Source organism: Stegodyphus dumicola, chromosome X2 (genome assembly GCF_044657685.1).
Source record: "Stegodyphus dumicola isolate Sdum_Otavi_A_Nest chromosome X2, ASM4465768v1".
NCBI lineage: Eukaryota > Metazoa > Arthropoda > Arachnida > Araneae > Eresidae > Stegodyphus > Stegodyphus dumicola.
This window is the reverse complement of record NC_140781.1, coordinates 86,555,244-86,627,332: the sequence shown is the minus strand read 5'-3', so window position 1 is coordinate 86,627,332 and position 72,089 is coordinate 86,555,244. Positions and strand designations below refer to the sequence as shown.

At 30.8% G+C, this 72,089-nt stretch overlaps 2 long non-coding RNA genes across 2 annotated transcripts; both read right to left on the bottom strand.

The window, feature by feature from the left end:
* Positions 1-9,729: 9,729 nt before the first annotated feature.
* LOC146992808 (uncharacterized) lies at positions 9,730-19,438 on the bottom strand. The gene is made up of 3 exons (XR_015039055.1): positions 19,311-19,438; positions 15,054-15,156; positions 9,730-10,796 (listed from the first exon to the last, which is right to left on the bottom strand). It is a non-coding gene; the product is annotated as an uncharacterized LOC146992808 (long non-coding RNA).
* Positions 19,439-36,829: 17,391 nt separating this feature from the next.
* Positions 36,830-68,455, bottom strand: LOC146992807 (uncharacterized). The gene is made up of 4 exons (XR_015039091.1): positions 68,096-68,455; positions 54,213-54,315; positions 45,511-45,613; positions 36,830-36,911 (listed from the first exon to the last, which is right to left on the bottom strand). It is a non-coding gene; the product is annotated as an uncharacterized LOC146992807 (long non-coding RNA).
* Positions 68,456-72,089: the final 3,634 nt, after the last annotated feature.

Below are 72,089 nucleotides of genomic sequence, written 5' to 3'. Positions count from 1 at the left end.
TTATACTTTGTGTAATGCATTTATAACTGAAATATTAAAAGTGCACTAGATAATTGTAGCTGGCCAAAATTTTATAAACTCAAAATTGGCTCCCATTAAGTTAAAGTTGCGCATAACTGCACTAAGGGAAGGAATGCAATTTTATTTCTTTGTCTGTATTTGGTTTCATTTTCATATAAAAAGAGTTAAAAATAGGGTTATCTAAGTAACAAAATTTAAATACACATTTTCAGTAAAAATTGCAGAATAACAGATTTTGTTTCCCTGAAGTTGCAACACCTCGCTATTCCAAATTTGATACAGATCGCATACTGTCAGAGAGAAATTCCTTTCTTAAACAGGGAATCCATATACATTAATCTTTTTTCACACAAGTACTGTTTAGGACTAATACATGGTCCAGGAGTAAAATATTTTATAGTAAATCCATCTAAAATTTTATTATTTCCGGTCATCTGTATAGACTATTTATCACGACTAAACACCCAATCTGCATTCTAATTACCTCATATGATTCTTCAAGTTACGTTTCGCAGCCTATTATTTTTAGTACAGCAGGCACTTGCTGAGCGCAGGCTTGTAAAGCGTGACTTCGCGTATAGCAGTACCTTAAAGGATTCCATTTAATTAGTTCACTGCTAGAATTTCATTCATACGTGGTTCAACATTCATCCATCAACACCAGAAAGAATTTATCTGCTACATTAAACAATTTCCATCGACTGAAAATGAAGTCCAAAAAATCTTACAAATCTAAAAAGCAAAGGATGCCGAAGAATTTTCACATATGAAAGATAGAGAAGTCAAACAATGAATCAGAAAAATTACAAAAGAAGAATTGGGTGCTTATAAAACCCCTTGATAATAACAGTGCTCATTACGAAGAAGAGCTTTTAACTGAAGATAAGATGAAGGAATTGTTAAATAACAAAAAAGCAACGTCTGATCTTCTAGCGGAGATTGACCCAATTAAAGAAAATCCGGACACTTTAAAGGAGCTACCGGGAAACATGTGCTCTTTACAGCGACACGGTTACAGCTGCATCAGTCATTCTTATAAGCAAAAGACATCAGCTTTTTCAAAAAATAATTCTGTCATGTATTTGCTAAGAGAATGGAAAGAAGTCCAAAAGAAACTTTCAGAGTGCTTTTCAAAACAAAGTTGAAAGTTAATCTGCAGAATTTCACTTTGATAAAAATAAAACATCTCTGGTTTGATTTCAAAATGAATTTTTATTTATCGAATCAATTTTAAATAGATCTTCGCAAATTGGTTCATAAAACTTCACAATATGCCAAAATTGTTCAGATTAAGGACAAAATATAATAAAGTATGCTTAAAACAAATAAGAAAAAGCACATTTGGAGCATCCATTAACAGAAGACAATTACGAGTACACATTAAATTTTTATTTACATTTCTTTTTTGTTCAAAACTTAACTTTCAATGGTTTTAAGAGAAATAGCTCTTGATAGAGAGACTCTAAATTCGGAAAAAAGTGAAGCAAAATTGGTTTATACACACGCAGTGCAATTACACAAGCCTGTTGGGAAGAGAAGACCCCGTTGGACAGGGAAAATATTAGACCACACAGAGAGAAAATTGTTTAGCCACCCACTCTTAATGCGAAAGGAGGCCACTTGGGAAAAAATTACACCACAGCAGTACTTTTGAAACCACTACGAAGCAACAGAACTCTAACAAATCTTAGACTTCTGATAATTATAGTGTGATTAACAGTTCAACCTCACTTCGAATATTACAATACAATATAAAAAAAAGCACCAATTCAGACACTTCAATATGGATTTAAAACCTACGAAATTAATGCATAAATGCTTCCTTAAACACTAAAATATAATGTGAAGCGTTCATGTAAAGTAAATATAAAGCAACATGTGAAAAGGGATGTACAAATTATAACATTCAAGCATTTCTAGTGGAAATAAAGTTGATATAAAACAAGAATTACCAGCCACAGATGTCTTTTTGTTCTGCATTACTTCTCCGTTCTTTTCCTTTCACGATATCATGTTCTGCATTACAAGAGTTCACAAAAATGATGACAAATTACACTAGAAGAGGCCAAAAGGGAACCATTAGATTTTAACTACTTTGATATTAAAGAATAAATATACACAAAGAGAAATATCTAATATTGTTTCTTAATATATAAAACTTCAAAAGTAGCCTTCTTTGTTTTAAACTCCAGCAATGAGCTACATTGTTCCTAAAATCATGACTGCAGTCGATAGAAAAGCAAATGATTTTCCTAATACGACAGAAGTACAGTAAGCGAAAGGGGTTTTTGATGTATGGGTACAACATGAATAATGAAAGAAATTAAGATAGTTGTTACGGATACACAGAATAAAAGGGATAATGATCTTCGAGAAGAGTAAATAATTTCAGCGCTGGTAGAAAGATGGCACCAAAAGAAAATAAGCAGATAATTTTAAATCACAAATAAACAAAATAAACTTTACTATTAGCTTTGAAGCAGGTGTTATATATTAAACTATCTTAATTCACATACAGAATTAGTGACATAACAGATCAAAATAGAGTAAGAATCAAACTCGCAATATATTAACATTACAAAGAGCTATACATATATACTTTTAAAGATTTTTTTTAAAAAAGGGCACAAAAACATCACTCTAAAAACAGATTTCGAAGAACATCCTGGAAACAAAAGTCATATACCATAAAAGAAATATTTCATTCAGAAATTAAACGTAAGAAACTTCTAAAATTTTAAGTTCTTTACTTAGATACTCTCATTCATGGGAGAGGACAGCTCAGTCAGATGTACAAGAAATTATCCTGAAATATTACCAGGTCACTTTAATGGAATTATAGCAATATTTCACTCAGGGAAAGGACATATTGTCTATCTGCCCGGGTTCGAGCCCAGCTTTAATACAGCAAGACATAACACATCAAATTCCATTGAATGATACAGCATTTTGAAATGTTGCAAAAAATTTAAATGCAATTTCGTGGAAGAGCTATTGCAATTACCTACATACAAAAATTTTGACCAAAAATTCAAGAAAACTAAGATACTCCTTTTTCTTTTGTAGGAATCAAAGTCATATACTAATGTAGGGATGCTCAACTTATTGTACTATAAAACCTAAACATAGGAATGAAATTTTGTCAGCTATGCGAGATGTCCAATACGGAGAAATTCCGTAAATTGTAGAAGAGAACATGCGTCTGAAAACAGACGAAAGGTAAAACATAATTCAAATACTTTACTTTTAGACTTGAAGCAGGTATTCTATGTTAAAATGTGTTAATTCACATACAGAATTAGTAATATAATAGCTCAAAATATTGTAAGAACCAAACATGGATTATATAAACATTAAAAAATGTATATAGATTTAATAGTGTTACGAGGGTTTATTCTGAAATATTAAAAGTTCACTTTCAAAGAAATGATAGAAATTTTCACTCAGGGAAGGGATATTCTGTCTGGCTGCCTGGGTTCCATCCCAGCTTCTTTTCATTAAAGAATTTTATAAATCCAGAATTCGAAACTTATGAAGAAGTTATTGAACATACCTGGTTCTATGATTTAGCAATTCTTACAGACATAATAACTAAATCTAAACTTGAGGCGGGGGAATTAAACTAAAGTCTTTGAATTAAAAGGTATTATAAATTCATTTTAAATCAAAATTAATTTTGTGAACATATAACACAAATATAAGGAATATACATTTTTATAATAATGTAATATACGTTTTGACACTTTGAATATCTGGAGAACTAAAGAGAAAGAAACAATCATTTGGAAAATCTCATCGAGCTTAAATTACTTTTTAATTTAGATGTTTTGAGTGTATTTAAAATTAGGCCAACTATTTCATTCACTTCAAACCCATTACATAATAATAGTATTTAAGAAAAATGGTAAAAGATTGCAAATATGTTAAATAACAATTCTACTGATCTAGAAATGGAAATAACAGATTTTCATCCTAATTAATATCAAGAATATCACAAAAAGCCATTTGAATAGTCCTAGATCAGAAAAATCCTGAAATGTTAAACTTTTAAAAAGATAAATTCCTGCTTCCGATCTACTTAAATATGTGAAAGACGATTTTCAACAATGAACTTGTTAAAATCAATGTTTAGATAAGGGATAACAAATCAACATCCCAACGACTGCATGGACTTAGCCATAAGATCGCATGTACCAGAGAGGAAAAAAAAATCGCAGAAGAAATGCTGTGTTAAATTTCACATTAAAATATGATTTTCCTGTATTTAACTTTCATCTTGCTGAATTTTTTGTAAATAATACAAAGAGTACACCTTTTCTTTAACATATTATACCACACCTTTTTATACTTTGTGTAATGCATTTATAACTGAAATATTAAAAGTGCACTAGATAATTGTAGCTGGCCAAAATTTTATAAACTCAAAATTGGCTCCCATTAAGTTAAAGTTGCGCATAACTGCACTAAGGGAAGGAATGCAATTTTATTTCTTTGTCTGTATTTGGTTTCATTTTCATATAAAAAGAGTTAAAAATAGGGTTATCTAAGTAACAAAATTTAAATACACATTTTCAGTAAAAATTGCAGAATAACAGATTTTGTTTCCCTGAAGTTGCAACACCTCGCTATTCCAAATTTGATACAGATCGCATACTGTCAGAGAGAAATTCCTTTCTTAAACAGGGAATCCATATACATTAATCTTTTTTCACACAAGTACTGTTTAGGACTAATACATGGTCCAGGAGTAAAATATTTTATAGTAAATCCATCTAAAATTTTATTATTTCCGGTCATCTGTATAGACTATTTATCACGACTAAACACCCAATCTGCATTCTAATTACCTCATATGATTCTTCAAGTTACGTTTCGCAGCCTATTATTTTTAGTACAGCAGGCACTTGCTGAGCGCAGGCTTGTAAAGCGTGACTTCGCGTAAAGCAGTACCTTAAAGGATTCCATTTAATTAGTTCACTGCTAGAATTTCATTCATACGTGGTTCAACATTCATCCATCAACACCAGAAAGAATTTATCTGCTACATTAAACAATTTCCATCGACTGAAAATGAAGTCCAAAAAATCTTACAAATCTAAAAAGCAAAGGATGCCGAAGAATTTTCACATATGAAAGATAGAGAAGTCAAACAATGAATCAGAAAAATTACAAAAGAAATGGGTGCTTATAAAACCCCTTGATAATAAAAGCGGTCATTATGAAGAAGAGCTCTTAACTGAAAATAAGATGAAGGAATTGTTAAATTACACAAAAGCAACGTCTGATCTTCTAGCGGAGATTGACCCAATTAAAGAAAATCCGGACACTTTAAAGGAGCTACCGGGAAACATGTGCTCTTTACAGCGACACGGTTACAGCTGCATCAGTCATTCTTATAAGCAAAAGACATCAGCTTTTTCAAAAAATAATTCTGTCATGTATTTGCTAAGAGAATGGAAAGAAGTCCAAAAGAAACTTTCAGAGTGCTTTTCAAAACAAAGTTGAAAGTTAATCTGCAGAATTTCACTTTGATAAAAATAAAACATCTCTGGTTTGATTTCAAAATGAATTTTTATTTATCGAATCAATTTTAAATAGATCTTCGCAAATTGGTTCATAAAACTTCACAATATGCCAAAATTGTTCAGATTAAGGACAAAATATAATAAAGTATGCTTAAAACAAATAAGAAAAAGCACATTTGGAGCATCCATTAACAGAAGACAATTACGAGTACACATTAAATTTTTATTTACATTTCTTTTTTGTTCAAAACTTAACTTTCAATGGTTTTAAGAGAAATAGCTCTTGATAGAGAGACTCTAAATTCGGAAAAAAGTGAAGCAAAATTGGTTTATACACACGCAGTGCAATTACACAAGCCTGTTGGGAAGAGAAGACCCCGTTGGACAGGGAAAATATTAGGCCACACAGAGAGAAAATTGTTTAGCCACCCACTCTTAATGCGAAAGGAGGCCACTTGGGAAAAAATTACACCACAGCAGTACTTTTGAAACCACTACGAAGCAACAGAACTCTAACAAATCTTAGACTTCTGATAATTATAGTGTGATTAACAGTTCAACCTCACTTCGAATATTACAATACAATATAAAAAAAAGCACCAATTCAGACACTTCAATATGGATTTAAAACCTACGAAATTAATGCATAAATGCTTCCTTAAACACTAAAATATAATGTGAAGCGTTCATGTAAAGTAAATATAAAGCAACATGTGAAAAGGGATGTACAAATTATAACATTCAAGCATTTCTAGTGGAAATAAAGTTGATATAAAACAAGAATTACCAGCCACAGATGTCTTTTTGTTCTGCATTACTTCTCCGTTCTTTTCCTTTCACGATATCATGTTCTGCATTACAAGAGTTCACAAAAATGATGACAAATTACACTAGAAGAGGCCAAAAGGGAACCATTAGATTTTAACTACTTTGATATTAAAGAATAAATATACACAAAGAGAAATATCTAATATTGTTTCTTAATATATAAAACTTCAAAAGTAGCCTTCTTTGTTTTAAACTCCAGCAATGAGCTACATTGTTCCTAAAATCATGACTGCAGTCGATAGAAAAGCAAATGATTTTCCTAATACGACAGAAGTACAGTAAGCGAAAGGGGTTTTTGATGTATGGGTACAACATGAATAATGAAAGAAATTAAGATAGTTGTTACGGATACACAGAATAAAAGGGATAATGATCTTCGAGAAGAGTAAATAATTTCAGCGCTGGTAGAAAGATGGCACCAAAAGAAAATAAGCAGATAATTTTAAATCACAAATAAACAAAATAAACTTTACTATTAGCTTTGAAGCAGGTGTTATATATTAAACTATCTTAATTCACATACAGAATTAGTGACATAACAGATCAAAATAGAGTAAGAATCAAACTCGCAATATATTAACATTACAAAGAGCTATACATATATACTTTTAAAGATTTTTTTTAAAAAAGGGCACAAAAACATCACTCTAAAAACAGATTTCGAAGAACATCCTGGAAACAAAAGTCATATACCATAAAAGAAATATTTCATTCAGAAATTAAACGTAAGAAACTTCTAAAATTTTAAGTTCTTTACTTAGATACTCTCATTCATGGGAGAGGACAGCTCAGTCAGATGTACAAGAAATTATCCTGAAATATTACCAGGTCACTTTAATGGAATTATAGCAATATTTCACTCAGGGAAAGGACATATTGTCTATCTGCCCGGGTTCGAGCCCAGCTTTAATACAGCAAGACATAACACATCAAATTCCATTGAATGATACAGCATTTTGAAATGTTGCAAAAAATTTAAATGCAATTTCGTGGAAGAGCTATTGCAATTACCTACATACAAAAATTTTGACCAAAAATTCAAGAAAACTAAGATACTCCTTTTTCTTTTGTAGGAATCAAAGTCATATACTAATGTAGGGATGCTCAACTTATTGTACTATAAAACCTAAACATAGGAATGAAATTTTGTCAGCTATGCGAGATGTCCAATACGGAGAAATTCCGTAAATTGTAGAAGAGAACATGCGTCTGAAAACAGACGAAAGGTAAAACATAATTCAAATACTTTACTTTTAGACTTGAAGCAGGTATTCTATGTTAAAATGTGTTAATTCACATACAGAATTAGTAATATAATAGCTCAAAATATTGTAAGAACCAAACATGGATTATATAAACATTAAAAAATGTATATAGATTTAATAGTGTTACGAGGGTTTATTCTGAAATATTAAAAGTTCACTTTCAAAGAAATGATAGAAATTTTCACTCAGGGAAGGGATATTCTGTCTGGCTGCCTGGGTTCCATCCCAGCTTCTTTTCATTAAAGAATTTTATAAATCCAGAATTCGAAACTTATGAAGAAGTTATTGAACATACCTGGTTCTATGATTTAGCAATTCTTACAGACATAATAACTAAATCTAAACTTGAGGCGGGGGAATTAAACTAAAGTCTTTGAATTAAAAGGTATTATAAATTCATTTTAAATCAAAATTAATTTTGTGAACATATAACACAAATATAAGGAATATACATTTTTATAATAATGTAATATACGTTTTGACACTTTGAATATCTGGAGAACTAAAGAGAAAGAAACAATCATTTGGAAAATCTCATCGAGCTTAAATTACTTTTTAATTTAGATGTTTTGAGTGTATTTAAAATTAGGCCAACTATTTCATTCACTTCAAACCCATTACATAATAATAGTATTTAAGAAAAATGGTAAAAGATTGCAAATATGTTAAATAACAATTCTACTGATCTAGAAATGGAAATAACAGATTTTCATCCTAATTAATATCAAGAATATCACAAAAAGCCATTTGAATAGTCCTAGATCAGAAAAATCCTGAAATGTTAAACTTTTAAAAAGATAAATTCCTGCTTCCGATCTACTTAAATATGTGAAAGACGATTTTCAACAATGAACTTGTTAAAATCAATGTTTAGATAAGGGATAACAAATCAACATCCCAACGACTGCATGGACTTAGCCATAAGATCGCATGTACCAGAGAGGAAAAAAAAATCGCAGAAGAAATGCTGTGTTAAATTTCACATTAAAATATGATTTTCCTGTATTTAACTTTCATCTTGCTGAATTTTTTGTAAATAATACAAAGAGTACACCTTTTCTTTAACATATTATACCACACCTTTTTATACTTTGTGTAATGCATTTATAACTGAAATATTAAAAGTGCACTAGATAATTGTAGCTGGCCAAAATTTTATAAACTCAAAATTGGCTCCCATTAAGTTAAAGTTGCGCATAACTGCACTAAGGGAAGGAATGCAATTTTATTTCTTTGTCTGTATTTGGTTTCATTTTCATATAAAAAGAGTTAAAAATAGGGTTATCTAAGTAACAAAATTTAAATACACATTTTCAGTAAAAATTGCAGAATAACAGATTTTGTTTCCCTGAAGTTGCAACACCTCGCTATTCCAAATTTGATACAGATCGCATACTGTCAGAGAGAAATTCCTTTCTTAAACAGGGAATCCATATACATTAATCTTTTTTCACACAAGTACTGTTTAGGACTAATACATGGTCCAGGAGTAAAATATTTTATAGTAAATCCATCTAAAATTTTATTATTTCCGGTCATCTGTATAGACTATTTATCACGACTAAACACCCAATCTGCATTCTAATTACCTCATATGATTCTTCAAGTTACGTTTCGCAGCCTATTATTTTTAGTACAGCAGGCACTTGCTGAGCGCAGGCTTGTAAAGCGTGACTTCGCGTAAAGCAGTACCTTAAAGGATTCCATTTAATTAGTTCACTGCTAGAATTTCATTCATACGTGGTTCAACATTCATCCATCAACACCAGAAAGAATTTATCTGCTACATTAAACAATTTCCATCGACTGAAAATGAAGTCCAAAAAATCTTACAAATCTAAAAAGCAAAGGATGCCGAAGAATTTTCACATATGAAAGATAGAGAAGTCAAACAATGAATCAGAAAAATTACAAAAGAAATGGGTGCTTATAAAACCCCTTGATAATAAAAGCGGTCATTATGAAGAAGAGCTCTTAACTGAAAATAAGATGAAGGAATTGTTAAATTACACAAAAGCAACGTCTGATCTTCTAGCGGAGATTGACCCAATTAAAGAAAATCCGGACACTTTAAAGGAGCTACCGGGAAACATGTGCTCTTTACAGCGACACGGTTACAGCTGCATCAGTCATTCTTATAAGCAAAAGACATCAGCTTTTTCAAAAAATAATTCTGTCATGTATTTGCTAAGAGAATGGAAAGAAGTCCAAAAGAAACTTTCAGAGTGCTTTTCAAAACAAAGTTGAAAGTTAATCTGCAGAATTTCACTTTGATAAAAATAAAACATCTCTGGTTTGATTTCAAAATGAATTTTTATTTATCGAATCAATTTTAAATAGATCTTCGCAAATTGGTTCATAAAACTTCACAATATGCCAAAATTGTTCAGATTAAGGACAAAATATAATAAAGTATGCTTAAAACAAATAAGAAAAAGCACATTTGGAGCATCCATTAACAGAAGACAATTACGAGTACACATTAAATTTTTATTTACATTTCTTTTTTGTTCAAAACTTAACTTTCAATGGTTTTAAGAGAAATAGCTCTTGATAGAGAGACTCTAAATTCGGAAAAAAGTGAAGCAAAATTGGTTTATACACACGCAGTGCAATTACACAAGCCTGTTGGGAAGAGAAGACCCCGTTGGACAGGGAAAATATTAGGCCACACAGAGAGAAAATTGTTTAGCCACCCACTCTTAATGCGAAAGGAGGCCACTTGGGAAAAAATTACACCACAGCAGTACTTTTGAAACCACTACGAAGCAACAGAACTCTAACAAATCTTAGACTTCTGATAATTATAGTGTGATTAACAGTTCAACCTCACTTCGAATATTACAATACAATATAAAAAAAAGCACCAATTCAGACACTTCAATATGGATTTAAAACCTACGAAATTAATGCATAAATGCTTCCTTAAACACTAAAATATAATGTGAAGCGTTCATGTAAAGTAAATATAAAGCAACATGTGAAAAGGGATGTACAAATTATAACATTCAAGCATTTCTAGTGGAAATAAAGTTGATATAAAACAAGAATTACCAGCCACAGATGTCTTTTTGTTCTGCATTACTTCTCCGTTCTTTTCCTTTCACGATATCATGTTCTGCATTACAAGAGTTCACAAAAATGATGACAAATTACACTAGAAGAGGCCAAAAGGGAACCATTAGATTTTAACTACTTTGATATTAAAGAATAAATATACACAAAGAGAAATATCTAATATTGTTTCTTAATATATAAAACTTCAAAAGTAGCCTTCTTTGTTTTAAACTCCAGCAATGAGCTACATTGTTCCTAAAATCATGACTGCAGTCGATAGAAAAGCAAATGATTTTCCTAATACGACAGAAGTACAGTAAGCGAAAGGGGTTTTTGATGTATGGGTACAACATGAATAATGAAAGAAATTAAGATAGTTGTTACGGATACACAGAATAAAAGGGATAATGATCTTCGAGAAGAGTAAATAATTTCAGCGCTGGTAGAAAGATGGCACCAAAAGAAAATAAGCAGATAATTTTAAATCACAAATAAACAAAATAAACTTTACTATTAGCTTTGAAGCAGGTGTTATATATTAAACTATCTTAATTCACATACAGAATTAGTGACATAACAGATCAAAATAGAGTAAGAATCAAACTCGCAATATATTAACATTACAAAGAGCTATACATATATACTTTTAAAGATTTTTTTTAAAAAAGGGCACAAAAACATCACTCTAAAAACAGATTTCGAAGAACATCCTGGAAACAAAAGTCATATACCATAAAAGAAATATTTCATTCAGAAATTAAACGTAAGAAACTTCTAAAATTTTAAGTTCTTTACTTAGATACTCTCATTCATGGGAGAGGACAGCTCAGTCAGATGTACAAGAAATTATCCTGAAATATTACCAGGTCACTTTAATGGAATTATAGCAATATTTCACTCAGGGAAAGGACATATTGTCTATCTGCCCGGGTTCGAGCCCAGCTTTAATACAGCAAGACATAACACATCAAATTCCATTGAATGATACAGCATTTTGAAATGTTGCAAAAAATTTAAATGCAATTTCGTGGAAGAGCTATTGCAATTACCTACATACAAAAATTTTGACCAAAAATTCAAGAAAACTAAGATACTCCTTTTTCTTTTGTAGGAATCAAAGTCATATACTAATGTAGGGATGCTCAACTTATTGTACTATAAAACCTAAACATAGGAATGAAATTTTGTCAGCTATGCGAGATGTCCAATACGGAGAAATTCCGTAAATTGTAGAAGAGAACATGCGTCTGAAAACAGACGAAAGGTAAAACATAATTCAAATACTTTACTTTTAGACTTGAAGCAGGTATTCTATGTTAAAATGTGTTAATTCACATACAGAATTAGTAATATAATAGCTCAAAATATTGTAAGAACCAAACATGGATTATATAAACATTAAAAAATGTATATAGATTTAATAGTGTTACGAGGGTTTATTCTGAAATATTAAAAGTTCACTTTCAAAGAAATGATAGAAATTTTCACTCAGGGAAGGGATATTCTGTCTGGCTGCCTGGGTTCCATCCCAGCTTCTTTTCATTAAAGAATTTTATAAATCCAGAATTCGAAACTTATGAAGAAGTTATTGAACATACCTGGTTCTATGATTTAGCAATTCTTACAGACATAATAACTAAATCTAAACTTGAGGCGGGGGAATTAAACTAAAGTCTTTGAATTAAAAGGTATTATAAATTCATTTTAAATCAAAATTAATTTTGTGAACATATAACACAAATATAAGGAATATACATTTTTATAATAATGTAATATACGTTTTGCCACTTTGAATATCTGGAGAACTAAAGAGAAAGAAACAATCATTTGGAAAATCTCATCGAGCTTAAATTACTTTTTAATTTAGATGTTTTGAGTGTATTTAAAATTAGGCCAACTATTTCATTCACTTCAAACCCATTACATAATAATAGTATTTAAGAAAAATGGTAAAAGATTGCAAATATGTTAAATAACAATTCTACTGATCTAGAAATGGAAATAACAGATTTTCATCCTAATTAATATCAAGAATATCACAAAAAGCCATTTGAATAGTCCTAGATCAGAAAAATCCTGAAATGTTAAACTTTTAAAAAGATAAATTCCTGCTTCCGATCTACTTAAATATGTGAAAGACGATTTTCAACAATGAACTTGTTAAAATCAATGTTTAGATAAGGGATAACAAATCAACATCCCAACGACTGCATGGACTTAGCCATAAGATCGCATGTACCAGAGAGGAAAAAAAAATCGCAGAAGAAATGCTGTGTTAAATTTCACATTAAAATATGATTTTCCTGTATTTAACTTTCATCTTGCTGAATTTTTTGTAAATAATACAAAGAGTACACCTTTTCTTTAACATATTATACCACACCTTTTTATACTTTGTGTAATGCATTTATAACTGAAATATTAAAAGTGCACTAGATAATTGTAGCTGGCCAAAATTTTATAAACTCAAAATTGGCTCCCATTAAGTTAAAGTTGCGCATAACTGCACTAAGGGAAGGAATGCAATTTTATTTCTTTGTCTGTATTTGGTTTCATTTTCATATAAAAAGAGTTAAAAATAGGGTTATCTAAGTAACAAAATTTAAATACACATTTTCAGTAAAAATTGCAGAATAACAGATTTTGTTTCCCTGAAGTTGCAACACCTCGCTATTCCAAATTTGATACAGATCGCATACTGTCAGAGAGAAATTCCTTTCTTAAACAGGGAATCCATATACATTAATCTTTTTTCACACAAGTACTGTTTAGGACTAATACATGGTCCAGGAGTAAAATATTTTATAGTAAATCCATCTAAAATTTTATTATTTCCGGTCATCTGTATAGACTATTTATCACGACTAAACACCCAATCTGCATTCTAATTACCTCATATGATTCTTCAAGTTACGTTTCGCAGCCTATTATTTTTAGTACAGCAGGCACTTGCTGAGCGCAGGCTTGTAAAGCGTGACTTCGCGTAAAGCAGTACCTTAAAGGATTCCATTTAATTAGTTCACTGCTAGAATTTCATTCATACGTGGTTCAACATTCATCCATCAACACCAGAAAGAATTTATCTGCTACATTAAACAATTTCCATCGACTGAAAATGAAGTCCAAAAAATCTTACAAATCTAAAAAGCAAAGGATGCCGAAGAATTTTCACATATGAAAGATAGAGAAGTCAAACAATGAATCAGAAAAATTACAAAAGAAATGGGTGCTTATAAAACCCCTTGATAATAAAAGCGGTCATTATGAAGAAGAGCTCTTAACTGAAAATAAGATGAAGGAATTGTTAAATTACACAAAAGCAACGTCTGATCTTCTAGCGGAGATTGACCCAATTAAAGAAAATCTGGACACTTTAAAGGAGCTACCGGGAAACATGTGCTCTTTACAGCGACACGGTTACAGCTGCATCAGTCATTCTTATAAGCAAAAGACATCAGCTTTTTCAAAAAATAATTCTGTCATGTATTTGCTAAGAGAATGGAAAGAAGTCCAAAAGAAACTTTCAGAGTGCTTTTCAAAACAAAGTTGAAAGTTAATCTGCAGAATTTCACTTTGATAAAAATAAAACATCTCTGGTTTGATTTCAAAATGAATTTTTATTTATCGAATCAATTTTAAATAGATCTTCGCAAATTGGTTCATAAAACTTCACAATATGCCAAAATTGTTCAGATTAAGGACAAAATATAATAAAGTATGCTTAAAACAAATAAGAAAAAGCACATTTGGAGCATCCATTAACAGAAGACAATTACGAGTACACATTAAATTTTTATTTACATTTCTTTTTTGTTCAAAACTTAACTTTCAATGGTTTTAAGAGAAATAGCTCTTGCTAGAGAGACTCTAAATTCGGAAAAAAGTGAAGCAAAATTGGTTTATACACACGCAGTGCAATTACACAAGCCTGTTGGGAAGAGAAGACCCCGTTGGACAGGGAAAATATTAGGCCACACAGAGAGAAAATTGTTTAGCCACCCACTCTTAATGCGAAAGGAGGCCACTTGGGAAAAAATTACACCACAGCAGTACTTTTGAAACCACTACGAAGCAACAGAACTCTAACAAATCTTAGACTTCTGATAATTATAGTGTGATTAACAGTTCAACCTCACTTCGAATATTACAATACAATATAAAAAAAAGCACCAATTCAGACACTTCAATATGGATTTAAAACCTACGAAATTAATGCATAAATGCTTCCTTAAACACTAAAATATAATGTGAAGCGTTCATGTAAAGTAAATATAAAGCAACATGTGAAAAGGGATGTACAAATTATAACATTCAAGCATTTCTAGTGGAAATAAAGTTGATATAAAACAAGAATTACCAGCCACAGATGTCTTTTTGTTCTGCATTACTTCTCCGTTCTTTTCCTTTCACGATATCATGTTCTGCATTACAAGAGTTCACAAAAATGATGACAAATTACACTAGAAGAGGCCAAAAGGGAACCATTAGATTTTAACTACTTTGATATTAAAGAATAAATATACACAAAGAGAAATATCTAATATTGTTTCTTAATATATAAAACTTCAAAAGTAGCCTTCTTTGTTTTAAACTCCAGCAATGAGCTACATTGTTCCTAAAATCATGACTGCAGTCGATAGAAAAGCAAATGATTTTCCTAATACGACAGAAGTACAGTAAGCGAAAGGGGTTTTTGATGTATGGGTACAACATGAATAATGAAAGAAATTAAGATAGTTGTTACGGATACACAGAATAAAAGGGATAATGATCTTCGAGAAGAGTAAATAATTTCAGCGCTGGTAGAAAGATGGCACCAAAAGAAAATAAGCAGATAATTTTAAATCACAAATAAACAAAATAAACTTTACTATTAGCTTTGAAGCAGGTGTTATATATTAAACTATCTTAATTCACATACAGAATTAGTGACATAACAGATCAAAATAGAGTAAGAATCAAACTCGCAATATATTAACATTACAAAGAGCTATACATATATACTTTTAAAGATTTTTTTTAAAAAAGGGCACAAAAACATCACTCTAAAAACAGATTTCGAAGAACATCCTGGAAACAAAAGTCATATACCATAAAAGAAATATTTCATTCAGAAATTAAACGTAAGAAACTTCTAAAATTTTAAGTTCTTTACTTAGATACTCTCATTCATGGGAGAGGACAGCTCAGTCAGATGTACAAGAAATTATCCTGAAATATTACCAGGTCACTTTAATGGAATTATAGCAATATTTCACTCAGGGAAAGGACATATTGTCTATCTGCCCGGGTTCGAGCCCAGCTTTAATACAGCAAAGACATAACACATCAAATTCCATTGAATGATACAGCATTTTGAAATGTTGCAAAAAATTTAAATGCAATTTCGTGGAAGAGGTATTGCAATTACCTACATACAAAAATTTTGACCAAAAATTCAAGAAAACTAAGATACTCCTTTTTCTTTTGTAGGAATCAAAGTCATATACTAATGTAGGGATGCTCAACTTATTGTACTATAAAACCTAAACATAGGAATGAAATTTTGTCAGCTATGCGAGATGTCCAATACGGAGAAATTCCGTAAATTGTAGAAGAGAACATGCGTCTGAAAACAGACGAAAGGTAAAACATAATTCAAATACTTTACTTTTAGACTTGAAGCAGGTATTCTATGTTAAAATGTGTTAATTCACATACAGAATTAGTAATATAATAGCTCAAAATATTGTAAGAACCAAACATGGATTATATAAACATTAAAAAATGTATATAGATTTAATAGTGTTACGAGGGTTTATTCTGAAATATTAAAAGTTCACTTTCAAAGAAATGATAGAAATTTTCACTCAGGGAAGGGATATTCTGTCTGGCTGCCTGGGTTCCATCCCAGCTTCTTTTCATTAAAGAATTTTATAAATCCAGAATTCGAAACTTATGAAGAAGTTATTGAACATACCTGGTTCTATGATTTAGCAATTCTTACAGACATAATAACTAAATCTAAACTTGAGGCGGGGGAATTAAACTAAAGTCTTTGAATTAAAAGGTATTATAAATTCATTTTAAATCAAAATTAATTTTGTGAACATATAACACAAATATAAGGAATATACATTTTTATAATAATGTAATATACGTTTTGACACTTTGAATATCTGGAGAACTAAAGAGAAAGAAACAATCATTTGGAAAATCTCATCGAGCTTAAATTACTTTTTAATTTAGATGTTTTGAGTGTATTTAAAATTAGGCCAACTACTGCATTCACTTCAAACCCATTACATTATACTAGTATTTAAGAAAAATGGGAAAAAAATTGCAAATATGTTAAATAACAATTATATTGATCTAGAAATGGAAATAACCGATTTTCATCCTAATTAAGATCAAGAATATCACAAAAAGCCATTTGAATAGTCCTAGATCAGAAAAATCATAAACTGTTAAACTTTTAAAAGATAAATTCCTGCTTTCGACCTACTTAAAAATGTGAAAGAGGATTTTCTACAATGAACTTGTTAAAATCAATGTTTAGATACAGGATAACAAGTCAACATCCCAACAACTGCAAGGATTTAGCCATAACACTGCATGTACCAGAGGGAAAAAAAACTCACAGAAGAAATGCAGTGTTAAATTTCACATTAAAATATGATTTCCCTGTATTTAACTTTCATCTTGCTGAATTTTTTGTCAATAATACAAAGAGTATACCTTTACTTTAACATATTATACCACACATTTTTATACTTTGTGTAATGCACTTATAAATGAAATATTAAAGGTACACTATATAATTGTAACTAGCCAAAATTTTATAAACTCAAAATTGGTTCCCATTAAGTTAAAGTTGCGCATAACTGCACTAAGGGAAAGAATGCAATTTTATTTCTTTCTGTATTTGGTTTCATTTTCATATAGAAAGAGTTAAAAATATGTTATCTAGGTAACAAAATTTAAACGCACATTTTCAGGAAAAATTACAGAATAACAGATTTTGTTTCCCTGAAGACACAAACCTAGCTATTCCAGCTATGATACAGACTGCATACTGTCAGAGAGAAATTCCTTTCTTAAACAGGGAATCCATATACATTAATCTGTTTTCAACACAAGTACTGTTTATGACTAATCCATGATCCAAGGGTAAAATATTTTATAGTAAATCCATGTAAATTTTTATTATTTCCGGTCATCTGTATAGAATATTTATCACGACTAAACAATCAATCTGCATTCTAATTACCTCATATGATTCTTCAAGTCACGTTTTGCAGCCTATCATTTTTAATACAGCAGGTACTTGTGGAACGCAGACTTGTAAAGTGTGATTTCGCGTATAGCAGAATCTTAAAGGATTCCATTTAATTTGTCCACTGCTAGAATTTCATTCATACGTGGTTCAACTTTCATCCATCAACACCGGAAAGAATTTATCTGCTACTTTAAACAATTTCCATCGACTGAAAATGAAGTCCAAAAAATCTTACAAATCTAAAAAGCAAAGGATGCCGAAGAATTTTCACATATGAAAGATAGAGAAGTCAAACAATGAATCAGAAAAATTACAAAAGAAATGGGTGCTTATAAAACCCCTTGATAATAAAAGCGGTCATTATGAAGAAGAGCTCTTAACTGAAAATAAGATGAAGGAATTGTTAAATTACACAAAAGCAACGTCTGATCTTCTAGTGGAGATTGACCCAATTAAAGAAAATCCCGACACTTTAAAGGAGCTACTGGGAAACATGTGCTCTTTACAGCGACATGGTTACAGTTGCATCAGTCATTGTTATAAGCAAAACACATCAGCTTTTTTAAAAAAATAATTCTGTCATGTATTTGCCAAGAGAACGGAAAAAAGTCCAAAAGAAACTTTCAGAGAGCTTTTCAAAACAAATTTGAAAGTTAATCTGCAGAATTTTACTTCGATAATAATAAAACATCTCTGATTTGATTTCAAAATGAATTTTTATATATCGAATCAATTTAAAATAGATCTTCCCAAATTGGCTCATAAAACTTCACAGTATGTGAAAAATAGTTCAGATTAAGGAAAAGCTATAATCCTTAACAGAAGACAATTTGGCTCCACTAACTTTCTTTACGAGTACTTAAATTTTTATTTACATTTCTTTTTTGTTCGACATTTAAATTTCAATGGTTTTAAGAGAAACAGCACTTCATAGAGAGAGACTCTAAATTCGGAAAAAAACTGAAACAAAATTGGTCCTCGTGATGCGAAATGAGGCCACTTGGGGAAAAAAATTACACTACAGCAGTAATTTTGAAACCACTACGAAGCAACAGAACTCTAACAAATCTCAGACTTCTGATAATTATAGTGTGACTACCAGTTCAACCTCACTTCGAATATTACAATATAATATAAAGAAAGCACCAGTTCACACACTTCAATATAGAATTCAAAACCTAAGAAATTAATGCATAAATGCTACCCTAAACATTAAAACATAATGTTAAGCATTCATGTAAAATAAATAACTAGTAAAACTCCAGTATAAAGCCACATGTGAAAAGAGACGTACAAATTATAACATTGAAGCATTTCTAGTGGAAATAAAGTTGATATAAATAAAACAACAATTACCAGCCAAAAATGTCTTTTCACTCTGCATTATTTTTCCGTTCTTTTCATCATCGTTCTTTTTCTTTCACGATATCATGTTTTGCAATCCAAGAGTGTACAAAAATTATGACAAATTACACTAGAACAGAGCCAAGGGGAATGGGTGGAAAGAATAATTAGATTTTAACTACTATGATATTAAAGAATAATTATACACAAAGAGAAATGTCTAATACTCTTTCTTAATATATAAAACTTCAAAGGTAGCCTTCTTTGCTTCACATTCCAGCAATGTGCTACATAGTTACTAAAACCATGACTGCAGTCAATAGAAAAGCCAATGATTTTCCTAATGCGACAGAAGTACAGTAAGCGAAAACGGTTTTTAATGTATGGGTACAACATGAATAATGAAAGAAAAAAATCTAGACAGTTATTACGGATACACAGAATAAAAGGAATAATGATCTTCGGGAAGAGTTAATAATTTCAACGCTGGTAGGAAGATGGCACAAAAAGACAATAAGCAGATAAATTTAAATGACAAATAAACTTTACTGTTAGCTTTGAAGCAGATGTTATATATTAAACTATCTTAATTCATACAATAAATTAGTGACATAACAGATCAAAACAGAGTAAGAAACAAACTCGTAATATATTAACATTAAAAGAGCTAAATATATATACTTTTAAAGATTTCTTTTTAAAAAAGGGCACAAAAACACCACTCTAAAAACAGATTTCGAAGAACATCTTGGAAACAAAAGTCATATACCATGGTTTTGGTTATAAATATCATATACAATATTTGGTTTCATAAAAGAAATATTTCATTCAGAAATTAAACGTAAGAAACTTCTAAAATTTTAAGTTCTTTACTTAGATACTCTCATTCATGGGAGAGGACAGCTCAGTCCAATGTACAAGAAATTATCCTGAAATATTACCAGGTCACTTTAATGGAATTATAGCAATATTTCACTCAGGGAAAGGACATATTGTCTATCTGCCCGGGTTCGAGCCCAGCTTTAATACAGCAAGACAAAACACATCAAATTCCATTGAATGATACAGCATTTTGAAATGCTGCAAAAAATTTAAATGCAATTTCGTGGAAGAGCTATTGCAATTACCTACATACAAAAATTTTGACCAAAAATTCAAGAAAACTAAGATACTCCTTTTTCTTTTGTAGGAATCAAAGTCATATACTAATGTAGGGATGCTCAACTTATTGTACTATAAAACCTAAACATAGGAATGAAATTTTGTCAGCTATGTGAGATGTCCAATACGGAGAAATTCCGTAAATTGTAGAAGAGAACATGCGTCTGAAAACAGACGAAAGGTAAAACATAATTCAAATACTTTACTTTTAGACTTGAAGCAGGTATTCTATGTTAAAATGTGTTAATTCACATACAGAATTAGTAATATAATAGCTCAAAATATTGTAAGAACCAAACATGCTTTATATAAACATTAAAAAATGTATATAGATTTAGTAGTGTTACGAGGGTTTATTCTGAAATATTATAAGTTCACTTTCAAAGAAACGATAGAAATTTTCACTCAGGGAAGGGATATTCTGTCTGGCTGCCTGGGTTCCATCCCAGCTTCTTTTCATTAAAGAATTTTATAAATCCAGAATTCGAAACTTATGAAGAAATTATTGAACATACCTGGTTCTATGATTTAGCAATTCTTACAGACATAATAACTAAATCTAAACTTGACGCGGGGGAACTAAACTAAAGTCTTTGAATTAAAATGTATTATAAATTCATTTTAAATCAAAATTAATTTTGTGAACATATAACACAAATATAAGGAATATACATTTTTATAATAATGTAATATACGTTTTGCCACTTTGAATATCTGGAGAACTAAAGAGAAAGAAACAATCATTTGGAAAATCTCATCGAGCCTTAATTACTTTTTAATTTAGATGTTTTGAGTGTATTTAAAATTAGGCCACCTATTTCATTCACTTCAAACTCATTACATAATAATAGTATTTAAGAAAAATGGTAAAAGATTGCAAATATGTTAAATAACAATTCTAATGATCTAGAAATGGAAATAACAGATTTTCATCCTAATTAATATCAAGAATATCACAAAAAGCCATTTGAATAGTCCTAGATCAGAAAAATCATGAACTGTGAAACTTTTAAAAAGATAAATTCCTGCTTCCGATCTACTTAAATATGTGAAAGAGGATTTTCAACAATGAACTTGTTAAAATCAATGTTTAGATAGGGGATAACAAATCAACATCCCAACGACTGCATGGACTTAGCCATAAGATCGCATGTACCAGAGAGGAAAAAAAAATCGCAGAAGAAATGCTGTGTTAAATTTCACATTAAAATATGATTTTCCTGTATTTAACTTTCATCTTGCTGAATTTTTTGTAAATAATACAAAGAGTACACCTTTTCTTTAACATATTATACCACACCTTTTTATACTTTGTGTAATGCATTTATAACTGAAATATTAAAAGTGCACTAGATAATTGTAGCTGGCCAAAATTTTATAAACTCAAAATTGGCTCCCATTAAGTTAAAGTTGCGCATAACTGCACTAAGGGAAGGAATGCAATTTTATTTCTTTGTCTGTATTTGGTTTCATTTTCATATAAAAAGAGTTAAAAATAGGGTTATCTAAGTAACAAAATTTAAATACACATTTTCAGTAAAAATTGCAGAATAACAGATTTTGTTTCCCTGAAGTTGCAACACCTCGCTATTCCAAATTTGATACAGATCGCATACTGTCAGAGAGAAATTCCTTTCTTAAACAGGGAATCCATATACATTAATCTTTTTTCACACAAGTACTGTTTAGGACTAATACATGGTCCAGGAGTAAAATATTTTATAGTAAATCCATCTAAAATTTTATTATTTCCGGTCATCTGTATAGACTATTTATCACGACTAAACACCCAATCTGCATTCTAATTACCTCATATGATTCTTCAAGTTACGTTTCGCAGCCTATTATTTTTAGTACAGCAGGCACTTGCTGAGCGCAGGCTTGTAAAGCGTGACTTCGCGTATAGCAGTACCTTAAAGGATTCCATTTAATTAGTTCACTGCTAGAATTTCATTCATACGTGGTTCAACATTCATCCATCAACACCAGAAAGAATTTATCTGCTACATTAAACAATTTCCATTGACTGAAAATGAAGTCCAAAAAAATCTTACAAATCTCAAAAGCAAATGCCGATGAATTTTCACATATGAAAGATAGAGAAGTCAAACAATGAATCAGAAAAATTACAAAAGAAGAATTGGGTGCTTATAAAACCCCTTGATAATAACAGTGCTCATTACGAAGAAGAGCTTTTAACTGAAGATAAGATGAAGGAATTGTTAAATAACAAAAAAGCAACGTCTGATCTTCTAGCGGAGATTGACCCAATTAAAGAAAATCCGGACACTTTAAAGGAGCTACCGGGAAACATGTGCTCTTTACAGCGACACGGTTACAGCTGCATCAGTCATTCTTATAAGCAAAAGACATCAGCTTTTTCAAAAAATAATTCTGTCATGTATTTGCTAAGAGAATGGAAAGAAGTCCAAAAGAAACTTTCAGAGTGCTTTTCAAAACAAAGTTGAAAGTTAATCTGCAGAATTTCACTTTGATAAAAATAAAACATCTCTGGTTTGATTTCAAAATGAATTTTTATTTATCGAATCAATTTTAAATAGATCTTCGCAAATTGGTTCATAAAACTTCACAATATGCCAAAATTGTTCAGATTAAGGACAAAATATAATAAAGTATGCTTAAAACAAATAAGAAAAAGCACATTTGGAGCATCCATTAACAGAAGACAATTACGAGTACACATTAAATTTTTATTTACATTTCTTTTTTGTTCAAAACTTAACTTTCAATGGTTTTAAGAGAAATAGCTCTTGATAGAGAGACTCTAAATTCGGAAAAAAGTGAAGCAAAATTGGTTTATACACACGCAGTGCAATTACACAAGCCTGTTGGGAAGAGAAGACCCCGTTGGACAGGGAAAATATTAGGCCACACAGAGAGAAAATTGTTTAGCCACCCACTCTTAATGCAAAAGGAGGCCACTTGGGAAAAAATTACACCACAGCAGTACTTTTGAAACCACTACGAAGCAACAGAACTCTAACAAATCTTAGACTTCTGATAATTATACTGTGATTAACAGTTCAACCTCACTTCGAATATTACAATACAATATAAAAAAAAGCACCAATTCAGACACTTCAATATGGATTTAAAACCTACGAAATTAATGCATAAATGCTTCCTTAAACACTAAAATATAATGTGAAGCGTTCATGTAAAGTAAATATAAAGCAACATGTGAAAAGGGATGTACAAATTATAACATTCAAGCATTTCTAGTGGAAATAAAGTTGATATAAAACAAGAATTACCAGCCACAGATGTCTTTTTGTTCTGCATTACTTCTCCGTTCTTTTCCTTTCACGATATCATGTTCTGCATTACAAGAGTTCACAAAAATGATGACAAATTACACTAGAAGAGGCCAAAAGGGAACCATTAGATTTTAACTACTTTGATATTAAAGAATAAATATACACAAAGAGAAATATCTAATATTGTTTCTTAATATATAAAACTTCAAAAGTAGCCTTCTTTGTTTTAAACTCCAGCAATGAGCTACATTGTTCCTAAAATCATGACTGCAGTCGATAGAAAAGCAAATAATTTTCCTAATACGACAGAAGTACAGTAAGCGAAAGGGGTTTTTGATGTATGGGTACAACATGAATAATGAAAGAAATTAAGATAGTTGTTACGGATACACAGAATAAAAGGGATAATGATCTTCGAGAAGAGTAAATAATTTCAGCGCTGGTAGAAAGATGGCACCAAAAGAAAATAAGCAGATAATTTTAAATCACAAATAAACAAAATAAACTTTACTATTAGCTTTGAAGCAGGTGTTATATATTAAACTATCTTAATTCACATACAGAATTAGTGACATAACAGATCAAAATAGAGTAAGAATCAAACTCGCAATATATTAACATTACAAAGAGCTATACATATATACTTTTAAAGATTTTTTTTAAAAAAGGGCACAAAAACATAACTCTAAAAACAGATTTCGAAGAACATCCTGGAAACAAAAGTCATATACCATAAAAGAAATATTTCATTCAGAAATTAAACGTAAGAAACTTCTAAAATTTTAAGTTCTTTACTTAGATACTCTCATTCATGGGAGAGGACAGCTCAGTCAGATGTACAAGAAATTATCCTGAAATATTACCAGGTCACTTTAATGGAATTATAGCAATATTTCACTCAGGGAAAGGACATATTGTCTATCTGCCCGGGTTCGAGCCCAGCTTTAATACAGCAAGACATAACACATCAAATTCCATTGAATGATACAGCATTTTGAAATGTTGCAAAAAATTTAAATGCAATTTCGTGGAAGAGCTATTGCAATTACCTACATACAAAAATTTTGACCAAAAATTCAAGAAAACTAAGATACTCCTTTTTCTTTTGTAGGAATCAAAGTCATATACTAATGTAGGGATGCTCAACTTATTGTACTATAAAACCTAAACATAGGAATGAAATTTTGTCAGCTATGTGAGATGTCCAATACGGAGAAATTCCGTAAATTGTAGAATAGAACATGCATCTGAAAACAGACGAAATTTAAAACATAATTCAAATACTTTACTTTTAGCCTTGAAGGAAGTATTCTATATTAAACCGTGTTAATTCCCATACAGAATTAGTAATATAATAGCTCAAAATATTCTAAGAACCAAACAGGCATTATATAAACATCTATATACATTTATTAGCGTTACGACGGTTTATTCTGAAATATTATAAGGTCACTTTCAAAGAAATGATACAAAGTTTCACTCAGGGAAGGGACATTCTGTCTGGATACCCGGGTACCATCCCAGCTTCTGTTACAAAAGTTTCATAGAAGAATTTTAAAAATCCAGGAACAAAAGTTATGAAGAAATTATTGAACATACCTGGTTCTATGATTTAGCCATTCTTACAGACATAACAAGTAAATCTTAAACTTGAAGGGTGAAGAGAACTAAACTAAAGTCTTTGAATTAAAGGATATTATAAATTCATTTTAAATCAAAATTAATTTTGTGAAAATATTACACAAATATAAGGAATATACATTTTTAACATAATGTAATGTACGTTTTGCCACTTTCAAAATCTGGAGAACTAAAGCGTGAGATATAAGAAAACTGAAACAATCATTTGAAAAATGACATCGAGCTTAAATTAGTTTCTAAATTAGATGTTTTGAGTGTATTTAAAATTAGGCCAACTACTGCATTCACTTCAAACCCATTACATTATACTAGTATTTAAGAAAAATGGGAAAAAAATTGCAAATATGTTAAATAACAATTATATTGATCTAGAAATGGAAATAACCGATTTTCATCCTAATTAAGATCAAGAATATCACAAAAAGCCATTTGAATAGTCCTAGATCAGAAAAATCATAAACTGTTAAACTTTTAAAAGATAAATTCCTGCTTTCGACCTACTTAAAAATGTGAAAGAGGATTTTCTACAATGAACTTGTTAAAATCAATGTTTAGATACAGGATAACAAGTCAACATCCCAACAACTGCAAGGATTTAGCCATAACACTGCATGTACCAGAGGGAAAAAAAACTCACAGAAGAAATGCAGTGTTAAATTTCACATTAAAATATGATTTCCCTGTATTTAACTTTCATCTTGCTGAATTTTTTGTCAATAATACAAAGAGTATACCTTTACTTTAACATATTATACCACACATTTTTATACTTTGTGTAATGCACTTATAAATGAAATATTAAAGGTACACTATATAATTGTAACTAGCCAAAATTTTATAAACTCAAAATTGGTTCCCATTAAGTTAAAGTTGCGCATAACTGCACTAAGGGAAAGAATGCAATTTTATTTCTTTCTGTATTTGGTTTCATTTTCATATAGAAAGAGTTAAAAATATGTTATCTAGGTAACAAAATTTAAACGCACATTTTCAGGAAAAATTACAGAATAACAGATTTTGTTTCCCTGAAGACACAAACCTAGCTATTCCAGCTATGATACAGACTGCATACTGTCAGAGAGAAATTCCTTTCTTAAACAGGGAATCCATATACATTAATCTGTTTTCAACACAAGTACTGTTTATGACTAATCCATGATCCAAGGGTAAAATATTTTATAGTAAATCCATGTAAATTTTTATTATTTCCGGTCATCTGTATAGAATATTTATCACGACTAAACAATCAATCTGCATTCTAATTACCTCATATGATTCTTCAAGTCACGTTTTGCAGCCTATCATTTTTAATACAGCAGGTACTTGTGGAACGCAGACTTGTAAAGTGTGATTTCGCGTATAGCAGAATCTTAAAGGATTCCATTTAATTTGTCCACTGCTAGAATTTCATTCATACGTGGTTCAACTTTCATCCATCAACACCGGAAAGAATTTATCTGCTACTTTAAACAATTTCCATCGACTGAAAATGAAGTCCAAAAAATCTTACAAATCTAAAAAGCAAAGGATGCCGAAGAATTTTCACATATGAAAGATAGAGAAGTCAAACAATGAATCAGAAAAATTACAAAAGAAATGGGTGCTTATAAAACCCCTTGATAATAAAAGCGGTCATTATGAAGAAGAGCTCTTAACTGAAAATAAGATGAAGGAATTGTTAAATTACACAAAAGCAACGTCTGATCTTCTAGTGGAGATTGACCCAATTAAAGAAAATCCCGACACTTTAAAGGAGCTACTGGGAAACATGTGCTCTTTACAGCGACATGGTTACAGTTGCATCAGTCATTGTTATAAGCAAAACACATCAGCTTTTTTTAAAAAATAATTCTGTCATGTATTTGCCAAGAGAACGGAAAAAAGTCCAAAAGAAACTTTCAGAGAGCTTTTCAAAACAAATTTGAAAGTTAATCTGCAGAATTTTACTTCGATAATAATAAAACATCTCTGATTTGATTTCAAAATGAATTTTTATATATCGAATCAATTTAAAATAGATCTTCCCAAATTGGCTCATAAAACTTCACAGTATGTGAAAAATAGTTCAGATTAAGGAAAAGCTATAATCCTTAACAGAAGACAATTTGGCTCCACTAACTTTCTTTACGAGTACTTAAATTTTTATTTACATTTCTTTTTTGTTCGACATTTAAATTTCAATGGTTTTAAGAGAAACAGCACTTCATAGAGAGAGACTCTAAATTCGGAAAAAAACTGAAACAAAATTGGTCCTCGTGATGCGAAATGAGGCCACTTGGGGAAAAAAATTACACTACAGCAGTAATTTTGAAACCACTACGAAGCAACAGAACTCTAACAAATCTCAGACTTCTGATAATTATAGTGTGACTACCAGTTCAACCTCACTTCGAATATTACAATATAATATAAAGAAAGCACCAGTTCACACACTTCAATATAGAATTCAAAACCTAAGAAATTAATGCATAAATGCTACCCTAAACATTAAAACATAATGTTAAGCATTCATGTAAAATAAATAACTAGTAAAACTCCAGTATAAAGCCACATGTGAAAAGAGACGTACAAATTATAACATTGAAGCATTTCTAGTGGAAATAAAGTTGATATAAATAAAACAACAATTACCAGCCAAAAATGTCTTTTCACTCTGCATTATTTTTCCGTTCTTTTCATCATCGTTCTTTTTCTTTCACGATATCATGTTTTGCAATCCAAGAGTGTACAAAAATTATGACAAATTACACTAGAACAGAGCCAAGGGGAATGGGTGGAAAGAATAATTAGATTTTAACTACTATGATATTAAAGAATAATTATACACAAAGAGAAATGTCTAATACTCTTTCTTAATATATAAAACTTCAAAGGTAGCCTTCTTTGCTTCACATTCCAGCAATGTGCTACATAGTTACTAAAACCATGACTGCAGTCAATAGAAAAGCCAATGATTTTCCTAATGCGACAGAAGTACAGTAAGCGAAAACGGTTTTTAATGTATGGGTACAACATGAATAATGAAAGAAAAAAATCTAGACAGTTATTACGGATACACAGAATAAAAGGAATAATGATCTTCGGGAAGAGTTAATAATTTCAACGCTGGTAGGAAGATGGCACAAAAAGACAATAAGCAGATAAATTTAAATGACAAATAAACTTTACTGTTAGCTTTGAAGCAGATGTTATATATTAAACTATCTTAATTCATACAATAAATTAGTGACATAACAGATCAAAACAGAGTAAGAAACAAACTCGTAATATATTAACATTAAAAGAGCTAAATATATATACTTTTAAAGATTTCTTTTTAAAAAAGGGCACAAAAACACCACTCTAAAAACAGATTTCGAAGAACATCTTGGAAACAAAAGTCATATACCATGGTTTTGGTTATAAATATCATATACAATATTTGGTTTCATAAAAGAAATATTTCATTCAGAAATTAAACGTAAGAAACTTCTAAAATTTTAAGTTCTTTATTTAGATACTCTCATTCATGGGAGAGGACAGCTCAGTCCAATGTACAAGAAATTATCCTGAAATATTACCAGGTCACTTTAATGGAATTATAGCAATATTTCACTCAGGGAAAGGACATATTGTCTATCTGCCCGGGTTCGAGCCCAGCTTTAATACAGCAAGACAAAACACATCAAATTCCATTGAATGATACAGCATTTTGAAATGCTGCAAAAAATTTAAATGCAATTTCGTGGAAGAGCTATTGCAATTACCTACATACAAAAATTTTGACCAAAAATTCAAGAAAACTAAGATACTCCTTTTTCTTTTGTAGGAATCAAAGTCATATACTAATGTAGGGATGCTCAACTTATTGTACTATAAAACCTAAACATAGGAATGAAATTTTGTCAGCTATGTGAGATGTCCAATACGGAGAAATTCCGTAAATTGTAGAAGAGAACATGCGTCTGAAAACAGACGAAAGGTAAAACATAATTCAAATACTTTACTTTTAGACTTGAAGCAGGTATTCTATGTTAAAATGTGTTAATTCACATACAGAATTAGTAATATAATAGCTCAAAATATTGTAAGAACCAAACATGCTTTATATAAACATTAAAAAATGTATATAGATTTAGTAGTGTTACGAGGGTTTATTCTGAAATATTATAAGTTCACTTTCAAAGAAACGATAGAAATTTTCACTCAGGGAAGGAATATTCTGTCTGGCTGCCTGGGTTCCATCCCAGCTTCTTTTCATTAAAGAATTTTATAAATCCAGAATTCGAAACTTATGAAGAAATTATTGAACATACCTGGTTCTATGATTTAGCAATTCTTACAGACATAATAACTAAATCTAAACTTGACGCGGGGGAACTAAACTAAAGTCTTTGAATTAAAATGTATTATAAATTCATTTTAAATCAAAATTAATTTTGTGAACATATAACACAAATATAAGGAATATACATTTTTATAATAATGTAATATATGTTTTGCCACTTTGAATATCTGGAGAACTAAAGAGAAAGAAACAATCATTTGGAAAATCTCATCGAGCCTTAATTACTTTTTAATTTAGATGTTTTGAGTGTATTTAAAATTAGGCCACCTATTTCATTCACTTCAAACTCATTACATAATAATAGTATTTAAGAAAAATGGTAAAAGATTGCAAATATGTTAAATAACAATTCTAATGATCTAGAAATGGAAATAACAGATTTTCATCCTAATTAATATCAAGAATATCACAAAAAGCCATTTGAATAGTCCTAGATCAGAAAAATCATGAACTGTGAAACTTTTAAAAAGATAAATTCCTGCTTCCGATCTACTTAAATATGTGAAAGAGGATTTTCAACAATGAACTTGTTAAAATCAATGTTTAGATAGGGGATAACAAATCAACATCCCAACGACTGCATGGACTTAGCCATAAGATCGCATGTACCAGAGAGGAAAAAAAAATCGCAGAAGAAATGCTGTGTTAAATTTCACATTAAAATATGATTTTCCTGTATTTAACTTTCATCTTGCTGAATTTTTTGTAAATAATACAAAGAGTACACCTTTTCTTTAACATATTATACCACACCTTTTTATACTTTGTGTAATGCATTTATAACTGAAATATTAAAAGTGCACTAGATAATTGTAGCTGGCCAAAATTTTATAAACTCAAAATTGGCTCCCATTAAGTTAAAGTTGCGCATAACTGCACTAAGGGAAGGAATGCAATTTTATTTCTTTGTCTGTATTTGGTTTCATTTTCATATAAAAAGAGTTAAAAATAGGGTTATCTAAGTAACAAAATTTAAATACACATTTTCAGTAAAAATTGCAGAATAACAGATTTTGTTTCCCTGAAGTTGCAACACCTCGCTATTCCAAATTTGATACAGATCGCATACTGTCAGAGAGAAATTCCTTTCTTAAACAGGGAATCCATATACATTAATCTTTTTTCACACAAGTACTGTTTAGGACTAATACATGGTCCAGGAGTAAAATATTTTATAGTAAATCCATCTAAAATTTTATTATTTCCGGTCATCTGTATAGACTATTTATCACGACTAAACACCCAATCTGCATTCTAATTACCTCATATGATTCTTCAAGTTACGTTTCGCAGCCTATTATTTTTAGTACAGCAGGCACTTGCTGAGCGCAGGCTTGTAAAGCGTGACTTCGCGTATAGCAGTACCTTAAAGGATTCCATTTAATTAGTTCACTGCTAGAATTTCATTCATACGTGGTTCAACATTCATCCATCAACACCAGAAAGAATTTATCTGCTACATTAAACAATTTCCATTGACTGAAAATGAAGTCCAAAAAAATCTTACAAATCTCAAAAGCAAATGCCGATGAATTTTCACATATGAAAGATAGAGAAGTCAAACAATGAATCAGAAAAATTACAAAAGAAGAATTGGGTGCTTATAAAACCCCTTGATAATAACAGTGCTCATTACGAAGAAGAGCTTTTAACTGAAGATAAGATGAAGGAATTGTTAAATAACAAAAAAGCAACGTCTGATCTTCTAGCGGAGATTGACCCAATTAAAGAAAATCCGGACACTTTAAAGGAGCTACCGGGAAACATGTGCTCTTTACAGCGACACGGTTACAGCTGCATCAGTCATTCTTATAAGCAAAAGACATCAGCTTTTTCAAAAAATAATTCTGTCATGTATTTGCTAAGAGAAGGGAAAGAAGTCCAAAAGAAACTTTCAGAGTGCTTTTCAAAACAAAGTTGAAAGTTAATCTGCAGAATTTCACTTTGATAAAAATAAAACATCTCTGGTTTGATTTCAAAATGAATTTTTATTTATCGAATCAATTTTAAATAGATCTTCGCAAATTGGTTCATAAAACTTCACAATATGCCAAAATTGTTCAGATTAAGGACAAAATATAATAAAGTATGCTTAAAACAAATAAGAAAAAGCACATTTGGAGCATCCATTAACAGAAGACAATTACGAGTACACATTAAATTTTTATTTACATTTCTTTTTTGTTCAAAACTTAACTTTCAATGGTTTTAAGAGAAATAGCTCTTGATAGAGAGACTCTAAATTCGGAAAAAAGTGAAGCAAAATTGGTTTATACACACGCAGTGCAATTACACAAGCCTGTTGGGAAGAGAAGACCCCGTTGGACAGGGAAAATATTAGGCCACACAGAGAGAAAATTGTTTAGCCACCCACTCTTAATGCGAAAGGAGGCCACTTGGGAAAAAATTACACCACAGCAGTACTTTTGAAACCACTACGAAGCAACAGAACTCTAACAAATCTTAGACTTCTGATAATTATAGTGTGATTAACAGTTCAACCTCACTTTGAATATTACAATACAATATAAAAAAAAGCACCAATTCAGACACTTCAATATGGATTTAAAACCTACGAAATTAATGCATAAATGCTTCCTTAAACACTAAAATATAATGTGAAGCGTTCATGTAAAGTAAATATAAAGCAACATGTGAAAAGGGATGTACAAATTATAACATTCAAGCATTTCTAGTGGAAATAAAGTTGATATAAAACAAGAATTACCAGCCACAGATGTCTTTTTGTTCTGCATTACTTCTCCGTTCTTTTCCTTTCACGATATCATGTTCTGCATTACAAGAGTTCACAAAAATGATGACAAATTACACTAGAAGAGGCCAAAAGGGAACCATTAGATTTTAACTACTTTGATATTAAAGAATAAATATACACAAAGAGAAATATCTAATATTGTTTCTTAATATATAAAACTTCAAAAGTAGCCTTCTTTGTTTTAAACTCCAGCAATGAGCTACATTGTTCCTAAAATCATGACTGCAGTCGATAGAAAAGCAAATGATTTTCCTAATACGACAGAAGTACAGTAAGCGAAAGGGGGTTTTTGATGTATGGGTACAACATGAATATATGAAAGAAATTAAGATAGTTGTTACGGATACACAGAATAAAGGGATAATGATCTTCGAGAAGAGTAAATAATTTCAGCGCTGGTAGAAAGATGGCACCAAAAGAAAATAAGCAGATAATTTTAAATCACAAATAAACAAAATAAACTTTACTATTAGCTTTGAAGCAGGTGTTATATATTAAACTATCTTAATTCACATACAGAATTAGTGACATAACAGATCAAAATAGAGTAAGAATCAAACTCGCATATATTAACATTACAAAGAGCTATACATATATACTTTTAAAGATTTTTTTAAAAAAGGGCACAAAAAACATCACTCTAAAAACAGATTTCGAAGAACATCCTGGAAACAAAAGTCATATACCATAAAAGAAATATTTCATTCAGAAATTAAACGTAAGAAACTTCTAAAATTTTAAGTTCTTTACTTAGATACTCTCATTCATGGGAGAGGACAGCTCAGTCAGATGTACAAGAAATTATCCTGAAATATTACCAGGTCACTTTAATGGAATTATAGCAATATTTCACTCAGGGAAAGACATATTGTCTATCTGCCCGGGTTCGAGCCCAGCTTTAATACAGCAAGACATAACACATCAAATTCCATTGAATGATACAGCATTTTGAAATGTTGCAAAAAATTTAAATGCAATTTCGTGGAAGAGCTATTGCAATTACCTACATACAAAAATTTTGACCAAAAATTCAAGAAAACTAAGATACTCCTTTTTCTTTTGTAGGAATCAAAGTCATATACTAATGTAGGGATGCTCAACTTATTGTACTATAAAACCTAAACATAGGAATGAAATTTTGTCAGCTATGTGAGATGTCCAATACGGAGAAATTCCGTAAATTGTAGAATAGAACATGCATCTGAAAACAGACGAAATTTAAAACATAATTCAAATACTTTACTTTTAGCCTTGAAGGAAGTATTCTATATTAAACCGTGTTAATTCCCATACAGAATTAGTAATATAATAGCTCAAAATATTCTAAGAACCAAACAGGCATTATATAAACATCTATATACATTTATTAGCGTTACGACGGTTTATTCTGAAATATTATAAGGTCACTTTCAAAGAAATGATACAAAGTTTCACTCAGGGAAGGGACATTCTGTCTGGATACCCGGGTACCATCCCAGCTTCTGTTACAAAAGTTTCATAGAAGAATTTTAAAAATCCAGGAACAAAACTTATGAAGAAATTATTGAACATACCTGGTTCTATGATTTAGCCATTCTTACAGACATAACAAGTAAATCTTAAACTTGAAGGGTGAAGAGAACTAAACTAAAGTCTTTGAATTAAAGGATATTATAAATTCATTTTAAATCAAAATTAATTTTGTGAAAATATTACACAAATATAAGGAATATACATTTTTAACATAATGTAATGTACGTTTTGCCACTTTCAAAATCTGGAGAACTAAAGCGTGAGATATAAGAAAACTGAAACAATCATTTGAAAAATGACATCGAGCTTAAATTAGTTTCTAAATTAGATGTTTTGAGTGTATTTAAAATTAGGCCAACTACTGCATTCACTTCAAACCCATTACATTATACTAGTATTTAAGAAAAATGGGAAAAAAATTGCAAATATGTTAAATAACAATTATATTGATCTAGAAATGGAAATAACCGATTTTCATCCTAATTAAGATCAAGAATATCACAAAAAGCCATTTGAATAGTCCTAGATCAGAAAAATCATAAACTGTTAAACTTTTAAAAGATAAATTCCTGCTTTCGACCTACTTAAAAATGTGAAAGAGGATTTTCTACAATGAACTTGTTAAAATCAATGTTTAGATACAGGATAACAAGTCAACATCCCAACAACTGCAAGGATTTAGCCATAACACTGCATGTACCAGAGGGAAAAAAAACTCACAGAAGAAATGCAGTGTTAAATTTCACATTAAAATATGATTTCCCTGTATTTAACTTTCATCTTGCTGAATTTTTTGTCAATAATACAAAGAGTATACCTTTACTTTAACATATTATACCACACATTTTTATACTTTGTGTAATGCACTTATAAATGAAATATTAAAGGTACACTATATAATTGTAACTAGCCAAAATTTTATAAACTCAAAATTGGTTCCCATTAAGTTAAAGTTGCGCATAACTGCACTAAGGGAAAGAATGCAATTTTATTTCTTTCTGTATTTGGTTTCATTTTCATATAGAAAGAGTTAAAAATATGTTATCTAGGTAACAAAATTTAAACGCACATTTTCAGGAAAAATTACAGAATAACAGATTTTGTTTCCCTGAAGACACAAACCTAGCTATTCCAGCTATGATACAGACGGCATACTGTCAGAGAGAAATTCCTTTCTTAAACAGGGAATCCATATACATTAATCTGTTTTCAACACAAGTACTGTTTACGACTAATCCATGATCCAAGGGTAAAATATTTTATAGTAAATCCATGTAAATTTTTATTATTTCCGGTCATCTGTATAGAATATTTATCACGACTAAACAATCAATCTGCATTCTAATTACCTCATATGATTCTTCAAGTCACGTTTCGCAGCCTATCATTTTTAATACAGCAGGTACTTGTGGAACGCAGACTTGTAAACTGTGATTTCGCGTATAGCAGAATCTTAAAGGATTCCATTTAATTTGTCCACTGCTAGAATTTCATTCATACGTGGTTCAACTTTCATCCATCAACACCGGAAAGAATTTATCTGCTACTTTAAACAATTTCCATCGACTGAAAATGAAGTCCAAAAAATCTTACAAATCTAAAAAGCAAAGGATGCCGAAGAATTTTCACATATGAAAGATAGAGAAGTCAAACAATGAATCAGAAAAATTACAAAAGAAATGGGTGCTTATAAAACCCCTTGATAATAAAAGCGGTCATTATGAAGAAGAGCTCTTAACTGAAAATAAGATGAAGGAATTGTTAAATTACACAAAAGCAACGTCTGATCTTCTAGTGGAGATTGACCCAATTAAAGAAAATCCCGACACTTTAAAGGAGCTACTGGAAACATGTGCTCTTTACAGCGACATGGTTACAGTTGCATCAGTCATTGTTATAAGCAAAACACATCAGCTTTTTTTAAAAAATAATTCTGTCATGTATTTGCCAAGAGAACGGAAAAAAGTCCAAAAAGAAACTTTCAGAGTGCTTTTCAAAACAAAGTTGAAAGTTAATCTGCAGAATTTCACTTGATAAAAATAAAACATCTCTGGTTTGATTTCAAAATGAATTTTTATTTATCGAATCAATTTTAAATAGATCTTCGCAAATTGGTTCATAAAACTTCACAATATGCCAAAATTGTTCAGATTAAGGACAAAATATAATAAAGTATGCTTAAAACAAATAAGAAAAAGCACATTTGGAGCATCCATTAACAGAAGACAATTACGAGTACACATTAAATTTTTATTTACATTTCTTTTTTGTTCAAAACTTAACTTTCAATGGTTTTAAGAGAAATAGCTCTTGATAGAGAGACTCTAAATTCGGAAAAAAAGTGAAGCAAAATTGGTTTATACACACGCAGTGCAATTACACAAGCCTGTTGGGAAGAGAAGACCCCGTTGGACAGGGAAAATATTAGGCCACACAGAGAGAAATTGTTTAGCCACCCACTCTTAATGCGAAAGGAGGCCACTTGGGAAAAAATTACACCACAGCAGTACTTTTTGAAACCACTACGAAGCAACAGAACTCTAACAAATCTTAGACTTCTGATAATTATAGTGTGATTAACAGTTCAACCTCACTTCGAATATTACAATACAATATAAAAAAAAAGCACCAATTCAGACACTTCAATATGGATTTAAAACCTACGAAATTAATGCATAAATGCTTCCTTAAACACTAAAATATAATGTGAAGCGTTCATGTAAAGTAAATATAAAGCAACATGTGAAAAGGGATGTACAAATTATAACATTTCAAGCATTTCTAGTGGAAATAAAGTTGATATAAAACAGAATTACCAGCCACAGATGTCTTTTGTTCTGCATTACTTCTCCGTTCTTTTCCTTTCACGATATCATGTTCTGCATTACAAGAGTTCACAAAAATGATGACAAATTACACTAGAAGAGGCCAAAAGGGAACCATTAGATTTTAACTACTTTGATATTAAAGAATAAATATACACAAAGAGAAATATCTAATATTGTTTCCTTAATATATAAAACTTCAAAAGTAGCCTTCTTTGTTTTAAACTCCAGCAATGAGCTACATTGTTCCTAAAATCATGACTGCAGTCGATAGAAAAGCAAATGATTTTCCTAATACGACAGAAGTACAGTAAGCGAAAGGGGTTTTTGATGTATGGGTACAACATGAATAATGAAAGAAATTAAGATAGTTGTTACGGATACACAGAATAAAAGGGATAATGATCTTCGAGAAGAGTAAATAATTTCAGCGCTGGTAGAAAGATGGCACCAAAAGAAAATAAGCAGATAATTTTAAATCACAAATAACCAAAATAAACTTTACTATTAGCTTTGAAGCAGGTGTTATATATTAAACTATCTTAATTCACATACAGAATTAGTGACATAACAGATCAAAATAGAGTAAGAATCAAACTCGCAATATATTAACATTACAAAGAGCTATACATATATACTTTTAAAGATTTTTTTTAAAAAGGGCACAAAAACATCACTCTAAAAACAGATTTCGAAGAACATCCTGGAAACAAAAGTCATATACCATAAAAGAAATATTTCATTCAGAAATTAAACGTAAGAAACTTCTAAAATTTTAAGTTCTTTACTTAGATACTCTCATTCATGGGAGAGGACAGCTCAGTCAGATGTACAAGAAATTATCCTGAAATATTACCAGGTCACTTTAATGGAATTATAGCAATATTTCACTCAGGGAAAGGACATATTGTCTATCTGCCCGGGTTCGAGCCCAGCTTTAATACAGCAAGACATAACACATCAAATTCCATTGAATGATACAGCATTTTGAAATGTTGCAAAAAATTTAAATGCAATTTCGTGGAAGAGCTATTGCAATTACCTACATACAAAAATTTTGACCAAAAATTCAAGAAAACTAAGATACTCCTTTTTCTTTTGTAGGAATCAAAGTCATATACTAATGTAGGGATGCTCAACTTATTGTACTATAAAACCTAAACATAGGAATGAAATTTTGTCAGCTATGTGAGATGTCCAATACGGAGAAATTCCGTAAATTGTAGAATAGAACATGCATCTGAAAACAGACGAAATTTAAAACATAATTCAAATACTTTACTTTTAGCCTTGAAGGAAGTATTCTATATTAAACCGTGTTAATTCCCATACAGAATTAGTAATATAATAGCTCAAAATATTCTAAGAACCAAACAGGCATTATATAAACATCTATATACATTTATTAGCGTTACGACGGTTTATTCTGAAATATTATAAGGTCACTTTCAAAGAAATGATACAAAGTTTCACTCAGGGAAGGGACATTCTGTCTGGATACCCGGGTACCATCCCAGCTTCTGTTACAAAAGTTTCATAGAAGAATTTTAAAAATCCAGGAACAAAACTTATGAAGAAATTATTGAACATACCTGGTTCTATGATTTAGCCATTCTTACAGACATAACAAGTAAATCTTAAACTTGAAGGGTGAAGAGAACTAAACTAAAGTCTTTGAATTAAAGGATATTATAAATTCATTTTAAATCAAAATTAATTTTGTGAAAATATTACACAAATATAAGGAATATACATTTTTAACATAATGTAATGTACGTTTTGCCACCTTCAAAATCTGGAGAACTAAAGCGTGAGATATAAGAAAACTGAAACAATCATTTGAAAAATGACATCGAGCTTAAATTAGTTTCTAAATTAGATGTTTTGAGTGTATTTAAAATTAGGCCAACTACTGCATTCACTTCAAACCCATTACATTATACTAGTATTTAAGAAAAATGGGAAAAAAATTGCAAATATGTTAAATAACAATTATATTGATCTAGAAATGGAAATAACTGATTTTCATCCTAATTAAGATCAAGAATATCACAAAAAGCCATTTGAATAGTCCTAGATCAGAAAAATCATAAACTGTTAAACTTTTAAAAGATAAATTCCTGCTTTCGACCTACTTAAAAATGTGAAAGAGGATTTTCTACAATGAACTTGTTAAAATCAATGTTTAGATACAGGATAACAAGTCAACATCCCAACAACTGCAAGGATTTAGCCATAACACTGCATGTACCAGAGGGAAAAAAAACTCACAGAAGAAATGCAGTGTTAAATTTCACATTAAAATATGATTTCCCTGTATTTAACTTTCATCTTGCTGAATTTTTTGTCAATAATACAAAGAGTATACCTTTACTTTAACATATTATACCACACATTTTTATACTTTGTGTAATGCACTTATAAATGAAATATTAAAGGTACACTATATAATTGTAACTAGCCAAAATTTTATAAACTCAAAATTGGTTCCCATTAAGTTAAAGTTGCGCATAACTGCACTAAGGGAAAGAATGCAATTTTATTTCTTTCTGTATTTGGTTTCATTTTCATATAGAAAGAGTTAAAAATATGTTATCTAGGTAACAAAATTTAAACGCACATTTTCAGGAAAAATTACAGAATAACAGATTTTGTTTCCCTGAAGACACAAACCTAGCTATTCCAGCTATGATACAGACTGCATACTGTCAGAGAGAAATTCCTTTCTTAAACAGGGAATCCATATACATTAATCTGTTTTCAACACAAGTACTGTTTATGACTAATCCATGATCCAAGGGTAAAATATTTTATAGTAAATCCATGTAAATTTTTATTATTTCCGGTCATCTGTATAGAATATTTATCACGACTAAACAATCAATCTGCATTCTAATTACCTCATATGATTCTTCAAGTCACGTTTCGCAGCCTATCATTTTTAATACAGCAGGTACTTGTGGAACGCAGACTTGTAAAGTGTGATTTCGCGTATAGCAGAATCTTAAAGGATTCCATTTAATTTGTCCACTGCTAGAATTTCATTCATACGTGGTTCAACTTTCATCCATCAACACCGGAAAGAATTTATCTGCTACTTTAAACAATTTCCATCGACTGAAAATGAAGTCCAAAAAATCTTACAAATCTAAAAAGCAAAGGATGCCGAAGAATTTTCACATATGAAAGATAGAGAAGTCAAACAATGAATCAGAAAAATTACAAAAGAAATGGGTGCTTATAAAACCCCTTGATAATAAAAGCGGTCATTATGAAGAAGAGCTCTTAACTGAAAATAAGATGAAGGAATTGTTAAATTACACAAAAGCAACGTCTGATCTTCTAGTGGAGATTGACCCAATTAAAGAAAATCCCGACACTTTAAAGGAGCTACTGGGAAACATGTGCTCTTTACAGCGACATGGTTACAGTTGCATCAGTCATTGTTATAAGCAAAACACATCAGCTTTTTTTAAAAAATAATTCTGTCATGTATTTGCCAAGAGAACGGAAAAAAGTCCAAAAGAAACTTTCAGAGAGCTTTTCAAAACAAATTTGAAAGTTAATCTGCAGAATTTTACTTCGATAATAATAAAACATCTCTGATTTGATTTCAAAATGAATTTTTATATATCGAATCAATTTAAAATAGATCTTCCCAAATTGGCTCATAAAACTTCACAGTATGTGAAAAATAGTTCAGATTAAGGAAAAGCTATAATCCTTAACAGAAGACAATTTGGCTCCACTAACTTTCTTTACGAGTACTTAAATTTTTATTTACATTTCTTTTTTGTTCGACATTTAAATTTCAATGGTTTTAAGAGAAACAGCACTTCATAGAGAGAGACTCTAAATTCGGAAAAAAACTGAAACAAAATTGGTCCTCGTGATGCGAAATGAGGCCACTTGGGGAAAAAAATTACACTACAGCAGTAATTTTGAAACCACTACGAAGCAACAGAACTCTAACAAATCTCAGACTTCTGATAATTATAGTGTGACTACCAGTTCAACCTCACTTCGAATATTACAATATAATATAAAGAAAGCACCAGTTCACACACTTCAATATAGAATTCAAAACCTAAGAAATTAATGCATAAATGCTACCCTAAACATTAAAACATAATGTTAAGCATTCATGTAAAATAAATAACTAGTAAAACTCCAGTATAAAGCCACATGTGAAAAGAGACGTACAAATTATAACATTGAAGCATTTCTAGTGGAAATAAAGTTGATATAAATAAAACAACAATTACCAGCCAAAAATGTCTTTTCACTCTGCATTATTTTTCCGTTCTTTTCATCATCGTTCTTTTTCTTTCACGATATCATGTTTTGCAATCCAAGAGTGTACAAAAATTATGACAAATTACACTAGAACAGAGCCAAGGGGAATGGGTGGAAAGAATAATTAGATTTTAACTACTATGATATTAAAGAATAATTATACACAAAGAGAAATGTCTAATACTCTTTCTTAATATATAAAACTTCAAAGGTAGCCTTCTTTGCTTCACATTCCAGCAATGTGCTACATAGTTACTAAAACCATGACTGCAGTCAATAGAAAAGCCAATGATTTTCCTAATGCGACAGAAGTACAGTAAGCGAAAACGGTTTTTAATGTATGGGTACAACATGAATAATGAAAGAAAAAAATCTAGACAGTTATTACGAATACACAGAATAAAAGGAATAATGATCTTCGGGAAGAGTTAATAATTTCAACGCTGGTAGGAAGATGGCACAAAAAGACAATAAGCAGATAAATTTAAATGACAAATAAACTTTACTGTTAGCTTTGAAGCAGATGTTATATATTAAACTATCTTAATTCATACAATAAATTAGTGACATAACAGATCAAAACAGAGTAAGAAACAAACTCGTAATATATTAACATTAAAAGAGCTAAATATATATACTTTTAAAGATTTCTTTTTAAAAAAGGGCACAAAAACACCACTCTAAAAACAGATTTCGAAGAACATCTTGGAAACAAAAGTCATATACCATGGTTTTGGTTATAAATATCATATACAATATTTGGTTTCATAAAAGAAATATTTCATTCAGAAATTAAACGTAAGAAACTTCTAAAATTTTAAGTTCTTTACTTAGATACTCTCATTCATGGGAGAGGACAGCTCAGTCCAATGTACAAGAAATTATCCTGAAATATTACCAGGTCACTTTAATGGAATTATAGCAATATTTCACTCAGGGAAAGGACATATTGTCTATCTGCCCGGGTTCGAGCCCAGCTTTAATACAGCAAGACAAAACACATCAAATTCCATTGAATGATACAGCATTTTGAAATGCTGCAAAAAATTTAAATGCAATTTCGTGGAAGAGCTATTGCAATTACCTACATACAAAAATTTTGACCAAAAATTCAAGAAAACTAAGATACTCCTTTTTCTTTTGTAGGAATCAAAGTCATATACTAATGTAGGGATGCTCAACTTATTGTACTATAAAACCTAAACATAGGAATGAAATTTTGTCAGCTATGTGAGATGTCCAATACGGAGAAATTCCGTAAATTGTAGAAGAGAACATGCGTCTGAAAACAGACGAAAGGTAAAACATAATTCAAATACTTTACTTTTAGACTTGAAGCAGGTATTCTATGTTAAAATGTGTTAATTCACATACAGAATTAGTAATATAATAGCTCAAAATATTGTAAGAACCAAACATGCTTTATATAAACATTAAAAATTGTATATAGATTTAGTAGTGTTACGAGGGTTTATTCTGAAATATTATAAGTTCACTTTCAAAGAAACGATAGAAATTTTCACTCAGGGAAGGGATATTCTGTCTGGCTGCCTGGGTTCCATCCCAGCTTCTTTTCATTAAAGAATTTTATAAATCCAGAATTCGAAACTTATGAAGAAATTATTGAACATACCTGGTTCTATGATTTAGCAATTCTTACAGACATAATAACTAAATCTAAACTTGACGCGGGGGAACTAAACTAAAGTCTTTGAATTAAAATGTATTATAAATTCATTTTAAATCAAAATTAATTTTGTGAACATATAACACAAATATAAGGAATATACATTTTTATAATAATGTAATATACGTTTTGCCACTTTGAATATCTGGAGAACTAAAGAGAAAGAAACAATCATTTGGAAAATCTCATCGAGCCTTAATTACTTTTTAATTTAGATGTTTTGAGTGTATTTAAAATTAGGCCACCTATTTCATTCACTTCAAGCTCATTACATAATAATAGTATTTAAGAAAAATGGTAAAAGATTGCAAATATGTTAAATAACAATTCTAATGATCTAGAAATGGAAATAACAGATTTTCATCCTAATTAATATCAAGAATATCACAAAAAGCCATTTGAATAGTCCTAGATCAGAAAAATCATGAACTGTGAAACTTTTAAAAAGATAAATTCCTGCTTCCGATCTACTTAAATATGTGAAAGAGGATTTTCAACAATGAACTTGTTAAAATCAATGTTTAGATAGGGGATAACAAATCAACATCCCAACGACTGCATGGATTTAGCCATAGGATCGCATGTACCAGAGAGGAAAAAAAAAAAATCGCAGAAGAAATGCTGTGTTAAATTTCACATTAAAATACGATTTTCCTGTATTTAACTTTCATCTTCCTGAATTTTTTGTAAATAATACAAAGAGTACACCTTTTCTTTAACATATTATACCACACCTTTTTATACTTTGTGTAATGCATTTATAACTGAAATATTAAAAGTGCACTAGATAATTGTAGCTGGCCAAAATTTTATAAACTCAAAATTGGCTCCCATTAAGTTAAAGTTGCGCATAACTGCACTAAGGGAAGGAATGCAATTTTATTTCTTTGTCTGTATTTGGTTTCATTTTCATATAAAAAGAGTTAAAAATAGGGTTATCTAAGTAACAAAATTTAAACACACGTTTTCAGTAAAAATTGCAGAATAACAGATTTTGTTTCCCTGAAGATGCAACACATCGCTATTCCAGCTTTGATACAGATCGCATACTGTCAGAGAGAAATTCCTTTCTTAAACAGGGAATCCATATACATTAATCTTTTTTCACACAAGTACTGTTTAGGACTAATACATGGTCCAGGAGTAAAATATTTTATAGTAAATCCATCTAAAATTTTATTATTTCCGGTCATCTGTATAGACTATTTATCATGACTAAACACCCAATCTGCATTCTAATTACCTCATATGATTCTTCAAGTTACGTTTCGCAGCCTATTATTTTTAGTACAGCAGGCACTTGCTGAGCGCAGGCTTGTAAAGCGTGACTTCGCGTATAGCAGTACCTTAAAGGATTCCATTTAATTAGTTCACTGCTAGAATTTCATTCATACGTGGTTCAACATTCATCCATCAACACCAGAAAGAATTTATCTGCTACATTAAACAATTTCCATTGACTGAAAATGAAGTCCAAAAAAATCTTACAAATCTCAAAAGCAAATGCCGATGAATTTTCACATATGAAAGATAGAGAAGTCAAACAATGAATCAGAAAAATTGCAAAAGAAGAATTGGGTGCTTATAAAACCCCTTGATAATAACAGTGCTCATTACGAAGAAGAGCTTTTAACTGAAGATAAGATGAAGGAGTTGTTAAATAACAAAAAAGCAACGTCTGATCTTCTAGCGGAGATTGACCCAATTAAAGAAAATCCGGACACTTTAAAGGAGCTACCGGGAAACATGTGCTCTTTACAGCGACACGGTTACAGCTGCATCAGTCATTCTTATAAGCAAAAGACATCAGCTTTTTCAAAAAATAATTCTGTCATGTATTTGCTAAGAGAATGGAAAGAAGTCCAAAAGAAACTTTCAGAGTGCTTTTCAAAACAAAGTTGAAAGTTAATCTGCAGAATTTCACTTTGATAAAAATAAAACATCTCTGGTTTGATTTCAAAATGAATTTTTATTTATCGAATCAATTTTAAATAGATCTTCGCAAATTGGTTCATAAAACTTCACAATATGCCAAAATTGTTCAGATTAAGGACAAAATATAATAAAGTATGCTTAAAACAAATAAGAAAAAGCACATTTGGAGCATCCATTAACAGAAGACAATTACGAGTACACATTAAATTTTTATTTACATTTCTTTTTTGTTCAAAACTTAACTTTCAATGGTTTTAAGAGAAATAGCTCTTGATAGAGAGACTCTAAATTCGGAAAAAAGTGAAGCAAAATTGGTTTATACACACGCAGTGCAATTACACAAGCCTGTTGGGAAGAGAAGACCCCGTTGGACAGGGAAAATATTAGACCACACAGAGAGAAAATTGTTTAGCCATCCACTCTTAATGCGAAAGGAGGCCACTTGGGAAAAAATTACACCACAGCAGTACTTTTGAAACCACTACGAAGCAACAGAACTCTAACAAATCTTAGACTTCTGATAATTATAGTGTGATTAACAGTTCAACCTCACTTCGAATATTACAATACAATATAAAAAAAAGCACCAATTCAGACACTTCAATATGGATTTAAAACCTACGTAATTAATGCATAAATGCTTCCTTAAACACTAAAATATAATGTGAAGCGTTCATGTAAAGTAAATATAAAGCAACATGTGAAAAGGGATGTACAAATTATAACATTCAAGCATTTCTAGTGGAAATAAAGTTGATATAAAACAAGAATTACCAGCCACAGATGTCTTTTTGTTCTGCATTACTTCTCCGTTCTTTTCCTTTCACGATATCATGTTCTGCATTACAAGAGTTCACAAAAATGATGACAAATTACACTAGAAGAGGCCAAAAGGGAACCATTAGATTTTAACTACTTTGATATTAAAGAATAAATATACACAAAGAGAAATATCTAATATTGTTTCTTAATATATAAAACTTCAAAAGTAGCCTTCTTTGTTTTAAACTCCAGCAATGAGCTACATTGTTCCTAAAATCATGACTGCAGTCGATAGAAAAGCAAATGATTTTCCTAATACGACAGAAGTACAGTAAGCGAAAGGGGTTTTTGATGTATGGGTACAACATGAATAATGAAAGAAATTAAGATAGTTGTTACGGATACACAGAATAAAAGGGATAATGATCTTCGAGAAGAGTAAATAATTTCAGCGCTGGTAGAAAGATGGCACCAAAAGAAAATAAGCAGATAATTTTAAATCACAAATAAACAAAATAAACTTTACTATTAGCTTTGAAGCAGGTGTTATATATTAAACTATCTTAATTCACATACAGAATTAGTGACATAACAGATCAAAATAGAGTAAGAATCAAACTCGCAATATATTAACATTACAAAGAGCTATACATATATACTTTTAAAGATTTTTTTTAAAAAAGGGCACAAAAACATCACTCTAAAAACAGATTTCGAAGAACATCCTGGAAACAAAAGTCATATACCATAAAAGAAATATTTCATTCAGAAATTAAACGTAAGAAACTTCTAAAATTTTAAGTTCTTTACTTAGATACTCTCATTCATGGGAGAGGACAGCTCAGTCAGATGTACAAGAAATTATCCTGAAATATTACCAGGTCACTTTAATGGAATTATAGCAATATTTCACTCAGGGAAAGGACATATTGTCTATCTGCCCGGGTTCGAGCCCAGCTTTAATACAGCAAGACATAACACATCAAATTCCATTGAATGATACAGCATTTTGAAATGTTGCAAAAAATTTAAATGCAATTTCGTGGAAGAGCTATTGCAATTACCTACATACAAAAATTTTGACCAAAAATTCAAGAAAACTAAGATACTCCTTTTTCTTTTGTAGGAATCAAAGTCATATACTAATGTAGGGATGCTCAACTTATTGTACTATAAAACCTAAACATAGGAATGAAATTTTGTCAGCTATGTGAGATGTCCAATACGGAGAAATTCCGTAAATTGTAGAATAGAACATGCATCTGAAAACAGACGAAATTTAAAACATAATTCAAATACTTTACTTTTAGCCTTGAAGGAAGTATTCTATATTAAACCGTGTTAATTCCCATACAGAATTAGTAATATAATAGCTCAAAATATTCTAAGAACCAAACAGGCATTATATAAACATCTATATACATTTATTAGCGTTACGACGGTTTATTCTGAAATATTATAAGGTCACTTTCAAAGAAATGATACAAAGTTTCACTCAGGGAAGGGACATTCTGTCTGGATACCCGGGTACCATCCCAGCTTCTGTTACAAAAGTTTCATAGAAGAATTTTAAAAATCCAGGAACAAAACTTATGAAGAAATTATTGAACATACCTGGTTCTATGATTTAGCCATTCTTACAGACATAACAAGTAAATCTTAAACTTGAAGGGTGAAGAGAACTAAACTAAAGTCTTTGAATTAAAGGATATTATAAATTCATTTTAAATCAAAATTAATTTTGTGAAAATATTACACAAATATAAGGAATATACATTTTTAACATAATGTAATGTACGTTTTGCCACTTTCAAAATCTGGAGAACTAAAGCGTGAGATATAAGAAAACTGAAACAATCATTTGAAAAATGACATCGAGCTTAAATTAGTTTCTAAATTAGATGTTTTGAGTGTATTTAAAATTAGGCCAACTACTGCATTCACTTCAAACCCATTACATTATACTAGTATTTAAGAAAAATGGGAAAAAAATTGCAAATATGTTAAATAACAATTATATTGATCTAGAAATGGAAATAACCGATTTTCATCCTAATTAAGATCAAGAATATCACAAAAAGCCATTTGAATAGTCCTAGATCAGAAAAATCATAAACTGTTAAACTTTTAAAAGATAAATTCCTGCTTTCGACCTACTTAAAAATGTGAAAGAGGATTTTCTACAATGAACTTGTTAAAATCAATGTTTAGATACAGGATAACAAGTCAACATCCCAACAACTGCAAGGATTTAGCCATAACACTGCATGTACCAGAGGGAAAAAAAACTCACAGAAGAAATGCAGTGTTAAATTTCACATTAAAATATGATTTCCCTGTATTTAACTTTCATCTTGCTGAATTTTTTGTCAATAATACAAAGAGTATACCTTTACTTTAACATATTATACCACACATTTTTATACTTTGTGTAATGCACTTATAAATGAAATATTAAAGGTACACTATATAATTGTAACTAGCCAAAATTTTATAAACTCAAAATTGGTTCCCATTAAGTTAAAGTTGCGCATAACTGCACTAAGGGAAAGAATGCAATTTTATTTCTTTCTGTATTTGGTTTCATTTTCATATAGAAAGAGTTAAAAATATGTTATCTAGGTAACAAAATTTAAACGCACATTTTCAGGAAAAATTACAGAATAACAGATTTTGTTTCCCTGAAGACACAAACCTAGCTATTCCAGCTATGATACAGACTGCATACTGTCAGAGAGAAATTCCTTTCTTAAACAGGGAATCCATATACATTAATCTGTTTTCAACACAAGTACTGTTTATGACTAATCCATGATCCAAGGGTAAAATATTTTATAGTAAATCCATGTAAATTTTTATTATTTCCGGTCATCTGTATAGAATATTTATCACGACTAAACAATCAATCTGCATTCTAATTACCTCATATGATTCTTCAAGTCACGTTTCGCAGCCTATCATTTTTAATACAGCAGGTACTTGTGGAACGCAGACTTGTAAAGTGTGATTTCGCGTATAGCAGAATCTTAAAGGATTCCATTTAATTTGTCCACTGCTAGAATTTCATTCATACGTGGTTCAACTTTCATCCATCAACACCGGAAAGAATTTATCTGCTACTTTAAACAATTTCCATCGACTGAAAATGAAGTCCAAAAAATCTTACAAATCTAAAAAGCAAAGGATGCCGAAGAATTTTCACATATGAAAGATAGAGAAGTCAAACAATGAATCAGAAAAATTACAAAAGAAATGGGTGCTTATAAAACCCCTTGATAATAAAAGCGGTCATTATGAAGAAGAGCTCTTAACTGAAAATAAGATGAAGGAATTGTTAAATTACACAAAAGCAACGTCTGATCTTCTAGTGGAGATTGACCCAATTAAAGAAAATCCCGACACTTTAAAGGAGCTACTGGGAAACATGTGCTCTTTACAGCGACATGGTTACAGTTGCATCAGTCATTGTTATAAGCAAAACACATCAGCTTTTTTTAAAAAATAATTCTGTCATGTATTTGCCAAGAGAACGGAAAAAAGTCCAAAAGAAACTTTCAGAGAGCTTTTCAAAACAAATTTGAAAGTTAATCTGCAGAATTTTACTTCGATAATAATAAAACATCTCTGATTTGATTTCAAAATGAATTTTTATATATCGAATCAATTTAAAATAGATCTTCCCAAATTGGCTCATAAAACTTCACAGTATGTGAAAAATAGTTCAGATTAAGGAAAAGCTATAATCCTTAACAGAAGACAATTTGGCTCCACTAACTTTCTTTACGAGTACTTAAATTTTTATTTACATTTCTTTTTTGTTCGACATTTAAATTTCAATGGTTTTAAGAGAAACAGCACTTCATAGAGAGAGACTCTAAATTCGGAAAAAAACTGAAACAAAATTGGTCCTCGTGATGCGAAATGAGGCCACTTGGGGAAAAAAATTACACTACAGCAGTAATTTTGAAACCACTACGAAGCAACAGAACTCTAACAAATCTCAGACTTCTGATAATTATAGTGTGACTACCAGTTCAACCTCACTTCGAATATTACAATATAATATAAAGAAAGCACCAGTTCACACACTTCAATATAGAATTCAAAACCTAAGAAATTAATGCATAAATGCTACCCTAAACATTAAAACATAATGTTAAGCATTCATGTAAAATAAATAACTAGTAAAACTCCAGTATAAAGCCACATGTGAAAAGAGACGTACAAATTATAACATTGAAGCATTTCTAGTGGAAATAAAGTTGATATAAATAAAACAACAATTACCAGCCAAAAATGTCTTTTCACTCTGCATTATTTTTCCGTTCTTTTCATCATCGTTCTTTTTCTTTCACGATATCATGTTTTGCAATCCAAGAGTGTACAAAAATTATGACAAATTACACTAGAACAGAGCCAAGGGGAATGGGTGGAAAGAATAATTAGATTTTAACTACTATGATATTAAAGAATAATTATACACAAAGAGAAATGTCTAATACTCTTTCTTAATATATAAAACTTCAAAGGTAGCCTTCTTTGCTTCACATTCCAGCAATGTGCTACATAGTTACTAAAACCATGACTGCAGTCAATAGAAAAGCCAATGATTTTCCTAATGCGACAGAAGTACAGTAAGCGAAAACGGTTTTTAATGTATGGGTACAACATGAATAATGAAAGAAAAAAATCTAGACAGTTATTACGGATACACAGAATAAAAGGAATAATGATCTTCGGGAAGAGTTAATAATTTCAACGCTGGTAGGAAGATGGCACAAAAAGACAATAAGCAGATAAATTTAAATGACAAATAAACTTTACTGTTAGCTTTGAAGCAGATGTTATATATTAAACTATCTTAATTCATACAATAAATTAGTGACATAACAGATCAAAACAGAGTAAGAAACAAACTCGTAATATATTAACATTAAAAGAGCTAAATATATATACTTTTAAAGATTTCTTTTTAAAAAAGGGCACAAAAACACCACTCTAAAAACAGATTTCGAAGAACATCTTGGAAACAAAAGTCATATACCATGGTTTTGGTTATAAATATCATATACAATATTTGGTTTCATAAAAGAAATATTTCATTCAGAAATTAAACGTAAGAAACTTCTAAAATTTTAAGTTCTTTACTTAGATACTCTCATTCATGGGAGAGGACAGCTCAGTCCAATGTACAAGAAATTATCCTGAAATATTACCAGGTCACTTTAATGGAATTATAGCAATATTTCACTCAGGGAAAGGACATATTGTCTATCTGCCCGGGTTCGAGCCCAGCTTTAATACAGCAAGACAAAACACATCAAATTCCATTGAATGATACAGCATTTTGAAATGCTGCAAAAAATTTAAATGCAATTTCGTGGAAGAGCTATTGCAATTACCTACATACAAAAATTTTGACCAAAAATTCAAGAAAACTAAGATACTCCTTTTTCTTTTGTAGGAATCAAAGTCATATACTAATGTAGGGATGCTCAACTTATTGTACTATAAAACCTAAACATAGGAATGAAATTTTGTCAGCTATGTGAGATGTCCAATACGGAGAAATTCCGTAAATTGTAGAAGATAACATGCGTCTGAAAACAGACGAAAGGTAAAACATAATTCAAATACTTTACTTTTAGACTTGAAGCAGGTATTCTATGTTAAAATGTGTTAATTCACATACAGAATTAGTAATATAATAGCTCAAAATATTGTAAGAACCAAACATGCTTTATATAAACATTAAAAAATGTATATAGATTTAGTAGTGTTACGAGGGTTTATTCTGAAATATTATAAGTTCACTTTCAAAGAAACGATAGAAATTTTCACTCAGGGAAGGGATATTCTGTCTGGCTGCCTGGGTTCCATCCCAGCTTCTTTTCATTAAAGAATTTTATAAATCCAGAATTCGAAACTTATGAAGAAATTATTGAACATACCTGGTTCTATGATTTAGCAATTCTTACAGACATAATAACTAAATCTAAACTTGACGCGGGGGAACTAAACTAAAGTCTTTGAATTAAAATGTATTATAAATTCATTTTAAATCAAAATTAATTTTGTGAACATATAACACAAATATAAGGAATATACATTTTTATAATAATGTAATATACGTTTTGCCACTTTGAATATCTGGAGAACTAAAGAGAAAGAAACAATCATTTGGAAAATCTCATCGAGCCTTAATTACTTTTTAATTTAGATGTTTTGAGTGTATTTAAAATTAGGCCACCTATTTCATTCACTTCAAACTCATTACATAATAATAGTATTTAAGAAAAATGGTAAAAGATTGCAAATATGTTAAATAACAATTCTAATGATCTAGAAATGGAAATAACAGATTTTCATCCTAATTAATATCAAGAATATCACAAAAAGCCATTTGAATAGTCCTAGATCAGAAAAATCATGAACTGTGAAACTTTTAAAAAGATAAATTCCTGCTTCCGATCTACTTAAATATGTGAAAGAGGATTTTCAACAATGAACTTGTTAAAATCAATGTTTAGATAGGGGATAACAAATCAACATCCCAACGACTGCATGGATTTAGCCATAGGATCGCATGTACCAGAGAGGGAAAAAAAAAAATCGCAGAAGAAATGCTGTGTTAAATTTCACATTAAAATACGATTTTCCTGTATTTAACTTTCATCTTCCTGAATTTTTTGTAAATAATACAAAGAGTACACCTTTTCTTTAACATATTATACCACACCTTTTTATACTTTGTGTAATGCATTTATAACTGAAATATTAAAAGTGCACTAGATAATTGTAGCTGGCCAAAATTTTATAAACTCAAAATTGGCTCCCATTAAGTTAAAGTTGCGCATAACTGCACTAAGGGAAGGAATGCAATTTTATTTCTTTGTCTGTATTTGGTTTCATTTTCATATAAAAAGAGTTAAAAATAGGGTTATCTAAGTAACAAAATTTAAACACACGTTTTCAGTAAAAATTGCAGAATAACAGATTTTGTTTCCCTGAAGATGCAACACATCGCTATTCCAGCTTTGATACAGATCGCATACTGTCAGAGAGAAATTCCTTTCTTAAACAGGGAATCCATATACATTAATCTTTTTTCACACAAGTACTGTTTAGGACTAATACATGGTCCAGGAGTAAAATATTTTATAGTAAATCCATCTAAAATTTTATTATTTCCGGTCATCTGTATAGACTATTTATCACGACTAAACACCCAATCTGCATTCTAATTACCTCATATGATTCTTCAAGTTACGTTTCGCAGCCTATTATTTTTAGTACAGCAGGCACTTGCTGAGCGCAGGCTTGTAAAGCGTGACTTCGCGTATAGCAGTACCTTAAAGGATTCCATTTAATTAGTTCACTGCTAGAATTTCATTCATACGTGGTTCAACATTCATCCATCAACACCAGAAAGAATTTATCTGCTACATTAAACAATTTCCATTGACTGAAAATGAAGTCCAAAAAAATCTTACAAATCTCAAAAGCAAATGCCGATGAATTTTCACATATGAAAGATAGAGAAGTCAAACAATGAATCAGAAAAATTACAAAAGAAGAATTGGGTGCTTATAAAACCCCTTGATAATAACAGTGCTCATTACGAAGAAGAGCTTTTAACTGAAGATAAGATGAAGGAATTGTTAAATAACAAAAAAGCAACGTCTGATCTTCTAGCGGAGATTGACCCAATTAAAGAAAATCCGGACACTTTAAAGGAGCTACCGGGAAACATGTGCTCTTTACAGCGACACGGTTACAGCTGCATCAGTCATTCTTATAAGCAAAAGACATCAGCTTTTTCAAAAAATAATTCTGTCATGTATTTGCTAAGAGAATGGAAAGAAGTCCAAAAGAAACTTTCAGAGTGCTTTTCAAAACAAAGTTGAAAGTTAATCTGCAGAATTTCACTTTGATAAAAATAAAACATCTCTGGTTTGATTTCAAAATGAATTTTTATTTATCGAATCAATTTTAAATAGATCTTCGCAAATTGGTTCATAAAACTTCACAATATGCCAAAATTGTTCAGATTAAGGACAAAATATAATAAAGTATGCTTAAAACAAATAAGAAAAAGCACATTTGGAGCATCCATTAACAGAAGACAATTACGAGTACACATTAAATTTTTATTTACATTTCTTTTTTGTTCAAAACTTAACTTTCAATGGTTTTAAGAGAAATAGCTCTTGATAGAGAGACTCTAAATTCGGAAAAAAGTGAAGCAAAATTGGTTTATACACACGCAGTGCAATTACACAAGCCTGTTGGGAAGAGAAGACCCCGTTGGACAGGGAAAATATTAGGCCACACAGAGAGAAAATTGTTTAGCCATCCACTCTTAATGCGAAAGGAGGCCACTTGGGAAAAAATTACACCACAGCAGTACTTTTGAAACCACTACGAAGCAACAGAACTCTAACAAATCTTAGACTTCTGATAATTATAGTGTGATTAACAGTTCAACCTCACTTCGAATATTACAATACAATATAAAAAAAAGCACCAATTCAGACACTTCAATATGGATTTAAAACCTACGTAATTAATGCATAAATGCTTCCTTAAACACTAAAATATAATGTGAAGCGTTCATGTAAAGTAAATATAAAGCAACATGTGAAAAGGGATGTACAAATTATAACATTCAAGCATTTCTAGTGGAAATAAAGTTGATATAAAACAAGAATTACCAGCCACAGATGTCTTTTTGTTCTGCATTACTTCTCCGTTCTTTTCCTTTCACGATATCATGTTCTGCATTACAAGAGTTCACAAAAATGATGACAAATTACACTAGAAGAGGCCAAAAGGGAACCATTAGATTTTAACTACTTTGATATTAAAGAATAAATATACACAAAGAGAAATATCTAATATTGTTTCTTAATATATAAAACTTCAAAAGTAGCCTTCTTTGTTTTAAACTCCAGCAATGAGCTACATTGTTCCTAAAATCATGACTGCAGTCGATAGAAAAGCAAATGATTTTCCTAATACGACAGAAGTACAGTAAGCGAAAGGGGTTTTTGATGTATGGGTACAACATGAATAATGAAAGAAATTAAGATAGTTGTTACGGATACACAGAATAAAAGGGATAATGATCTTCGAGAAGAGTAAATAATTTCAGCGCTGGTAGAAAGATGGCACCAAAAGAAAATAAGCAGATAATTTTAAATCACGAATAAACAAAATAAACTTTACTATTAGCTTTGAAGCAGGTGTTATATATTAAACTATCTTAATTCACACACAGAATTAGTGACATAACAGATCAAAATAGAGTAAGAATCAAACTCGCAATATATTAACATTACAAAGAGCTATACATATATACTTTTAAAGATTTTTTTTAAAAAAGGGCACAAAAACACCACTCTAAAAACAGATTTCGAAGAACATCCTGGAAACAAAAGTCATATACCATAAAAGAAATATTTCATTCAGAAATTAAACGTAAGAAACTTCTAAAATTTTAAGTTCTTTACTTAGATACTCTCATTCATGGGAGAGGACAGCTCAGTCCAATGTACAAGAAATTATCCTGAAATATTACCAGGTCACTTTAATGGAATTATAGCAATATTTCACTCAGGGAAAGGACATATTGTCTATCTGCCCGGGTTTGAGCCCAGCTTTAATACAGCAAGACAAAACACATCAAATTCTATTGAATGATACAGCATTTTGAAATGTTGGAAAAAATTTAAATGCAATTTCGTGGAAGAGCTATTGCAATTACCTACATACAAAAATTTTGACCAAAAATTCAAGAAAACTAAGATACTCCTTTTTCTTTTGTAGGAATCAAAGTCATATACTAATGTAGGGATGCTCAACTTATTGTACTATAAAACCTAAACATAGGAATGAAATTTTGTCAGCTATGTGAGATGTCCAATACGGAGAAATTCCGTAAATTGTAGAATAGAACATGCATCTGAAAACAGACGAAATTTAAAACATAATTCAAATACTTCACTTTTAGCCTTGAAGGAAGTATTCTATATTAAACCGTGTTAATTCCCATACAGAATTAGTTATATAATAGCTCAAAATATTCTAAGAACCAAACAGGCATTATATAAACATCTATATACATTTATTAGCATTACGACGGTTTATTCTGAAATATTATAAGGTCACTTTCAAAGAAATGATACAAAGTTTCACTCAGGGAAGGGACATTCTGTCTGGATACCCGGGTACCATCCCAGCTTCTGTTACAAAAGTTTCATAGAAGAATTTTAAAAATCCAGAAACAAAACTTATGAAGAAATTATTGAACATACCTGGTTCTATGATTTAGCCATTCTTACAGACATAACAAGTAAATCTTAAACTTGAAGGGTGAAGAGAACTAAACTAAAGTCTTTGAAATAAAGGGTATTATAAATTCATTTTAAATCAAAATTAATTTTGTGATAATATTACGCAAATATAAGGAATATACATTTTTAACATAATGTAATTTACATTATGTCTGTTTTTAGAGTGGTGTTTTTGTGCCCTTTTTTAAAAAAAATCTTTAAAAGTATATATGTATAGCTCTTTGTAATGTTAATATATTGCGAGTTTGATTCTTACTCTATTCTGATCTGTTATGTCACTAATTCTGTGTGTGAATTAAGATAGTTTAATATATAACACCTGCTTCAAAGCTAATAGTAAAGTTTATTTTGTTTATTTGTGATTTAAAATTATCTGCTTATTTTCTTTTGGTGCCATCTTTCTACCAGTGCTGAAATTATTTACTCTTCTCGAAGATCATTATCCCTCTTATTCTGTGTATCCGTAACAACTATCTTAATTTCTTTCATTATTCATGTTGTACCCATACATCAAAAACCCCTTTCGCTTACTGTACTTCTGTCGTATTAGGAAAACCATTTGCTTTTCTATCGACTGCAGTCATGATTTTAGGAACAATGTAGCTCATTGCTGGAGTTTAAAACAAAGAAGGCTACTTTTGAAGTTTTATATATTAAAAAACAATATTAGATATTTCTCTTTGTGTATAATTATTCTTTAATATCAAAGTAGTTAAAATCTAATGGTTCCCTTTTGGCCTCTTCTAGTGTAATTTGTCATCATTTTTGCGAACTCTTGTAATGCAAAACACGATATCGTGAAAGGAAAAGAACGGAGAAATAATGCAGAACAAAAAGACATCTGTGGCTGGTAATTCTTGTTTTATATCAACTTTATTTCCACTAGAAATGCTTGAATGTTAAAATTTGTACATTCCTTTTCACATGTTGCTTTATATTGGAACTTTACATGAACGCTTCACATTATGTTTTAGTGTTTAAGGAAGCATTTATGCATTAATTTCGTAGGTTTTGAATCCATATTGAAGTGTCTGAATTGGTGCTTTTTTTTATATTGTATTGTAATATTCGAAGTGAGGTTGAACTGTTAATCACACTATAATTATCAGAAGTCTAAGATTTGTTAGAGTTCTGTTGCTTCGTAGTGGTTTCAAAAGTACTGCTGTGGTGTAATTTTTTCCCAAGTGGCCTCCTTTCGCATTAAGAGTGGGTGGCTAAACAATTTTCTCTCTGTGTGGCCTGATATTTTCCCTGTCCGACGGGGTCTTCTCTTCCCAACAGGCTTGTGTAATTGCACTGCGTGTGTATAAACCAATTTTGCTTCACTTTTTTCCGAATTTAGAGTCTCTCTATCAAAAGCTATTTCTCTTAAAACCATTGAAAGTTAAGTTTTGAACAAAAAAGAAATGTAAATAAAAATTTAATGTGTACTCGTAATTGTCTTCTGTTAATGGACGCTCAAAATGTGCTTTTTCTTATTTGTTTTAAGCATACTTTATTATATTTTTTCCTTAATCTGAACAATTTTGGGATATTGTGAAGTTTTATGAACCAATTTGCGAAGATCTATTTAAAATTCATTCGATAAATAAAAATTCATTTTGAAATCAAACCAGAGATGTTTTATTTTTATCAAAGTGAAATTCTGCAGATTAACTTTCAACTTTCTTTTGAAAAGCACTCTGAAAGTTTCTTTTGGACTTCTTTCCATTCTCTTGGCAAATACATGACAGAATTATTTTTTGAAAAAGCTGATGTCTTTTGCTTATAAGAATGACTGATGCAACTGTAACCGTGTCGCTTTAAAGAGCACATGTTTCCCGGTAGCTCCTTTAAAGTGTCCGGATTTTCTTTAATTGGGTCAATCTCCGCTAGAAGATCAGACGTGGCTTTTTTGTTATTTAACAATTCCTTCATCTTATCTTCAGTTAAAAGCTCTTCTTCGTAATGAGCACTGTTATTATCAAGGGGTTTTATAAGCACCCAATTCTTCTGTTGTAATTTTTCTGATTCATTGTTTGACTTCTCTATCTTTCATATGTGAAAATTGATCGGCATTTGCTTTTGAGATTTGTAAGATTTTTTGGACTTCATTTTCAGTCAATGGAAATTGTTTAATGTAGCAGATAAATTCTTTCTGGTGTTGATGGATGAATGTTGAACCACATATGAATGAAATTCTAGCAGTGAACTAATTAAATGGAATCCTTTAAGGTACTGCTATACGCGAAGTCACGCTTTACAAGTCTGCGCTCAGCAAGTGCCTGCTGTACTAAAAATGATAGGCTGCGAAACGTGACTTGAAGAATCATATGAGGTAATTAGAATGCAGATTGGGTGTTTAGTCCTGATAAATAGTCTATACAGATGACCGGAAATAATAAAATTTTAGATGGATTTACTATAAAATATTTTACTCCTGGACCATGTATTAGTCCTAAACAGTACTTGTGTGAAAAAAGATTAATGTATATCGATTCCCTGTTTAAGAAAGGAATTTCTCTCTGACAGTATGCGGTCTGTATCAAAGCTGGAATAGCGAGGTGTTGCATCTTCAGGGAAACAAAATCTGTTATTCTGCAATTTTTACTGAAAATGTGTGTTTAAATTTTGTTACTTAGATAACCCTATTTTTAACTCTTTTTATATGAAAATGAAACCAAATACAGACAAAGAAATAAAATTGCATTCCTTCCCTTAGTGCAGTTATGCGCAACTTTAACCTAATGGGAGCCAATTTTGAGTTTATAAAATTTTGGCCAGCTACAATTATCTAGTGCAATTTTAATAATTCAGTTATAAATGCATTACACAAAGTATAAAAAGGTGTGGTATAATATGTTAAAGAAATGGTGTACTCTTTGTATTATTTACAAAAAATTCAGGAAGATGAAAGTTAAATACAGGAAAATGATATTTTAATGTGAAATTTAACATAGCATTTCTTCTGCGATTTTTTTTCCTCTCTGGTACATGCGATCTTATGGCTAAATCCATGCAGTCCTTGGGATGTTGATTTGTTATCCCTTATCTAAACATTGATTTTAACAAGTTCATAATTGAAAATCCTCTTTCACATATTTAAGTAGATCGGAAGCAGGAATTTATCTTTTTAAAAGTTTAACAGTTCATGATTTTTCTGATCTAGGACTATTCAAATGGCTTTTTGTGATACTCTTGATATTAATTAGGATGAAAATCTGTTATTTCCATTTCTAGATCAATAGAATTGTTATTTAACATATTTGCAATCTTTTACCATTTTTCTTAAATACTATTATTATGTAATGGGTTTGAAGTGAATGAAATAGTTGGCCTAATTTTAAATACACTCAAAACATCAAACAATTCGAAACTTATGAAGAAATTATTGAACATACCTGGTTCTATGATTTAGCCATTCTTACAGACATAACAAGTAAATCTTAAACTTGAAGGGTGAAGAGAACTAAACTAAAGTCTTTGAATTAAAGGGTATTATAAATTCATTTTAAATCAAAATTAATTTTGTGAAAATACTACACAAATATAAGGAATATACATTTTTAACATAATGTAATGTACGTTTTCCACTTTCAAAATCTGGAGAACTAAAGCGTGAGATTTAAGAAAACTGAAACAATAATTTGAAAAATGACATCGAGCTTAAATTAGTTTCTAAATTAGATGTTTTGAGTGTATTTAAAATTAGGCCAACTACTGCATTCACTTAACCCATTACATTATACTAGTATATAAGAAAAATGGGAAAAAAATTGCAAATATGTTAAATAACAATTATATTGATCTAGAAATGGAAATAACCGATTTTCATCCTAATTAAGATCAAGAATATCACAAAAAGCCATTTGAATAGTCCTAGATCAGAAAAATCATGAACTGTTAAACTTTTAAAAGATAAATTCCTGCTTTCGACCTAATTAAAAATGTGAAAGAGGACTTTCTACAATGAACTTGTTAAAATCAACGTTTAGATACAGGATAACAAATCAACATCCCAACAACTGCAAGGATTTAGACATAACACTGCAGTACCAGAGGGAAAAAAAACTCACAGAAGAAATGCAGTGTTAAATTTGACATTAAAATATGATTTCCCTGTATTTAACTTTCATCTTGCTGAATTTTTTGTCAATAACACAAAGAGTATACCTTTAATTTAACATATTATAGCACATATTTTTTTACTTTGTGTAATGCATTTATAACTGAAATACTAAAAATGCACTAGTTAATTGTAGCTAGCCAAAATTTTATAAACTCAAAATTGGCTCCCATTAAGTTAAAGTTGCGCATAACTGTATTAAGGGAAGGAATGCAATTTTATTTCTTTGTCTTATTTGGTTTCATTTTGATATGAAAAGAGTTAAAAATAGGGTTATCTAATTTTGTTATCTAGGTAACAAAATTTAAACAGACATTTTCAATAAAAATTGCAGAATAACAGATTTTGTTTCCCTGAAGACGCAACACCTCGCTATTCCAGCTATGATACAGACTGCATACTGTCAGGGAGAAATTACTTCCTTAAACAGGGAATTCATATACATTAATCTGCTTTCACACAAGTACTGTTAATGACTAATCCATGGTCCAAGGGTAAAATATTTTATAGTAAATCGATGTAAATTTTTATTATTTCCGGTCATCTGTACAGAATATTTATCACGACTAAACACCCAATCTGCTTTCTACATACCTCATATGATTCTTCAAGTCACGTTTCGCAGCCTACCATTTTTAATACAGCAGGTACTTGCGAAACGCAGGCTTGTAAAGCCTGATTTCGCGTATAGCACTACCTTAAAGGATTCCATTTAATTTGTCCACTGCTAGAATTTCATTCATACGTGGTTCAACATTCATCCATCAACACCAGAAAGAATTTATCTGCTACATTAAACAATTTCCATTGACTGAAAATGAGGTCCAAAAAATCTTACAAAGCTCAAAAGCAAAGGATGCCGATGAATTTTAACATATGAAAGATACAGAAGTCAAACAATGAATCAGAAAAATTACAAAAGAAGAATTGGGTGCTTATAAAACCCCTTGATAATAACAGCGCTCATTACGAAGAAGAGCTTTTAACTGAAAATAAGATGAAGGAATTGTTAAATTACACAAAAGCAACGTCTGATCTTCTAGTGGAGATTGACCCAATTAAAGAAAATCCGGACACTTTAAAAGAGCTACCGGGAAACATGTGCTCTTTACAGCGACACGGTTACAGTTGCATCAGTTATTTTTATAAGCAAAAGACATCAGCTTTTTCAAAAAATAATTCTGTCATGTATTTGCCAAGAGAACGGAAAGAAGTCCAAAAGAAACTTTCACAGTGCTTTTCAAAAGAAAGTTGAAAGTTAATCTGCAGAATTTCACTTTGATAAAAATAAAACATCTCTGGTTTGATTTCAAAATGAATTTTTATTTATCGAATCAATTTTAAATAGATCTTCGCAAATTGGTTCATAAAACTTCACAATATGCCAAAATTGTTCAGATTAAGGAAAAAATATAATAAATTATGCTTAAAACAAATAAGAATAAGCACATTTTGAGCATCCCTTAACAGAAGACAATTTGGCTCCACTAACTTTCTTTACGAGTACACATTAAGATTTTATCTACATTTCTTTTTTGTTCAAAACTTAACTTTAAATGGTTTTAAGAGAATCAGCTCTTGATAGAGAGACTCTAAATTCGGAAAAAAGTGAAGCAAAATTGGTTTATACACACGCAGTGCAATTACACAGGCGTGTTGGGAAGAGAAGAGCCCGTTGGACAGGGAAAATATTAGGCCACACAGAGAGGAAATTGTTTAGCCACCTAATCTTAATGCGAAAGGAGGCCACTTGGGAAAAAATTACACCACAGCAGTACTTTTGAAACCACTACGAAGCAACAGAACTCTAACAAATCTTAGACTTCTGATAATTATAGTGTGATTAACAGTTCAACCTCACTTCGAATATTACAATACAATATAAAAAAAAGCACCAATTCAGACACTTCAATATGGATTCAAAACCTACGAAATTGATGCATAAATGCGACCTTAAACATTAAAACATAATGTGAAGCGTTCATGTAAAGTAAAGAACTAGTAAAGCTCCAATATAAAGCAACATGTGAAAAGGGATGTACAAATTATAACATTCAAGCATTTCTAGTGGAAATAAAGTTGATATAAAACCAGAATTACCAGCCACAGATGTCTTTTTGCTCTGCATTACTTCTCCGTTCTTTTCCTTTCACAATATCATGTTCTGCATTACAAGAGTTCACAAAAATGATGACAAATTACACTAGAAGAGGCCAAAAGGGAATCATTAGATTTTAACTACTTTGATATTAAAGAATAATTATACACAAAGAGAAATATCTAATATTGTTTCTTAATATATAAAACTTCAAAAGTAGCCTTCTTTGTTTTAAACTCTAGCAATGAGCTACATTGTTCCTAAAATCATGACTGCAGTCGATAGAAAAGCAGATGATTTTCCTAATACGACAGAAATACAGTAAGCGAAAGGGGTTTTTCATGTATGGGTACAACATGAATAATGAAAGAAATTAAGATAGTTGTTACGGATACACAGAATAAAATGGATAATGATCTTCGAGAAGAGTAAATAATTTCAGCGCTGCTAGAAAGATGGCACCAAAAGAAAATAAGCAGATAATTTTAAATCACAAATAAACAAAATAAACTTTACTATTAGCTCTGAAGCAGGTGTTATATATTAAACTATCTTAATTCACACACAGAATTGGTGACATAACAGATCAAAATAACGTAAGAATCAAACTCGAAATATATTAACATTACAAAGAGCTATACATATATACTTTTAAAGATTTCTTTTTTAAAAAAAGGGTACAAAAACACCAATCTAAAAACAGATTTCGAAGACCATCTTGGAAACAAAAGTCATATACCATAAAAGAAATATTTCATTCAGAAGTTTAACGTAAGAAATGTTTCTAATTTTAAGTTCTTTACTTAGGTACTCTCATCCATGAGAGAGGACAGCTTAGTCCGATGTACAAGAAATTATCCTGAAATGTTACCAAATCACTTTAATGAAATTATAGCAATATTTCACTCAGGGAAAGGACATACTGTCTAGCGGCCCGGGTTCGTGCCCAGCTTTAATACAGCAAGACAAAACACATCAAATTCCATTGAATGATACAGCATTTTGAAATGTTGCAAAAAATTTAAATGCAATTTCGTGGAAGAGCTATTGCAATTACCTACAGACTAAAATTTTGACCAAAAATTCAAGAAAACTAAGATACTCCTTTTTCTTTTGAAGGAATCAAAGTCATATACTAATGTAGGGATGCTCAACTTATTGAGCTATAAAACCTAAACATAGGAATAAAATTTTGTCAGCTATGTGAGATGTCCAATACCGAGAAATTCCGTAAATTGTAGAAGAGAACCTGCGTCTGAAAACAGACGAAAGGTAAAACATAATTCAAATACTTTACTTTTAGACTTGAAGCAGGTATTCTATGTTAAAATGTGTTAATTCACATACAGAATTAGTAATATAATAGCTCAAAATATTCTAAGAACCAGACAGGCATTATATAAACATCTATATACATTTCTTAGCGTTACGACGCTTTCTTCTGAAATATTATAAGGTCACTTTTCAAAGAAATCATACAAAGTTTCACTCAGGGAAGGGACACTGTCTGGATACCCGGGTACCATCCCAGCTTCTGTTCCAAAAGTTTCATAGAAGAATTTTAAAAATCCAGGAACAAAACTTATGAAGAAATTTTTGAACATACCTGGTTCTATGATTTAGCCATTCTTACAGACATAACAAGTAAATCTTAAACTTGAAGGGTGAAGAGATCTAAACTAAAGTCGTTGAATTTAAGTGTATTATAAATTCATTTTAAATCAAAATTAATTTTGTGAAAATATTACACAAATATAAGGAATATACATTTTTAACATAATGTAATGTACGTTTTGCCACTTTCAAAATCTGGAGAACTAAAGTGTGAGATATAAGAAAACTGAAACAATCATTTGAAAAATGACATCGAGCTTAAATTAGTTTCTAAATTAGATGTTTTGAGTATATTTAAAATTAGGCCAACTACTTCATTCACTTCAAACCAATAACATAATACTAGTATTTAAGAAAAATGGTAAAAGATTGCAAATATGTTAAATAACAATTATATTGATCTAGAAATGGAAATAACCGATTTTCATCCTAATTAAGATCAAGAATATCACAAAAAGACATTTGGATAGTCCTAGCAAAGAAAAATCATGAACTCTTAAACTTTTAAAAGATAAATTCCTGCTTTCGACCTACTTAAAAATGTGAAAAAGGATTTTCTACGATGAACTTGTTAAAATCAATGTTTAGACACAGGATAACAAATCAACATCCCAACGACTGCAAGGATTTAGCCATTGCATCACATGTACCAGAGGGAAAAAAACTCGCAGAAGAAATGCAGTATTAAATTTCACATTAAAATATGATTTCCCTGTATTTAACTTTCATCTTGCTGAATTTTTTGTAAATAATACAAAGAGTATACCTTTTCTTTAACATATTATAAAACACATTTTTATACTTTGTCTAATGCATTTATAACTGAAATACTAAACATGCACTAGATAATTGTAGCTAGCCAAAATTTTATAATCTCAAAATTGGCTCCCATTAATTTAAAGTTGCGCATAACTGTGCTAAGGTAAGGAATGCAATTTTATTTCTTTGTCTGTATTTGGTTTCATTTTCATATAAAAAGAGTTAAAAATAGGGTTATCTATGTAACAAAATTTAAACACACATTTTTAGTAAAAACTGCAGAATGACAATTTCTGTTTCCCTGAAGACACAACACCTCGCTATTCCAGCTATGATACAGACTGCATACTGTGAGAGAGAAATTCCTTTCTTAAACAGGGAATCCATATACTTTAATCTGTTTTGACACAAGTACTGTTTATGACTAATCCATGGTCCAGGAGTAAAATACTTTATACTAAATCCATCTAAATTTTTATTATTTCCAGTCATCTGTATAGACTTTTTATTTATCACGAGTAAAGTCCTAATCTGCATTCCTCATACCTCATACGATTCTTCAAGTTACGTTTCGTAGCCTATCATTTTTAACACAGCAGGTACTTGCTGAGCGCAGACTTGTAAAGCCTGATTTCGCGTATAGCAGTACTTTAAAGGATTCTATGGTTAAGCTTCGGATTATGGTATGTTGGCGATTTTTTGTCAAAAATTTAGCGATCAACCCTGCTACAGCAACCTGCTGGTTCTTTTTTGGAAGCCATTTTGTTTTCCCCGGAGTAAAGGCTTTTTTTTTTTTTTTCTTTTACTTAACATTTTTTTTTAACAATTTGCTATCCAAATTACGCTTATTCTAGTACTCTTATGGAACAAAAGTGCTTAATCATGACGAAGATTAGGTGCGAAATTGGGAGAAAGTGCAGAATCGCCCACTTCTTGCCGTGTTTTTAAGAATTGCACATACACGGTATCAGCCATGTACACGTCGACCTATTTTCACTTGAATAAACATCCCAGAATTGCACAAAAATGGCATTGCGCACACTCTTGACTTTATCCATGTACACTGCTGAAGTCCTAGTTAGTAACCTTTATTGCCTTACCAAAATGTCGCCAAACTACCTGTTACCATATTCCAAAGATTAGCCGATTATATTTAATTTGTCCACTGCTAGAATTTCATTCATACGTGGTTCAACATTCATCCATCAACACCGGAAAGAATTTATCCGCTACTTTAAAGAATTTCCTTTGACTGAAAACGAAGTCCAAAAACTCTTAGAAATCTCAAAAGCAAAGGATGCCGAAGAATTTTCACATATGGAAGATGGAGAAGTCAAACAATGAATCAGAAAAATTACAAAAGAAGAAATGGGTGCTTATAAAACCTTTCGATAATAAAAGCGCTCATTACGAAGAAGAGCTTTTAACTGAAGATAAGATGAAGGAATTGTTAACACTGCAATGGAGGGGCCGGCGTACAGAATATGCCAATGCCATCTTTTGGGCTGTAATTTTTAGACAACACCTTCCTGAGCTTCCTCACTTCCTCTACCCTCCTAGAAACATTCCATGAGTGCAATGCACCTGGTATTTCTGGTCAGTCTGGTTTTCGCATTCCTTCTGAAAGCAGTTATTGTGAACATGTCGAGTAGGCGAACGCAATACGCCGCTCCTCCAAGTATGTACAAAAAGAATATTGTACCTCCTGAAGATTATTTGCGCGTTTTAGAAGAAGTCTCAGTTGATGAAGACTCCAACAATTTGGATAACACATCTGATGTCAATGAATCGGAAGTCATCGAACATTCTGATCATGAAAGTGACTCAGCAATTGAGGGAAATGTTTCTAAACATCCTCATTTTCCTTCCTCAAATGATGTTTCCCCAACAAGTGACGATTTTAGTGATATTGAAAATGACATGAGTGATTTAAAATATGAGGACCTTTTTTGTAAAAACAATTTACAAAATGAAGAAAGTTGGAGGAAAATTTCTGAAAGAGGAAAAGGAAACTTATAAGTGGAATAAAGTTCTCCTCAAGGGCAAATTCGCCAGAACGCCTCGAAAAAATTTGATGAAAAAAATAAGTCCGAGTGCCAAAACTTGTGATGATATAAATAATGAGCTTTCTGCTTTTCAGAAAATCATAAATACAAATATGATTGATACTATCGTACAATATACAAATATTTATCTCAAATGTAACAGGACTGCAGATGATCTCCAAAACATCTCAAAGAGAAGCATGTATGATACTAATAGAGCAGAAACGTTAGCCTTTTTAGGAATTTTATTCTTATTAGGGTGCAAAAAAATGTCAAAATTTGGTGGAAGCATGGGCAAAAGACAGTACAGGAATTGAAATTTTGCAAGGAGTCATGGGTCTCAAGCGATTCAGAAACCTGTGTGCTGCTATTAGATTCGATGATAAAGGCACAAGGTATGTGCGAAGAAAAACTGATAAGCTTGCTGCACTAAGAGAAATTTTTTAATCTTTCAATCAGAACTGTCAAAACTTTTATACACCAGGTGACGAACTCGCAATCGACGAGAAGTTGGAACCCTTTCGCGGGAGGTGTTCTTTTATTCAATTCATCCTCAACAAGCCCGCAAAGTATGGTCTGAAAATTTTTGCAGTTGTTGACTCACGAACGTTTTATACATTGAAGCTTGAAATTTACTGTGGCAATCAACCCCCAGGACCTTACGAGGCTTCTAATTCAAGTATTGATATTGTCAAAAGGCTAATTAGTGCGTACGAAGGTACGAAGGTTTTTAGAATCTAGAAACGAAACTAATGAAGAAATTATTGGTCATACCTGGTTGTATGGTTTAGCCATTGTTACATACATAATAACCAAAACAAATAAACAATCTTAAACATCAGTAGGGCAGGTAATCTATTACTGAATTTAAAAAAAAATTGTAAATGCAATTTAAATAAAAATTAATTTCATAGAAAATATCACATAATTTCCACAAATGAGAGGAATGCTAAGTTTTAACTATGAAGGAATGCCATTTTTTCCAATTTAGAAATTTGGAGAACTGTATCAAGAAATTCGGCAATTAGATTTTTGAGTGTCCTGAAATTAAGGCAAATGCTTCATTTATTTCAAATCCATTTGATAATGCTAATATTTTCAAAATATGGCAACAGATTGCAAAGGGGTGTTAAAAGTTCTTCTGATCTAGAAATAGAAATAATTAATTTTCAGTCTGACATACAATTAGAAACTAACATATCACAAATTGTGTTTCTGCTACTTGATCAGAAAAAATATCCACTGTTAAAAGAAACTTTTGAATAGACAAAACTTCTCCTCTTTATAAATTCAACATTCTGAAACTGGTTTTTCAACAATGAACTTATTAAAATCAAAGTTCAGATACAGCATAATAAGCTGGATAACAAAGAAGATAAGCCTTTTCATTTTTTTTAATGATTCAAAATTATAGATTAATTTAAGGATACGCAACCCATAGTTTTGGAGACATAAAAGGCACGTATGCAATAAATTTATATCTTTCACTTGCTGAAATTAACAAATGCAATGTAAGTATTGACAAAATGATAGAGGAAAGGGTTAACAGATATTTACAATATTTTCCACAGTTAACATCAGTAAAATAAACGACCACCTAAACCAAAGAACGTCTACCTACATTTCTGATTCCTTGGTTGGTTCTACGGCTGCTAAAGTTTCTACGTGTAGTTTGGCATGTCCTATGAGGCAGCTGGCTGTAAATAAAAAAAATATTGCGGTACTTAGAATAAATATAAGTAAAACGAAAATGCGGGCTTTAGCTCAAAAATAGTTATTTAAACGAAATAAACGATCGGTTGCTAGTTCTGGTTCTTCTTGGTGAAGCTTGGCACCTTGTTATCCCTTTGGCACCTTGTTATCCTACGCATGCGCAACAAACATTTTTTTTAGTTCAAAGGGGCTTTGTCCCTGAAGCATATAAGTAAAATGCAAGATCAGTAAAATACGGATATTTTAGAAACCTTGAGTAAAATGTACACTGCTAGGACAACGGCTTGAATTTGGCCAATGACAATCCAGATAAGCCTCACCTTTAACTCCGCCCACATGAGTGATGTCACATTTCTGACGTTTATTTATATTCTGCTGGCGTTACGAAGTGCGTTTCAATGAAAAACATTTTTAATCTGCAATGTAAATTTGCTCTAGTGATGCTATTTTTAAAATTTTTCTTTTAAGACTAGAAGACTTTCCTTACTAGAAGGAATATAAATTTATGTCTCAAACTTTACAAAATTTCTTTCTATATGCGTGTATATATATATATATAATTTAAAGTAAAGTAGAAAGAACAAACGATAAAAGACCAATGAGGTCAAAAATGTTGCTCTATATACAGTCAAAAGTCGTTAATCCGGACTCGTCGGGACTTCGGCGATTCCGGATTATCGATTTTTCCGGATTATAGATCATCAGTTTAAATCTGGTAAGATGGCATGCCGAAATTACAAAATTAAAAATATGAAACCGTAATTTATGAAATAAAGAACAATTATGATCTAAAGGGTATCAAAATTTACAAAAAAAAAAAAAAAAAAAGCTTAATATTTATTTGTTTACTTTATTAAACATTTCTTTCAATGTAAGTTGTTTAAGTTGCTTCGTTTTTTTATGTGATAATACATTCTCTTTAATTCTATAAACAGACATAATTTCTTGTTCAGTTATAAAGTTCCGCTGTTCAAGTCCTATAACTGCTGTGTCGAGAATACCAACTAATTTGTTAATCGAAATTTTTTCGTTTTCAATAACCTCTGTGTCACTTTCTTCACTATCGGAAGCGAATTATAATGACGAGGAACTTGATTTAAATCATATCAGAGTACATCGAGATGAAATACTACATTTAATAAGGAATTATGAGCCAAATAAAATAAAAACATCTGCGCTGAAGATAAGGAAAGTGCTGACAGATGAACTTCCAATTCATTGCGTGCCGCGGCGTTCGCCCCCCCCCCGCCGCAGAGCAGCGTAAAATTGATAAACAGATTTCGGATTTCGAAACATACTTTCGCTTTGTAGATCCTTTACATATTAGTAAATATATATCGGAAATTCTATTTGACATAATCGAAAGTTCAAGCTTACTTTTATAAAATTGCTCTAACAGTCTGCAAAAAATAATAAGCCGGATCCAATTCGAAGATTAAGGAACAACGCAATCTGCAACATTAACTGAATTAGATAATTTTAGCTTAACTTATACCTGCCGTTATACATTAAACGCGCATGCCTAAACTATTATGGGCATGCGCACACGCATATTCGCAACCGTAGAGGTCTTACGCGCACGCGTAGACGCCCATGCGCATGCGTCAACGCGACGCATGCGCAGACAGTTTGTAGCTTTGAGGTCCGGATTATGGGTGTCCGAATTAACGACTTTTGACTGTATATATGTATATAATCATAGGCAAATTATATGTGTCAATATATGTGTGTGTGTGTGTGTGTGTGTGTGTGTATGCGTGTATTCATTTTTCATGATGTCAAATTTCTAGCGAATAATCTAGAAAGCTTTTTTTTTTTCTTAATTTTTCACATCTTCACATTCAGTTTTTTTAAATAATTAAGATGAATGTATTCATATTTAATATTTCTGCACAACTTGGTTTATCACTTTAAATGCATTTATTTAATTTTGGATAAGATGGGATGTGAATTCCAGCAGAATATGATTTTTAATAGTAGAACAATTTCGCTAAAGAAGCTTTTGTTTGTTTTTATTTTTTAATTCTTTAAAAGAAAATTACTTAATAATATTAGAAATAATTAATCTATTACTCCTTACACATTACTCCTTAAATATTACTCTCTATTACTCCTTAAATATGTTAATGGAAAATTTTCGTTCAATGGCTTTATAAATTCATTTTATGCAGCATTTTAATTTAATAAGATCTAGTATTGATAAATGAATTTCCATTCGTTTCCTTATACATTTAGTTTAGAATTCAGTTTTCATTGCATGTAATTAATCTCCTTCATGGCCCTCTACGCACAGCCCTAAAGCGGCTGACTGGAACGCTGATAGTTCGATTTGATTTTGATTCCAGTTGGATAGGCTGATAGGCTGGCTGCATGAGCACTTACCTGGTTTCACACATGTGTAAACATGCATACGAGTTTTTTGGGGGGGGATTAGAAAATCCTCCACAAAGACATCCCTCCGACATAGACCTTGCATGCTTTCCACAATCAAATAAACCAAGCCAAAGCAAACCAACTGTCCAAGCAAAACAGCTCCTCAATAGAAATTCTTCATATCTGTCAAGCAGATGACATTCACTAATGTAAGAAATTGTCATCATACACACTAAATCAAACTCGGAAGTTATTATTAATTATACTTACAGAAACAAAGTACTACTTAATACCAGATTTTGTTGATTAATTTGCATTTTTAGAAATGGTTGAATAAATTTCTTACCTTTGTGGAGAACTCTTTATTATTATTATTTGTTTGCTTCCCCGAGAGAGGGCGCTACCAGCTTTCTCCCCCTTCCTCTCTGGAGGAAAATTCGAACTGGTTACTCGGTTCCTGGCTGCCGTCGGTGAAGCACGCACTCACCTCTCGTTCCCTCCGTGATGTTATCGTAGCTGTAATATGACTTTCTTGATTTTTACTCATGCGGACTTGCGAACTGAAAAATGCTCATCTTGTAACTACATGCAATGTGATTGTGTATAAGAGAATATATGTTAAAATATATATCATCCTAGAATTAAATATAAATGTTAATATTACCGAGTCAGATTTTGTTAACATTCAACGTTCAATCAAAAATGGCATCCATCAACAACAGCCATAAATGGTGACTCGTCAAGTTAGTGAACACGTGCCTCCTGTAACCTGCTTGCATCCTCAAGTTCTGTGATTATAATGTGCTATGAAATGAAAATTATTTCTGTTCATGCAAACTACTAGCGTAATCCATCATTATTTTCGTGTCATCAGCAATATAGTGTGAAAAACGGTTGTGCCTGCTTAACAACGTGCTTGTGAATTATCATGTGTCTCATGCAAATTGTCAAAGTGCTTTGAAGTGATCTCCATATAAATCGTACAACGTGGTTACATATCATAAAATAAGTTTTTTCGGAATATTTTTTTCTATAAGTGAATTGTGTTGTGCTGAATCTGCTGCTGACTGAGCAAATATTTCTCGTATAATTCGGAGGTAAGCCACGCAAATTCTTAGTATTACTTATGCTTATATTCGGATAGCTTACCTGCAAAAGTGTTTCTCTCAAGTTAATGTTTACATTAACTTTATTTATTTTGCACAAGTGTCGTATGTGAACTTATTAGTGACTGATTATTGTGTATTTATTTGTGTCATATTGGCAATATATATTTGTTTTTATGAATCATGGCTCCACCACAACCCATCGTAGACGATCTTAATATTTCACGTGTTTCCGTCAAACCTCCCCCATTTTGGAAAGTCAACCCTACTTTGTGGTTTGCACAACTAGAGGCCCAGTTTGATATCGCCAAAATCACTGTTGACTCAACGAAATGATATCTGCAATCGAATCTGATATTCTCAATAGCGTTTGTGATATCGTTTTACACCCACCTGTGACTGGCAAATATGATACACTAAAAA